Here is a 72,089-nt window from a genome sequence, read left to right as displayed (position 1 = left end):
GAAGAGGTCGGAAGAGCTTCCTCGGTTGAAGGGGTCGAAAGGGTCTCCTCGATTGAAGCAGTTTTTGGCTGAGAGGAAGAGCTAGGCATCACCTCCCTGGTAGGAGCGACCTCTTGGGGAGGAGACTCCACCAAGCGCTGACCAGCAGTTTTCAGCTCCGAGTCAGTAGGAGGCTGAGGAGGAAAGACAATCTCTCCATCAACCACAATCTTGTCGGGGTGAAGGGGAGACAAGTCCAGGTCAGGAGCAAGAACCCAAACTTGATTCTTCAACACTTCAAACACCTCCTCTGTCCTTTTAGCAACCGACTCCTCCAAATCCATATAACTTTCCCTAAGCTGCTCCATTTGCCTCTCCAGCTTCAAATTCTCCTTAAAAACCCTAACAAAATTCTCCTTAGCCTTCTTCATAAACCCTTCAGCCAAAGCGCAGGAAGCTGCAGACTCCCTCTCCCTATCCAGAGCCTTGAAGAGCTCGGCCTCCAAGCTTATTTTTTCCTCCTCCAATCCCTTCTCGGCCTCCTGAAGAGTGGCCACCTCAGCCTGAAGAGCCTCCAAGAAATGCTGAGTAGCATTCAAAGGAGCCTTCTCAAACTCTTTAAGAAGGGTATAGCATACTCCAGCAGTCCGGATCCCCTCCTGGATTAAGACTTTAAGGTGATTTTTAATAGAAGCATCATCCATAGCAATGAAACTATGAGGAAGGATGTGCCTCTCACAAAATTTCACCCCATCAAATCCAGCGTCACCAATACTAAGGACACTGGATTCTAAAGTCTTCCTCTTCTTAGAGCTCGGCTCCGAAAAGGGAGGAACTGGAGGAGTAAGAGCTAGAGAATGAGGAGGAAGAGTAGGAGGAATATTAGGGTTTACCAGCTTACTCAGAGATGACGTCTCCAAGTCAGACTTAGTCGGAGAAGAGGTATCCGACCTGCTACTCTCCTGTAATTGAGTAGCTTGGGCACGAGCATTCCTCTTGCACTTTCTGGTATGCCTTGGATCCACTTTTCATTTTTTCTGAAAAAAGAAACTCGAGGATGTCAGCAAAAAGGTCAAAAAATGAAAAAATATATCTAAGATAAAAAGAATAAAAAGCTACCTAGCTCTGTACAGATATAACTTAGAGTCCCGAGGAGGAATTTCTTCATGTCAAGGTTGGGAGCTCGTCCCCAAGCCTCTCGGAAGAACTCAACCACAGCCTCTTCTACCTCGTCCAGATCTATTAAATTGTACTTCTCTACAGGGGCCGCTTCTTCCCAGTACAATTGAAAATGGGGTTCATTGCTCTCACTCAAGAAAAAGGGATGATAGCCCTCAACAGCTCGAACTTTAAAAAAGAAATTCTTAAAGTCGTGAAACGACTCATCAAAGATAGAAAATACCTTCCGACCTTGAATAGCTCGGAAGGAGATCCACTATTGTTTATTTTGTTTATTCAGAGCACTAAAAGGCTTTGTTAAATGAAAAAGATAGAAAAAGATTCTCAAGGAGGTCGGGAATCCGAGTTCGCGGCTGACAAGCTGATAGATTTTAAGAAATTCCCAAGAATTGGGATGGATTTGGGAAAGAGCCACTCTACAGTGGAACAACACCTCTATCTCAAAATTGGAAAAAGGAAAAATACCCCCCAGACGGGTAAACAGACAATCATATATGAAAATAAAGTGGAGTTCTGACTCAGTAACTCTCCCACAACAAACCCAGTCCTTAGGATCAAGGGCTATTATATTTGGCTTCATCTTCAGCAGAACTACAGATTCTATGGTGTTTACGGAGTTCTTTCACAAAAACGCTATCAACTATTAAGTGAGAGGAAGTACGAAAGAATCTACCCATTTCAACAAATCTTCAGAAATCCGGGAAGACATTTTTGAAACAAGAGAGGAGGTATAGAATGGTATACCTACATTACAAAAAAAGGGAATCGTTACTACAAGTTCTGAAATAAAAAAAAGTCTTCTTTCACGGAAAAACAATCAAACAGATAGCTTTGAAGAAAGAAGCAATACTATTTCTAAAAAGTCACAGGAACCTTGAAAATTCAGACCATGGAAAACGTAACAATAAAAGGTAAACCAAAGCAGACAACAACTTTCCTAAACACAGGCATTGGTTTAAAAAAAATCCATACGCTCAGATAAAGATTCTCAATACAGGAAAGAAACTACACTAACAAAAAAGAAAGCCAGCCTTTTATCACGAGAACACAGAAAGGAGTAGAGGCACGGCGGGGTGACGAAGCGTCTGTCCTTCAAGGAAAAAATGAGCATCTTGAAAACACCAACACAGGAAAACAGAGGTATTGAGGAAGGTAAAAGAAGCGTGAAAAGTGTATGAAGGAAGAAGAAATGAAAAAGAAGAAAGAAGAAAGAGAAGCGTATTTATAGAACCCAAGGGGCAAAACTGTAAAAAACACTCCTCATTTAAAGAGCACGCCATTACCAATGTAACCGCACCCCACATGTTAATATGAAAAGCCAGTGGACACGACCGTTGGCAATCTGAAATCACGTTGGTTTTTCAAACCAAAAACACGTTGGTTTCTCAACTTGAAAGAAGAAGTCGACATTCGAAGCTCCGACTTCATACTTGACTCCGACTTAAAATAAGAGCTCGAACTCAAGTAGGGGCACTGTTCATACTCAAGTAGGGATGGTTATCCACCATCAGAAGTGGAACTACTTCAGCGGTGGTTATTGGCTCATCCCCTATAAATACACTGACACGCTCAGGTATACTTAAGTCCCAATATATCAAAAACCTGCTTAACCGCTTGCTGACTTAGGTATTGGAGTGTCTTGCAGGTACCACCCCCACCTTTTCAAACACACAACTCAAACGACGGCTCTCTGATGCAGGACAAGTCGGAGACCACTCCCTTGAGCCTTTGGGCCTCGTATCCGAGCCCATACATCATCCGGTTTCAGGTAACCCTCGGAACACCTTTCAATATTGAATGTTGATTTGACATAACCTAATCCCACTTGTTTTTAAAATGTTTATACTCATAATTCAAACGAATCTCTTTCAAAAACTTTATTTTTAAATTTGTCCAACCAACTTTATTAAAATGTGTTCCAGGTCTATTTCAAGCCACCATCTTTTTTTTTACACATTTTTATGAATATAATAGTATTTTGTTCATTTCAATCAGTTTTAAATTTTCTTCCGGACTTGCCACTTTCATGAATTCGTTGAGGAAGAACATAAAAAAAATCAAACAAACATTTCGTACACGAAGAGATATATAAAAAAGTGGAGAGATATTGCAAAATAAGAGAATGACCCTATTGAAAGAAAATAGTGGAAGATCAGCACTTCTAGCAGATGAAATATTACATAAAAATGGTGGAAGGCCAGTACTTCTAACAGATAAAATATTGCATAAAAATGGTGGTGGAGGGCCAATATTTCCCGCAGAAATAGAAAATATTTTTCACAAAACCAAAGATAAAAGTTGCACAATGGTCTTTTTTATTTTGAAGTCAATTTTTTTTTAATGAAAGTGATAAAATAACTTCTGAGAATGAAAAAGTCATATTTTTCTACTTGTTTAAAAGCTCTTAATTAACTTTTCGAAAAGTTAAAAACGTTTCTCAAAAATGGTATCAAACACGCGTAATATAACTTTTCATAATCCAAAAGTATAAAAAAAAGTAGCTTTTGCTACTTTCCAAACGGGCTCTTAATTCAAAAGGTTGAGTGAGTCCAAGTTTCAATATGATAGCATTAAAGTGTATTTAATACCGTGACAATTTAGCATAAGAGTAAGATCCGAAAAAGAGCATAAATGATTAACGAGTATGGCTTCTGTTGTGACTATAGAACATGCTGAGACTCAAAGGAGGAGCAATGATATTCCTTCTCAATGAAAAATTAATAATATTCATTCTTCAAGTAAGCTAAGAGATAAAGACTCTAATTTCTTAAAAAAAAAAAAAAAGACTATCTTTGTTGAAAGCACACATTTATTTTTGATAGAATATTTTTAATAAAACACTCTCTCTTCTAAGAAGTTAAAGTCTTTATCTCTTGATTCACTTGAAAATAAAATTGACCTTCTTACTTTTCTATTGAACAATAATATCCCTTTTTTTGTCTCAACATGCTTCATAGTCACACTAGAACTCATATCCATGAGCCATTTTATGCTCTTTTTCAAATTTTGTTCTAATGCCAAATTATCATGGTCTTAGATATACTTCAATTTTACTGTGGTGCCATTTGAATTCACTCAATCACTTGAATTAAGATCAAGTCAGATCAAACTTCAATACTTAGTAACAAAACTAATAACACGAGAGAAAACAAGAAATGAAACTTCAATAAAAAAAAAAAAACAGTTCACTCACAAATATTTATTACAAATGACCTACAAATACTCAAAATTAAAGTTCTCACCTATATATAGCTATCTATCTCTTAAAAGGATTGTTAAAATTAAATTTAATCAATGGTCTAAATTAAATGTCTAGAATTTTCATTATAAATATCTAATCTGCCATATTTTACTAAATACTTTTAGAATTCTTTAAATTACTCTCGATATTTCTATAGATATTTACATTCTTTTAGAATATTCTTATTCTTTGATCTTTTAAAGTCATCTATTATGATTTAGAATCTTCTAAAATCTTATAAGATATTTTAAAATTTGCTAAAATTATCTAGAACAATTTCAAATTCTCTAAACTTTATCTATTTTTTTATATAAATAATATTAAAAATAACATTCTAAAATTTATACTGAGATAATTAAAAATATTTGTATATTATTTGTATAATTTTATTTATATAATTTAAATATTAGTTAATATTTCAAATTAATTAATAATTTATACTTCGAACTGTTAATCTTCAAAAAATCGTTGACAATTTGACTTTAATATTTGAATATTAAAATCAATTAAATTATAATAAAATAAAATAACAAATTACTCATTGTTATCTTTAAATCTTCGGTCAATTTAATCTTTCAAACATATTATATATCATTTTTAAAAAAAATTAAAGACAGATTTAATTTGTCCCTTTTTTTTTTTCAAAAAAAGATAAGAGTTTAATAATTTTTTTTTTAATTAAAGACTATTTAATTCATCTAATGTTATAAAAGGATAGGGGATAGAAACTAATTTATATTTTTTTATTAGAGACTAATTTGTCTAAAAATAAAAAAATGGTTAGAAATGATGAAGACACAATCTTAATTAAACATATTATCATATTATTATATTATTATGGTTATTCGATTTTTGCGCAAACAATAACTTCATAGATGCAAGAAAGAATAATTTGAACATGCATTTACTCTTAGTGCACTCCACACATTCTAAGCACATGAATTAAATAGAGGATGTTATAAGTTATTTATGTCTTTCATATTAATAAGTTTCCAGCCTGTCGAACAATAAAGTGTCACTCCATGTATTTTCAAAGTAATCTCAAGTTGAAGTAACTTGATTATTCTTTATTCTTTTTCGATGATTAATTATTAGATTATCTTATTTCAACGTGCGAACAGCTAACTCTTAATTTTGGAGTGATGATAATATCTACATTTTTAGCTTGAGTTAATTTTTTTTCATAGATTTAGTTTATTTTGATTGTTTCTAATTTAAGATTGATTAAAGTGTAGAACATGAAGAAGAACCAAAGGAGACTATAAACATGTTCAAAATTAAAGTCGTCAAAACGAAAAAAGTTTAGGATTTAAGTGACACTTTATTCTAGTACATAATTTTTTTTTTTTTTTTTGGGATGTCCAAAACGCTTACAAAATTTTTCTTTAAATTCTTTCAATAACATCCTTAAATTTTAAAAGCATTCTTCAAATACAAATACATGATATTTTGATTTGCCAAATACAAAAAAAGATATTTGAACTTTTCATATTTTTAAAAACTTTATCAAACAAAACTTAAGTCACCTAGATATAAATCACTACTATACTTAATAATGATAGATATTGCATTCCTAAACATTAATTTGAATTACCAGTATCATCATATATTATTTAACTTGAATTGGTATTTTTGACCCCTTATTTGTTTCTATTTTTCTAGTCCAATACTATTTATTTGAATCATTTAAACTATCCTTTTAAATGTTAGAACCCAATTTTTCAAAATAAAAAACAAAACAAAAAACTCTATAAACATTAAAAATAAATTATTATGTATTTATATATATTTATGCGTTTTCACACACATTTTTCAAGCAAAATAATCAACCATAAAAATAAACAAACATTTCATAATAGAAAAATTTACGCATCAAAACAATCATTTTTTTTCCAATAACATAATCAAACTTTTCATATGAATTTAATCTCATACAATTGAGGTGTCCGAGTTTAGCTCTCCATCAACAACACAAGGGAGTCGTATGATATGTCGCGGATCTGAATTCTATTTAAGGGTCTATCACTAGTCAATAGTTTACTGCATGTACAAAGTGAGATTCGAACCTCCGACACTTTCTTAAGCAGACAAATAAATTGACCAATCAACCAACTCAAATTGGCAATAACTGTTCTTTTTAAATGTGATTTATATGTAATATTGGATAAAGATTTGTAAATTATTGTTTGACACTCCTAAAGAAATTTTGTATTGTTAACTGTTGATTCGCAGGCATATGCAAATTTGTATGATAGACTTTGCAATGGAGTTGTCGGGTGAGTTGTAATACTTGTAGGGAAGATGCTATGGCCGAGTTGTAGGGGCACATATACAATAATACATATATATATGCCCCAATAGAATTGTAATTTTCCCCATATGGTAATCTTATTTTAGAGCAAGATAAAAGATCATTATTGAAGTGAATCTTTTGCATATATAGGTTAAAATCATTTTACTAATTTTGATTTATCATTATGAAGAACAAGAAGCAGTAGATGGCAAAAAAAATTTGATATTGTAGTTTATGTACAATGTATGAATTTTTAAAAAGTGAAAACTCATGTGCAGTTGTCTTTATGTAAAATTATTAGTTAAAAACTGTTAGATAGTAGTTTAATTACTAAATCGTTAGATAATAATTTAGTAAAAAATATTAAATTATCTACGATTTTTAACTAACAACTTCACATAAAAACAAACTGCATGTGAGTCTTCTCCTTTTCAAAATATTGGGGCGACTTGCTTGACGATTTTTAAAAATTAAAAATACTAAGAACTATTTGTAAATATTTTTTAGGTATTTAAAAATCGTCAAAAGTATTATTCTGTGCTTTTTTTGTTTTTAATTTTTTTAAACAAAAATAGTGGGGGTATTATTTTTCCTTTTTCCCCTTAATCTGCGACTGAATATCGGATCTGAAAATAGTATTTTTCAAGTTAAAAAAAATGTGAAAATATTAAGTTGTTTTATGAAATAAAACTCTGCTATGACTAATTTATTTTATTCACATACTGAATTTAAATATGAAGTTTTGATTAAACAGAGAACGCGTCTAATTACTTTTGTATAAACTGTATAAATAGTTTGGTCCAATACCACCATAAAATTGACCAAACAGCAATATCATTTTTGGTTGCCTAGGGTGGTACACATAGATTGCTAAATTTTTCTTTATTTTAAAAAATAGAAACATTATTATTGCAAACAAATAGAAAGCAACTATGAGACAATGATTCCCATTATGAGAAAATAATACGAATCATCTAATAAAGTGAAACATAAATTTGATGCAACTTTTGTTAAGAATAATAACAACAGGTGCGATCTTGTTTAATGTGGGGGCAACCAAGTGATAATGGCTAGCTATGAAACACCTATAAGCCTAGTATAAGAATATAATGCCCCAAATTGTTTCATAATTTTTTTAATACTTTAATTTTTAATAAATTTTAATTATTAAATTATCTTTTTATTTTTTATTTCGTAAAAAAAAGTCCTATTTTAATATTTTATTAGATAAAGTAATTATTTAACATTTTTAACAATATTTCATAAATAATTAATTAATTTATCTAATAAAATAAAATGTTAAAATTTGATTTGATAATGTAAATTTATTAGACTAAAATATTTAAGTAAAGTGTAAAGGAACAATTTAAATAAATTAGTCTATAAAAAATTAAAAGTATCATGTAGGTTTTTTATGTTCATTTATGTCGAATACGTCAAGTCTCTTTATGGATTTAAATAATGAGGACCAAATATGGGTGTGGAGAAGAAACTATTCCTAAAATTCATCTCAAAACCAGCAACTCAAATATTTAGAGTGAAATTACAAGAGTTTGGGAGAATTTTCAACAGAACTTAATTTGGCAAATAGAAGATGGTAAGAAGATATCTTTCTATAGGAATTACTGGATTTTAGGGATACACAGCTTAGAAGAAGTAGCTCTAAATAATTCTAGTGAGGAACAGCTACAACAGAGTTGCGGATTATGCTACTAAGGAAAATAGAACTGGGAGGCTATTTGGAGTGTGCTACCAGAAAAAATCATATACCAAATTCGAATAATTAAAGCGCCCAATGATTGGATCGGGGGTGACATAGTAGGGTGTCTACAAACCCCTAATGGAGTTTTCACTGTAAAATCAGCCTATGAATTTTACTATAACGGCAACGAGGAAGCGAATTTTTCATACAAACAGTTGTGGAAAATTAAACTACCTCAGAAGTTAAAAGCCTTTACCTGGTTACTCAGCCATGAGGTGCTTCTGATAAATTCAAATAGAAAGAAGAGAGGCCTTACCGAGAATGATAGATGATCGAAGTGTCACAAAGAGGAGAAAACCTTGCTCCACATATTACAAAACTGCCCTTTTGCTTGTAGTATTTGAAAGAGCATGGTAAATAGAGATTATCGAAATATTTTCTTCAACCAGAAGTTTAAGGAATGGTTAAGAATAAACTTGAATTTAATCTCTCATATGCAAAATGGGACTTCTTGGACCATCCACTTTGTTACAACCTGTAATACTCTATGAAGGTGCAGAAATGAGCTTATCTTTGATAACCAGAACATACAAAATAATCAACTTTGTCATTTAATCACTAGATTATCAAAAAATTATGTCTCACCCCTTGACAATACAGATAATTCAATTAATAATATGAGACTTACGAAGGAGATTCAAGTTGGGTTGGACGCCTCTAGAGGAAGGGTGGGTCAAGTTGAATGTCGACGGCTCTGTGTACCAACCAGGAAGTAGATGAGCGTGTGGTGGTGTGCTTAGAGATCCGAATGGAGAGTTCATTTCGGGATTTTGCATGAATATAAACTGCTGCAGTATAACCACGGCAAAACTTTAGGGATGTATCTTGGGATCAAGCTTACAGTTGAGATAGTTATCCCTAAACTAGAGGTTGAATCGGACTCTCGCTGCGCTATCACCATTGTTGGGGTGCCTTCAGTTGAAGCCCACGCGAACTCATCTCTGGCTCATTCGATCAAGGAGCTTGAAACCAGGTTGGAGAGAATAAAAATCAGCCATGTCTATAGGGAATCAAATTTTTCTGCTGATACGATAACGAAGCTCGGACACACGATGGAAGAGGGGGTCACTGTTTTTGGGTATCCTTTGTCACTGTTGATGTTACATCTTCTCGCAGATATAAGGGAAGTAAAGTTCTCAAAAATAGTTGTGGATTAATCTTTTGATTTATCTTTGAGCCTGTGGCCCCTTTCATTATAAAAAAAAATAATAGTTTTATGATGTCATTTTGATACAAAACATTAAATCGAAACAACATATCTAGAACTATCTACTTGAATCATCTATTCCTCTTCCTCTCTTCCCGTTATAGCTAGAGCTTTTGTTGGTGATCATGTTTGAAATTAGAGTCAAATATCTCCAATTGGGATTAATATTTAATATTATAAAATCAATTAATATCAAAACAATATTGTGCTACTCGTCTAGTAAAAGAACTTTTATGTATGTGTTCGTAGGATGTTTATAAATCGGATTTGATCCGCATATCTGTAGTATTTATTCGAATCTAATATGAAAATTGTGGATATTGATTCGATCAGCAAGACTATTGGATCTAAGCCGCATACTAATAGAATCGGATTGCGAATTTCATACAAGCATTCGCATATTCGATCGTATATCTGTGGATCCACAAAAATAAATAAAAAAATAAGTAAATATTCTTTTTATGTTTTATTTTAACTAATAATGATCATATATCTTGTATTATTTTATTTTTATTATTTAAGAAAAATATGTTTAATAATATTTTAAGAGTAAACATGTTTAAAAGAGTAGAAAAATAGTACTTTATTGATATTTTTTAATAAAAATAAGCTTTTTAAATATTTATATGTTTTGTGGATATATACAAGATCCGATCCGTTCTAAACTTAAAAATAGTGGATATTGAATCCGATATGATCCGATGATTTTAGTGCGGATCAGATCGAAATTTTGGCCATATCCGATCCAATTCGATCTGTATTCACCTTATGTATCCGATAAAAATAAACATCATAAACTCATTTAATATATTTTATTTTTCAAAAATTAATTTGTCTGATGCAAAATCTCTTAGGATGTATTTGGTTCTGTAAACAGAATTAGGCAAGACATTGAGAACAAAATATAAAGAACAGATATATAAAAATTAGTGTTTTTGTATGTTATTTAGTGATAAATTAGAATAAATTAGGAAAATTTAATTAATTTATTTTTTTATTTAAAAAAATGGAAAGAAAAATACAATAATAAAACTATAATTATAAAAGTTTAATAGAAATAATAAAAAAATAAATGGTATCTTTTATTAGTATTTCTATATTTTTTTATTAAAATAAATATAAAATATATTAATTTAATATCTCTAAATATAATATCTCTTTCTATATTTAATCTATCAAATATAATTTTATATCTTTATATTTCTCTCTCAAAATCCGAAAACAAAAGCACGGACACTTCATTGAGTTGCCGTGTCATTTCGGATACGGCACTCACCGACACTTGTCCGACACGCGTGTCTGCTGTGTCCAACTGTATCTTAATAAAAGATAAAAAAATTTTCTCCGGACATGCCTGGACACACCTAAATACCATCACGTATCAGCATGTCCAGTCTTATTTTTAACATATATTCTTAAAATAAATTTAAATATAGTATATATTATTAATTATTAAAATAAAAAATATTTTAAATACTTGATATAATTAAAATAAGACATTAAAAATAATTAAAAAAATTTAATTTATATTTTAATATCAATAAAATATCAAATTATCATTACGATTTATCTAAAAAATACTTTAGAAAAATTTTCAAATGTACCGTCATACCGATGTATCAGTAATTTTTAACCGTTGATCTTAATTATATATATTATATATATTTTTTATAATTAAGTTAAAAATTACTGAAAATCTTCCAATACTTTATATTTTTTATATATGTGTTCATATCATGTAAAATTTTAAAATTTGTATGTCGATGTGTCCCGTATCGTATCATATTCCATGTCAGTGTCCATGCATCAAGAAGTAACTAAATGATACACCCTTGTAAAAGTCGCTAGAGTTACTCCCCAAGCCGAAGCCCTAGTATAATTATTCTTTCCTCTCTGTTTGTGTGTGCTGTAAACAAAGCACATCATAAACTTCACGCCGCTACGCTCTCATTTTCACCTTTTCCCTGTGTTTTAAATTATTCGCTCTCTTCTGAAGCGTTCCATCGGAGACAAACAAAAGAAACGAATACGGTGCCACACGCACGCCCCCACCCTCCCCTTTACCTTTAACTCTCTCTCTCTCTCTCTCTCTTTCTTCTTAAAAAAAAAAAAAAAGAAAATAGAAAAAAACCAGTAATCCATTAATGAGTCTCTATGTCTATATATAATGCAGACACACCATAACACGTTACATTACACACAGCACTCGCATAGTGATACTTAATAGTACTCTCCAAATCCAAACCTCAAACGACACCTCACTCTGCCAAACTTCACTGTAACTCATAGCACACCAAACCAACTAAGATCAACACAACTTATTATTATTGTTATTATTAAATTAGAGTTGAAGCTCAAATCTCTCAAATGGGTGAGTCATTTATGTATTTGTGTTTCTATTATTTCTGCTTTATGTTTGTTACTCGTGCTTCTTGTTTTCTAACTTGCACGCCATGTGTTTGTTTTTTTGTTTAGTTCTGTCGAGAGTTAAGACAGAGAGTCAGAGAGAGAATCAAAGTTTTTACTTCCGTCATTAAAATAATTTGAAATAAATTAAGAAATATTTTATTTTATTTTATTTTGCTTAAAGCTTTTTGATCCAAAATCTCGCCTTGAAACGTGTATTTACATCTAACTATGCCTAACGTTCACTTCTCTGTTCTCTCTCTCTCTCTCTCTCTCTTCCTCTCTGACTTGTGATTTAGTATTTCATTCTTCATAGGATTACCTCTATTTTTTCTTCTTCCGTTCTTTGGGTTGTTTTTTTTTTTTTTTTTTGGTTTATAAATTATACACACTGTCTTGTTAGCTGGATTTGAAAACATAGTTCTTGTTGTGCAGAGCAGCACATTTGATCCAATGGAGATTTCGTTATTTTTTGTTTTTGTTTTTTAAATTTAGTTGATTGAAAAAGTTGGCCCCAGATCTTTAATTTGTATATGATTGTTGAAAAGTGCCATCATTTCCCCCCATTAAGATAGGGGTTGGTAGTGATAACTTGGGTTAACTTTTTTTCCTTTTAGAGTTGAGAATCAAGTGAAGGAGGAAATCAGCAAAAAAAAATGTTAACTTGCATAGCATGTTCCAAACAACTCAACAATGGATCTCTTCACCAACCAGAAGATGAAGAAGCTGTTCATACACCAAGCACGAAGCAAGCCATCAAGGCTCTCACTGCCCAGGTACAAATTCTAAAAGCCAGCTCTTAAAATTATGCATTCCTTCATGTTTTTGGATTCTACTCAATAAGACTAATATAATAGAATTAGAATTTCTCAATTTCATCGTTATTGAATTATTGAAGCCCGAAGGAAAACAAATCATGGAATGAGAGAGAAGAAAAAAAAGACTCATTTTTGTTTTCTTATTTTGTTCCTCTCAAAGAGTGCAACCATTGTGAAAAAAGAGATGGATTTTTGGTTTTTGCAGATCAAGGACATGGCAGTGAAGGCTTCTGGGGCATATAAGAATTGCAAGCCTTGTTCCGGATCTTCAAATGGTAATAGGAAAGGGAATTATGCTGACTCGGATATGGGTTCGGATTCAGCGAGGTTTCACTGGGCCTACCGAAGAACGGGTAGCTCCAATTCAACCCCAAGGATGTGGGGGAAGGAAATGGAAGCCAGGTTGAAAGGGCTTTCGAGTGGGGAAGGGACGCCGGCATCGGTTAGTGGACGGACCGAGTCAGTGGTGTTCATGGAGGAGGATGAGCCTAAAGAATGGGTTGCACAAGTGGAGCCCGGTGTGCTCATTACTTTTGTTTCATTGCCTCAGGGTGGGAACGATCTGAAGCGGATACGGTTCAGGTAACTACCCTTTATCTTGTTTTGTATGTTGTGGCAATTGAACAAGGTTCCAATTTGCTTTTGAGTTGTGTAAATGTGTGATCACATGTAGCTAGCTTTTTCCTGTGTGTGGCTTTGTCCTTTGTGATTTGAACCTTTCTCTTATTTGATCTGGCATTTAAGTACATGTTTTGTATGAGAGTGATCACATGCTTTTTGTTGAGCCTTGAGATTCTAGATTGGCAGGATCTATGTTGTTTGTGTTGTGCCTCTTTGGAGGACCTCACCTTTGTTCCATTGTCAGTAGCTCATGCTTGTGTGGTGGTACAAGAATTGGGGCAAAAGCAAAATGAACTTTTAATCTTAGCCTGGTGATTTAAATGCACTCCCTCCTCTCAGCCCAAAAAAAGAAGAAAAAAAGAAAAGAAAGAAAAAGAAAAAGAAAAAGAAAAGATAAAGAACCTGTTCTATGCAGCAAAAAAAAAAGCAGAAATACAAGAAACTCTTTTTGTGGAGAAAAAACACTGTTTATTATTAATAAAGAGAATTTAAATTTAAGTTTACAAGACAAGAATCAGGAAAGGTTACTAGAATGGTCTATTCAATCATTAATAATAGTTCATGAACATGTGTCTTTTTTATTTGTTTGCATGAGTTAATGAAAACTCCTTCATTTGGCGTGTTGGTTAGGCCGTCAAAAATATAACTTTCTATTCCATAACATTTTTTATTTCTTATTTTGTTAATCGTACCCAATTGGTGCAATTGTCTTGTGTCTGTTTGATCCACTTTTGTAGCAATTCCCCTGCTGTTCATGAGAACAGCCGGGATCCATTTCTCTTATTGGAGTCTCTAAAATATATGATTATTTAACCATGATAATTATAATTTTAGATTACCTTCAAGTATTAGTTGGTAATTAGATTGGCGACAATCAAATGTTTCCCGTGTGTGGGTGTAGTAGTCTATTTTTTTGATTGGTGAGAACTATAAAAGTTCTTGCCTGTGGACTGTGGTTCTGTTCATGCCAGAACACTTCACCTATGAATGCCTTGAACTATTTACTTCTTTTCTTAGATAATTCATAATTGTTACAACGGGTTTAACCTTCACGTTTGTCTTTGCATGTACATCAATCATCTAATCCCTCAAATTTGTCATTCTGCCATTTCTTGTTTCTATTTTTCTATGGTCATTGTAAGAGCTTGATGTCAGATTTTGTTTTCTTTTTTGAAAAGCCTATTGAAGACAGTTCTAATTGTCAGTTTATGTGTGTGATCAGTCGAGAGATGTTCAATAAATGGCAAGCTCAGAGGTGGTGGACCGAAAACTACGACAAGGTCATGGAGTTATACAATGTTCAAAGGTTCAATCAACAAGCTGTTCCTCTTCCAACCCCACCTAGATCTGAAGATGAGGTGTGCACATAAACCTTTTTGTAAATTGATGTCAAGAATTTAAGCCTAGTTAGGAACCTGGCTCTTCAATGATTTAGAAGTATGTTAACATTGGATTCTAACTTGGTGTATAACAATGTGTTGTATTTTGCACTTGAGTACATGAGCGGTTCACTTAGAATCTTCTATTTTAATCAATTGCTATAATGATATAGCATTTTGTTCGGTGTTAGAAACTTTCCTTTTTTTGTTTCAGCAAAGTTCAAGGATTGAATCTGTGAGGGACAGCCCAGTCACTCCTCCTCTCAGCAAGGAGCCCCTGCCTAGTCATTTTCACCACCCAATTGGAATGGGGTACTCTTCTTCGGATTCTCTGGATCACCACCATACGCAACCTCGCCCTTGCTATGAAACTAGCTGTCTAGCCTCAACACCTAAACTCTCCGACATTACTGCAATAAAAACTGAAAGATCATCCCTGGATGCTTCAGCAAGGACGAGTTCATTGGGAGAGGGAGACCACTCGGGTGAGCTCTCAAACAGCAATGCCAGTGATATGGAAACTGAATGGGTTGAACAAGATGAACCGGGAGTATACATCACTATCAGAGCACTGCCAGGCGGAGCCAGAGAACTTCGGCGAGTACGGTTCAGGTAGCGATAAATGTTACTCGGAAAATAAATTACTTTTAATGCAAGTTGTGTGAAAACTCTGTCCTTCCTTGATTTTGGACAATCATCTCAATTTCGGCAATTGGATATGGTTGTTTCACCAATTAATCATGCTCACTTAATTCATAATTTTCTTTGCGCATTCTTCTATGCAGCCGAGAGAGGTTCGGAGAAATGCATGCTAGATTATGGTGGGAGGAGAACCGCGCCAGGATACAAGAACAATACTTGTGATAATGACTATACAAGAAGATCCCTTCACACAGATATCTGCTTCAGCAGGCTAACTGGGTGTTGCAACTTGAAAAGCTTCATAGTGATGTGCATTCTAGTTTGAGTTCCCTTCTTTCCAATGGATAATTTGGCAGTAACTACAACTTTCAGACTTTGGAGTTTCTCTGTGGCAGATATAGTGAAATCTTAGTTTATAGTTATAGCTAAAACCTGTTAACACCAATGTCTTGTAGTTGGGAATTGTCTAATGTTTTACATCTTGTATGAATTTTGAAATATTCCAAGGTAATGTTTATTAGGATGATATTTAAAGTGATAACTTGGTGAAACAGAAAATATTGCACAAAAACTGAAACTTGTTCTTTGGGTTAAACTACTGTTAGTATCTACAATTTGTTTGACTTTACCTAAGCTGACTTGAGTTAGGGAAATACATGTTTAAGAAAGCAAATGTAGAACATGTATTTCCCTTATTCTTCCATCTAAATTTTAATGGACATGCGTATACTATTTTTTTGGCGTCCAAAACTCCCATAAGGGGAGAGAAACAAATCAGAGGATTACATTAGCATCAATGTTAAGAACATTAATAAGTTGTTCTGACGGTTTTAGCCACACAGCTTCATTAAAGCTTCTTGCTCCAGAGTGAGCTAGCCAATCTGCGACTTTGTTTTGTTGGCTTCCCTCGGAATCCACTCAAAGTGCAGAGTCCAAGGTTGTAGGAGAAGTTCCTGAATCTTGATAAGAATATCTGTCTCTTGATTGGTTAGGTGAGTCCAGTTTCTTGAGTAGAAAAAAACACATCTAAGTAATCAGTTTCGCAGATGTGGTCCTTAATGCCGCACTCTCAAGCTAAGACTAGACCCCTCCAAACAGAGAAAAGCTCACAGCGAAAAATATTCCAACAAGGAAGGGTCCCCAAGCATCTCATAATCAGGGACGGATGTATGTATACGAGTGTGGGGGCAATCGCCCCCACTACGATTTGAAATTTTTTTGAGTAGTATATGATAATAATATTTATTTGCCCCACTAAATTATTAAATTTGACCCCACAATAAGTTTTTACTCAACTTTTGGTATTTCATAGTCAATTTAAAAGTTTCATATTAGATGTCATTAGAATGATCAATTCTCAATTTAAATGAAATTTGTGCTTTTTCTTAGAAATTAACTTGAAAGAGTGTTATTTATCTTTTTTTTTATATTAGTTTTAATTTTTCTGTAACTACATTAATTGAAAAAACTTTTTCAACTATGAATCTCAATAAGAATTGACTTCTAATTGTATAAGAAGTAAATTTTTAAATAAGTATTTACTTATATATATGTAAAAGAAATACTACACATCCAAGTCTTTTTATGAACTAAGTCTAACCAAGTTAAACAATAAAATTTAAAATAATATTAGTCATAACTGATTTTTATTGTCTTAGACAAATTTGATTGGACTTGGTTAACAAAAAAATATGAATATGTAGCATTATCCTATATAAAAAGACAGATATTTATAAGGGTAAAGTATATTTTTTGTCCCTGAAGTTTGGCAAAAGTTTTAAAAATACCCCTAAGTTTTATTTTGTTTCAATTTTGTCCCAAAAGTATTCGATTTACATCAAATATATTCTCGGAGACTAAATTTTCAAAAAATTTAAGGCCAATATAACAATAATGCATGAAAATTATACTTGATTTGCTTGTGTTGAGGGGTTGTTCTTATGAAATTGTTGTTGAATCGATCTTAAATTTTTTGAAAAATTAGCCGTTCAGGGGTATATTTGATACAAATCGAAAACTTTTGGGACAAAATTGAAACAAAATAAAACATAGGGATATTTTTAAAACTTTTGTCAAACTTTAAGGACAAAAAATATACTTTACCCTATTTATAAATGATTATTTTAGTGTTTTAATTTGTAAAATTAGATATTATAAAAACTAATCATGTTATATTTACATCGAAAATAACTACCTGTGTATATATATTGAAATAAAAAATACACATTAAAAATAAATTAAATAATACATATATTTATATACAAATACATAATAATTATTAAATAATTTGATAACTAATTTTTATGTACACATAATATTTTTATTATAAAAATATATATATTTTTGCCCTCACTATCAAAATTTTCTAGATCCGTCACTGCTCATAATCCAACCTTCGTTTGAATGTCTGATAAGACAACCAAATCTAGCTACATTTTGATGAGTTACAATGATGGCATCACAATTCAATTTAAAGTAAATACCTCGAGAAGGTTCCCACTTAACCCGTTGTCTAGGAGGAATAAAATCCAGCTTTAAGTTGCTATTAGACCATGTCTTCAACTCATTGGCAGTGTGGCGAGAAAGAATCGCTACCTTGTAGATTCACCGTTTGCAATTTGAAGACCTTTGATCATTTTAAAAAATCAGAGATCGAACTAAAACGTGCTAAGAATTTCAAGGACCATTTTAAGCAAAGATAGGGAGATTCGAACCTACAAACTCTTGGATGAGTACGGGAAGACTATGTCATTTGAACTATAATTTCTTAGCAAGCATTATCTATTATTATTGTTGTTAAAATATGATTTTACAAGTTAAACCCCAAAATGGTCCCTGAGATTGACGTCGTGCACTAAAATCGTTTCTAAGATTCCATTTGCACCAATTACGTCCCTGACTCATTTTCCATTAACGACGTGATGAGGCGGCTTGATGACGTGGACTGTAAGTGACACGTGTCATTCTATGATTTGGCCACGTGTAATGATATGATGATGTGGTGACCAATGACATGTGGCATGCTGATGTGGATGGTTGTGTCACGTGTCACAATGTTATTTGGCCACGTGTCTGTTTGTGCCACATGTCGCAACAGTATTCGTCCACGTGTCGTCCATTATGTCATCATTGTAGGTGCACCAAATTAGTCCCTCACTTTGCATTAAGTGACTCATTTTAGTCCCTCAAATTGAATGTCATGCACCAAGCTAGTCCCTTCACCAATTTTTTCTCATTTTTTTTAAATTTAATATTTTCAATATCTTAGATGCACTAATTTCATTTCTATTTTTTTCATATATCGTTTAAATATAAGTGCTTTCGTAAAAAGTTTTAAGATTTTAGTTTTAATTATATAATTTTTTTAATAATTTAACATTGGTAAATTTTGTAATATATAAGTATGTTATTATAAAAAAAAATTATATGATTGATTAGATACATTTTTCATCAAAAAACGTATTTTTAACAAGAAATCAATAATTAAAAAAAACATCTTTTTTTTGTTCTTATGAAATACACGTTTTCGTTATGTGTAAATGAGCTAGATTGAAGGCACTTCAAGCACCCTCACTATCATCTTCGACCTCTGCAGTCTAGACGAAAGAGGTCGAAGATGGTAATGAGGGAAGCTTGAAATGTCTTCACGTCAACTCCAAAACGGCGGTTAGGGGTATCCGCAAGAGAAAAAATATTTTATAAAAGCACTAAAAGAGGTTGGAGATGGTAATGAAGGTGCTTAAAATGCCTTCACGGCTTCACGTCAACTCCAAGTCGGCGGTTAGGGTATTCGTAAGAGAAAAAATATTTTATAAAAGCACTTTTATTTGATTAACATATGAAAAAATAGAATTGAAATTAATGCATTCAAAAATATTGAGAATTTTGAATTTATAGAAAACTATAAGTCGGCCTAAACTCGAAATGTACCGCTGTCGCATTCAGAAGTACCTTGATGCAGACGGATGCATCAACTCTAACCATTGGCATGATGAAGGCCGAGATCACATGATAATCAAGACTCCTGTGATCGCTCGAGATCGACGTGGCTAGACAAGTATGAGGTCCATTGTACTGTTTTACCTCCCAAATACCCTTGCGCTGGCGGAGACTGATCCTAATCAACCATGTACACCCCATTCCCAAATTCAGTACACTTCCCAAGGTACTTGCGATAATCGGACTCCACCACTTTGTACTGTACCCTGCGTCGGATGCTATACGTCTTCACATTTAACACAACCTCCTCTTTATCCTGAAACTGTTGACCAACCTAAAACTTTAAAAGACCTCCAGTACGCTGGGTATCTTTGGCACTAAATCCAGTGGATTCCCCAAGAACTCCCTCCTGTCTCATGGCATCCAAGTCCAAGAATGAAAAGTGCGGAGGTACTGCTGAGTCCCAGAGCTAGAACCACCGCCAGCCCCAGCTGGATTACTCGCTGCAATGTCATCACCACTATCATCAGCAATGATGTCCGACTCCACATCATCAGCGTCATCATCATCCGGCAATGCATCATCCATATCAGCCGGTGCTCCACACTGCAAGAAAATCGACACCCTATCAACGATACCAACCTCTCCACTACCACTGCGGTTAAGATCAACGGCGAACGACGGGGAGGCCATAGGCTCGTCCTGAGGTGCAATCACAAGTACGGATGAAGATGCACTAACAGGTCTCAAACTAGAACCGGCTGTTGTACCTGGAGTTTAGGTATTATGGTTCGAATCTCCTGAGCTAGAGACCACATCAACCAGCTTTGCCAACAGCTCAGGTGTCCTAACCCCGGGAAACTACCGACGACAACGGAACAGGACCTCCAAATCCTTGTCACTCCCTATGACGAATGAATCATACTTCACGTCATCTCGCAGCACTGAGATCGGAATGCGATAGAATAACTTCTCAATCCGTTTCATACCTTGCAGCCCAAGTTTCTATATTATAGAATTCAGGAAGTCATTGAAGCTCGTTGTAGGTCTCATAAAAATACTGAGGGGATCCTTATCAGTGAACTTCACACCAGAGCATGTTTTTTTCTTAATGGACCCTCTGTAATGCACCAAAACTAAAAAACTCTCCTCACTAGCCATTGTGTTTCACTCTAATGAGAGAAATTCATGTTCACACCATACTTATACACGTCTGGAGCCTCATAATTCGAAACAACCAACTTCGAATTATATATATAATTCGAATAAGCTAGATTCGAACTACATTTCAAATTTTTTCCTTATAATTTGACTCACTATGATTCGAACTATCCTAACTCAACCTGCATACATAATTCGAATGAGCTAGATTTGAACTACCTAGGATTTAACGCATGCATAATTTGAGTTGACCAAATTCGAATTACACTTCCCTATTAATTCGAATTGATATGATTCAAATTACATCTGATTTTCTAATTCGAAATAGTTTGATTCAAATTATATAAAAACATGCTTTTGGGTGATCCATGTTATATTTTTGGCTTTGGTAGAATCTTGTAATTTTTCCAACCATTTGGTTTAATATTGTACTTTGCCGTTATTTTTATACATAGATTTTCTTTTACGAATGCATATGCATAACATTTATGTGTGGAACGTATATACTTTCCTCTTTGATATATTTTTTATCATTATTATATTCTAAGTAGTCTTCATTGTTAAAAGAATCTAGAAAATGATTTTTCAGTAAAAAAAAGGTGATTCTATAAATAAGATAATCACGATAATGATTTTTTAGTAGAGGAAGATAATTGACAAGTCTTTGTAATAAGAACTTCAATAAGAAAAGAAAATTCATACCAATTTATAGCAAATTTGAGCTCAATATCTTTTATAAAAGTCACAAAAAAAAGTAATGAAGAGTGTAAAAAAAAATATAGTTATATTTGTTGTTCTTTTTCTAATTTTCATTAAATTTTTCTCTACATAATTGAATATGCTGATGTTATAGTTTTTTTTTTTTAATTTCTCTTTCTTTATGGCCTAAGAAAAATTATAATACATATTACATTTTTTTTTAAAATCTCATCTAATGAGTTGGAAATAAGTATGAAGGTGTTATATAATATGTCTTTTGAGAATTTTGAGTTCTCATCCTTTTTTTTCCGAATTATGGCACATTGGGTAGAGACAATATAGCACTCCCGAGAGTGACATAATTACGACCATTATCATTATGTTCCATACCAACTACTTAGATCGTAGTGTGAAAAATAACCCCCAATTATCAGTCATCACTTTTCTAAATACGAACATTCCAGTGCCTAAGAGACAAATCACTAGAAACAGTTTACCTTAGTTTGGAATCCAAGATGGAAGAGAACAAGTTTAACGATCTTATCAAAGAAGTAAGAGATGAAGAAGATCCTGAGGAGAATTTCACTTTTCTTTTGGGTTCAAGAGTTGAGTATGTGTCATATTTCACGTGGTGGAACAAAATTTTTATCCTACGAAAAAGCGTTGAAGGAGGACCATTGGTATCCAAATTTATAATTTGTGGAGCATTAAAAGATTCTAACGAAGGATGGAGCATGAGACAAGAATGAGAGTTGCTTTGACAAATTTAGTCTAGGATGTGTTTTTTTTTCTTTTTTCTCTAGATATTTCTCTTTAGGATACTTTTATTTGAATAATAGCTGGGATTAAGAGTTAAGACTCATAAGATGTTTTATTTTTCTTTTCTATTTTTATTTTGTTTAAATGATTGAATGTCGCTATACTTTTTCTAAACATATTATATAGTTTTATTAAGATCTCTTTTATTAAGATCTCTTTGAGTACTCCTTTTTTGTGTGTGTCTATATATATATATATATATATATATATATATATATATATATATATATATATATATATATATTCTAAAAACCTCAAGGATATGTTTGGTATAATTTATTTAGGGTGTTACAAAGTTAAAATAATGACTTACATTTGATAGATAAAAATGGAAGACATAGCAGAAGATGCTATTTTTAACTAGCTAATCCTTGATGAATCTTCTCGATAACCTCATGAACAATTTTTTTAGCTGCTTTTTCATCCTCAATATTAACTCCCAAGTAATTTTTCAAGTGCTGAGTGAAACGAATATTAGATATTCGAACAAAATATTCCTTCTTCTTAACAGAAGATTCTTTGAGCACTACGCCTTAGATTAACTAAAGTTAACCTTCAAACTGGATGCCTTAGTAAAAAGGTCAAGGGTCTTCATAATCATCTCCACCCGACATTTGGTAGTGAACAGTAAGAGATCATCTGCAAACATAAGGTGAAAAATTTTGGGTCATTTTCGAAAATTTGAAACTGGTATCTAGGAACATGAGACTACCATATGATTAATGAAGCCAACCAAAATTTCCATCCATAAAACAAAAAGATAAAGAGACATAGGCTCTTTTGCCTTAGCCCTCTTTTAGGCTAAAAGTTCTCTAGTCTACTTGAATTTCACATAACAGATACAAGACATAACAAGGCGAATTATGCTTGTGGGAAACCCAAATCTACTAAAGAAATACTCCAGAAACCTCCAATCTACCCTACATAGGTCTTCTTAAGATCAATCTTAAAAGCCATAACACCTTTCTTGGATTTAGTTTCTTGCATGAAATGCAACACTTTTTTATCAATAATGATATTTTATGTGCTCCCCTTACCAGGAATAAATCCTTCTTACAGAGGCCCTACTACTTCTGTAAGAAATGGTCGGAGTTAGTGATGATCTTATAGATGATGTTGCATAGATTAATAAGCCGAAAGTCCTTTAAGCATGTTGGATAGCCCACCTTAGAAATAAGAACAATTAGTGTGTCGAAGAATTGCCTCCAAGAGTTTATCCAAGAAAGCCTTCTAGAATTCTTTAAAAAAAGTGCTTGAAAACAATCTGTCTTGAAGCTTTATAAGAAGTCATACCTATAATAGCACTTCTTACTTCCTCCAAAGAAATTGACTTAATAAATTTTTGGCAAGATATCTGACTAAAATAAAGAAGAACAAAATCACCCATCCCTTCAATATCAATATGCTCGCTTGTACAAAAAAATCTTTGGAAGAAAGAATTAACTTCTGATTCAAGAATGTTATCATCTGTAGGCCAGGTTCCATTATCAAGAAGCAAGCCATGGATCTTATTCTCTCCAAACATGACCCATAGTTCTTTAGATTTATAATACCACAAAATCTTTTCCTATATAAGAATGGTGTTGAACTCCTCCTAAATCTATTTCTCTTCAATGCGCAAAAAGGGATCTTCAACTCTCTCCAAAGCAACTTGAATGTCATTAATCTACCTCTAAATATTCCTCAATAAGACTTTTCACAACATCTGGAGAACTATTGTTCCATGCTTAAGAAACAATGCTATTAAACTGAGAATGAGTCAACCAAGTTGCTTAAAATCTAAATAGATGATTTTCTTTCTAAAGGTACTAGTCTTGTTGTAATGGACTAAAAGCGGACAATGATCAGAGTGTACTCTTCCTAACACCTCAGTATAGGATTCTGGAAATAACATACGCCAATCCTAATTAATGAGAGCTCTATCCAGCTTTTTTGCCATTTGAATACATCCTCTAACCCTCCTATACCGAGTATATTTCCTCCCAATAGTCCCATGTCAAAAATGCCACAATGATCCAAGGTGTTAGCAAAAAGATCAACTCTAGTGCTCTTAACGTCCCCCCCCCCCTTTAACCTCACTAGAAAATAAAATCTCATTAAAATCACTAATCACTAACCAAGGTTTTTAAAAGTTAAGAGAAAGTCTATGAAGATCATCCCACAATTGTTCACGAAACTTGGCTTGTAGGTTGCCATACACTGCAGAACAGATCTAACATGCTGAACCCATATCAACCTGTATGCTGACACATTGATTCACAATATCCAATAGTGTAATATTTATATTCTGATTTGAACATAGAACCCAAATCCCACCACTATGACTTCGAGCTTCAACTATACTAGCCTTTCTATAACGCAACCTTTTTTCAAAACATTTTTCATCTTCTCAAAGGCAATATGAGTTTTAATAAGAATTAAAATTGACTGATGAAATTTACAACCAATTCTTTACAATGTACACAAGATATTTTGTTGGAATCCTCCCTAATATTCCAAGCTAAAATGCTAATATCATCACTGATGAGTTTGGAAAACTCTAAATTAATTTGATGATGATCAAACATTATTAAAATAATTAATTATAAAATTATTAATTTAATCTTTAAAGTTATATTTCCTGATTAATAATTTTGTTATTTTGCAGGTTATGTATATTGGGCATAAGAGCAAAAACAAAGCCTAATTGTGCTAAGAAAATGCAATCAGCCTTGAGTGATTTGTTATATTAAGTGGCTGAAGTATTGTTGTGTTGGTTGGGCCAGTATTTTCAATATAAGCCTAATGTGATAATAATCAGCCTTGATGAAATTTATATATATGATAAGTGGATGAAATTATTGCTATGATGGGCCAAATTTTAATTATTATCTTTAGCCCAAAATATTTTTGGTTTGAAACTAACTAGCTTGGTCCGAAACTAAAGAGAGAGATGGAAGAAAGCTTTGCATGCTTAGTTCGGTCACTCACTTCCTCTCAACATAAGATGGATTTCAAATTTAATTCAACTCACATTAATTACATTGGAATCATGAGAGAGAAATAGCAATTGATTTGATTGCTATCATTAGTGCTACACGCTACTCAGCAAAGGGAAGAAACAAACTCAATTAATTTTATTCTCTTTCTTAAGCTCAAAGTTTTTTAATTTCTCTATCTACTCTCTCTTCTCTCTCATCTCTCTTCTTGCTTTCGGTCACTTAACAGAGAAGAAGATGGAAGCTTTTGCAAGATATCAGAGTGAAGAAGAAGAAGCTAGAAGCCATAGTGATGATGGCATCAAGAAAAAAAAATCTAAAGTATGGATAGACTGAGATTTTTACCACAAAAGGTAAGATGTAGTGAAGAGATCTTAAGCTCTCCATACCAAAAATGGTGGATATCAATTCGGTCAGAGGAAGAAGATCCTTGGAGGGATGGCTTGTCTCAGCTTTTGATCAACTACCACAGGAGGTAGCTACTGTAGCTACGTGGAGGATGAGGCAGAAGTTAGAGCAGAAGAAGCTGTCATCATCAAGAACTCATCAAGGGCTAGGAATCCTTCTTGGAGTGCAAGTCAAGATGGAAGGCGCGGATTGATGAAGCTTGGTGTAAAGGGAAGACATAGAGGTAATTGCATGTTGGTTATAGCATTCGGTTTCCTCTCCTCTCTCTCTCTGGCCGAACCGGTTTTGCATGAAGAAGAAGAAGTTGGCTCGGTTCAAGAGCTCCAACCTTAGAGGCTTCCCCTTCTATAAATAAGGGTAAACAGCCAGTGTTTGAAGCAAGAAAAAGAGTGAAAAGCACAGTGTTCCTATAGCTACCCAAGCTAACAGAAGTTCTTCTCCTTCAATTTTTTTATTTTATTTTTTTCTGTTTAATTTTGTCTGTCTTGAGTCTCATGGAAAAAGGCAAACAGTGAAGTTTGTAAGAAAAAGTCATAGAGCGAAAAAAGGTAGAGAGTACAAAATTAAAAAAAAAAAGTCATAGATGTCCTTAGAGGTCCTTTGTACATCTGTATTGTGTTTCATGATTCTGTGGGAATCCCCTTGCAAGTTAGGTTAGCACTTAGTAGTTGAAAGCTTGGCAGTGACTAAGTCAAGTTCAGGATTGGGGATTAGATTTTAGACTTATCCCGGATAGAAAGGGTAGTTCCTCGGGAGAATTGGTGTATGTAATCATGATGATTATAGTGAAATTCCATCATTGTTGTGATGAGACTGAATGTAGGCTGCATTGCACTTAGCAGCTGAACCAGGATACATTTTAGTGTGATTTTCTCTCTCCTCTACTCCATTTCTATTTTCTGCTACCTAGAAGACAAAACCGAAAATATCTCTTGGCTGGTTACGAGACAAAAAGAAAAAGTCTCTTGACCAGGCACGAGACAAAAACAAAAAATATCTCCTCAAGTGTTCTAAAAGGCCAGCAAGTGTTATTAAGCAAAAAGGGGCTAAGATTCAACCCCCTTCTCTTAGCCACTGATAAACCATCAATTGGTATCAGAGCTTGGTCTCAAAGAGATCAAGCTTTGCAGCTTGGAGAAAAGATCCAGATGGCCGAGAACAGTGGCTTAAACTTGATGTCCTACAATCTGACAGAAGGACAGTCAAGCAACAGACCTCCTCTTTTTAATGGGAAAAACTACACCTATTGGAAGGAGAGAATGAAGATTTTTGTGCAAGCAGTAGATTACAGACTATGGAAGATCATCCTGGAGGGTCCTAAATATCCAACCACCACAAGTGCTGAAGGAGTAGTCTCCCTTAAACCCGAAGCCAGTTGGACCGAAGATGACAGAAAGAAGGTGGAGCTCAATGCCAAGGCTATCAACTTGCTCAATTGTGCAATCAGCTTTGAGGAATACCAACGGGTATCATGATGCACAACGGCAAAGGAAATCTGGGACAAACTTCAAGTCACTCATGAAGGAACTATCATAGTAAAGAAGACCAAAATACACATGCTGAACAGAGAATATGAAATGTTCTCAATGAAGGAAGGAGAATCAATAGATAAAATATTTGAAAGATTTAACATCATCATTGTTGGCTTGGATGCTATGGGGATTAAGTATCCTAAATCTGTGCTTGTGAGAAGAGTCTTGAGATGTATCACAAAAGAGTGGGAAACAAAGGCATTGATAATATCTAAGAGTAGTGGTCTTGACTCCATGATATATGATGATTTAAGAGGAAATTTACTTGCATTTGAAAATACATATTTGAAAAAAGATACAAAAAAGAAAGGAATAGCTCTCACAACAGTTACTAATGCCCTGGATGATGAATCCAGTGATTATTCTTCTGAAAATGAATTTGTTTTGTTTGCCAAAAAATTCAGAAAAATGGTGAAACTCAAAGAAAGAAGCAAAGGAAGCAGCTCTAGGAAACAAAAGAAAGATTTCAGCAAGGTGATCTTGTACAACTGTAAAGAGATTGGCCATTTCAAATCTGATTGTCCTAAGTAAAAAAAGGAAGAGAAGCCAAAGAAGGGAAGGAAGAAAGGACTGATGGCTTCTTGGGAGGACTTGGAAAATGACTCAGAAGATGATGAAGAATCAGAAACTAAGTCCCAACCATGTCTCATGGCAGATCACGTTGAACAGGTAGTTTCTCATAACCCTGACACTGAAGATCTTCATCTTATGATAGACCACCTTTCTGAAAAAATTAGATGCTTTTTGCTTGATAATCAAGATCTTGAATCTCAAATCACCATTCTTAAAGCTGAAAATGGTTTTCTCAAAGATAAATTAAGAGAGGCTGAAACTGCTATTGATCTTGTTGAAGAAAACAAGCAGTTAAAGGCTCAACTTAAAAGCTGTGAAAGTAATCATTCTGTAGTGGCATATATAAACTGTTTTAAAGAAAATAAAGAGTTGCTTAAAGAGGTCAAAAAGCTTAAAGAAGACTTAGCCAAGTTCACTCAAAGTTCTGAAAATCTAAATCAAATCTTGGCTAGTCAAAAACCTCTTTATGATAAAGCCGGCTTGGGTTTTCACAAAGCTTTCAAATCTATTGAAAACTTTTCTTTTGAAAACATGGCTCATCTTCTAATGATACAAGGTTTCAAAACCCAACAAGCTTTAACAAAATAGCAACTCCAAGATTTTGTAGACTATGCAACCGGAATGGTCACTTTCCCATTCAATGTTTCTTTGGTGAAAGAATGATTGGTAACAAAGGTTGCAAAATTGTTTTTGATTACAATGGATTGGGACAAAGAAGATGGTTTAACGTGAAAGGATCCAAGAAGATTTGGATACCTAAGGTCCCTTGAGCTCATTTTGTAGGTGTACCTAGCATCCAAGCAGAAGGACAATATGTGGTACATGGATAGTAGATGCTCTATGCATATGACCGGAAAGGTAACCTTCTTCATTATGCTTGATGAGTATGATGGAGGGTTTGTCACTTTCGGTGATGATGGTGAAGGTAAAATAGTGGCCATTGGAAAAGTTGGTAAAAGCTTCTCATCTTCTATAAATGATGTTCTTCTTGTTGATGGTTTGAAATACAATTTATTAAGTGTAAGCCAATTATGTGATCTTGGATATGAAGTTGTTTTTAGAAAATTGGTATGCTTAGTTATTTATGAAAAATCTGGAGATATTTTGTTTGAAGCTAAGAGATGTAACAATGTGTGTGGATTGACTCTTGAAGATTTAAAAGATCAAAATGTAACATGCTTCACATCTCTTGAATCTGAAAAATGGCTATGGCATAAGAGATTGGGTCATGCTAGCATGTACCGAATTTCTAAGCTAGTTAAGAAAAACTTGGTTAGAGAAATTCCAAATATTAAATTTGATAAGGATCTTACTTGTGATACTTGCCAATTAGGCAAACAAGTAAAATCCTCTTTTAAACCAAAAGATGGAATTTCGACTAAGAGGCCATTAGAGATGTTACACATTGATCTTTTTGGTCCCACAAGAACTCAAAGCTTAGGAGGTAAACACTATGGCTTAGTAGTGGTATATGATTACTCTAGATTCGGTTGGGTACTTTTCCTTGCTCATAAGAATGATGCTTTCCATACTTTTTCAACCCTTTGTAAAAGAATTCAAAATGAAAAATATTTGAAAATTGCCCACTTGAGAAGTGATCATGGAAAAGAATTTGAAAATCAAGATTTTGAAAATTTTGTGATAATTTTGGAATTGCATATAACTTTTCATGTCCTAGAACTCCTCAACAAAATGGGGTAGTTGAAAGAAGGAATAGAAGCCTTCAAAAGATGACTAGGGCTATGCTTTGTGAAAATGATGTTCCAAAATTTTTGTGGGCTGAAGCTGTAAATACAGCTTGTTATATTTTGAATAGGACAATCATTAGGAAGGATTTAAAGAAAATACCTTATGAGCTATGGAAAGGAACCCACCAAATCTTAAGTATTTCCACATTTTTGGATGTAAATGCTTTGTACTTAATAATAAAGAGAATCTTGATAAATTTGATCCAAAATCCTATGAAGGAATATTTGTTGGATACTCTACCACTAGCAAAACGTATAGAATTTACCTCAAAGATCATAGGACCATAGAGGAATCCATACACGTTTCTTTTTGTGATACTAATGCAATTCCCAGTGATTCTTTAGATGATGATACAGGTAGTGAAGCAGAAACAAGCTATCAACTAAGCAAAGAAAATCCCAATGTTGTCCCAAGTGAAGAATATATCCGTCCAATTTTGTCTCGTCAGGATGGAGAAGACATTTCTATTTTGTCTCCTGAGCCAGTAAGAGAATCTAGAACAGAACCACCTACTGAAGCTCATCAAAGCTTAACCTTACTCCGGAAACCAAGAGAATGGAAGTCTATGAGGGGTTATCATCACGATTGTATCATTGGAGATCCCTCTCAAGGTGTAACAACAAGATCCTCAACCAAAAAGCAAACCGAACCAAGCAATCTTGCTCTCTTGTCACAAATGGAGCCCAATAATGTGAAGCAAGCTTTTGAAGATCCCTCTTGGGTCAAAGCCATGCAAGAAGAGCTCGCTCAATTTGACAAAAATGAGGTTTGGACACTAGTACCTCATCCAGATGGTAAGAAGGTAACGGGTACTAAGTGGATTTTCAAAAATAAATTAGGTGAAGATGGAAAGGTTGTTCGTAACAAGGCTAGATTAGTGGCCTAAGGTTACGATCAAGAAGAGGGTATAGATTTTGATGAGTCTTTTGCTCCGGTAGTAAGAATGGAAGCAATTAGGTTGCTTCTTGCCTATGATGCCCATAAAGGTTTTAAAATGTTCCAAATGGATGTCAAATGTGCTTTCCTTAATGGCTTTATTGATAGAGAAGTGCTTGTGGCACAACCCCCCAGTTTTGAAGATAAAACATTTCCAAACCATGTTTTCAAACTCTCAAAGGCTCTTTATGGCCTTAGGCAAGCTCCAAGAGCTTGGTATGAAAGGCTTAGTGCCTTCTTGTTGGAAAATCAATTTCAAAGGGGTACCACCGATACTGCTTTATTTATTAAAGCATCTAATGATGATATTCTCCCAGTTTAAGTTTATGTGGATGATATAGTGTTTGGATCGGCCAATGAATCCTTGTGTGAAGAGTTTGGAAAACTCATGACTATTGAGTTTGAAATGAGTTTAATGGGAGAGCTAACATTCTTTCTTGTCCTCCAAATTAAACAAACTACTAGTGGTACCTTTATCCACCAAGGAAAGTATGCTAAAGAATTAATCAAGAAATTTGGCCTAGAAAATTCCAAACCAATGGGAACACCAATGCATCCAAACACTAAACTTGAAAAGGATGATGATGGCAAAGATGTGAAAGAAACACGGTATAGAGGAATGATAGGTTCACTTATGTATCTTACCTCCTCTAGACCGAATATTGTTTAAAGTGTGGGTGTGTGTTCAAGATTTCAATCTCACCCAAAAGAATTCCATCTTTCGGCCGTTAAACGCATCATTAGATACATTAAGGGAACTAATGATTATGGCTTATGGTATCCAAAATCTGATGATTTTTGTGCAGTAGGGTTTTGTGATGCAGATTATGTGGAAGATCGGGTGGATAGAAGGAACACATCTGGCATGTGTTGCTTTCTTGGAAGCTCACTCAACATGTGGTCAAGCAAGAAACAAGCCACAGTAGCTCTATCCACAGCCGAAGCTGAATACATTTCTACATCTGCATGTTGTTCATAATTAATTTGGTTGAAAACTCAATTGGAGGACTACAAATTAAAAATCAATAGTATACCCTTGTTTTGTGACAACATGAGTGCTATAAACATCTCAAAAAATCCTGTTTTGCACTCAAGAACCAAGCACATTGAGATCAAATATCATTTTATTAGAGAACATGTGCAAAAGGGTACTACTGATATTCAATTTGTAAAATCTGAAGAACAACTTGCAGACATTTTCTCTAAGCCCTTGTGTGAAGATAGATTCTGTTCCTTGAGAAACAGTTTGGGAATGATAGAATTAAGTTCTGTTGATAATTTGTGAAATTTTTTTACTCTGTTTGGTTTTGTCTCGTAGGAAGGCAGGAGACAAATTTTAGGACGTGAGGAACGGGTCATGATTCAGGGGGAGACTGAACTGATATTAATTATCTTGAGCCCCACCAAATTTCTTTGATCTTACTCTGACCCATTTTTGAGTTCCTCATTTTTTTAATCATACCGTTTAGGAAATTGTCATATCAAATCTTGTAGGAAGGAGTTGTTGTCAAATCAAATCTTTGTCCTTCCCTCATCCCTTGATTCTAGGAGCTAACCTTTCAGTTTTAATTTTAAAATCTTTCCTTGGTTAATAACCGCGCCCCTTAATGGGTAATAACTCCCTCAATTCTCTCACCACTCAGCATTAAATGCTTCCATAACCTCCCTCCTCTCACCACTCTCTTCAGCCTCTCTTCATCTTCCCTCTCCCCTCTCCACTTTCATAACATGAAAAAGAAAGTTGCTCCAAAGAAGAGTAGCTGAACCCCTCTACCAACACATCCTCCATCTTCAACTCCTCAAACCCATACACACATTCATATACATTCCACCTCTTCTTCATCCCCCTCACCCTCCTCTAAACAAACAGACACTATGAGAAGAAAGGTGATAGCAAAGAAAACTTCATCCAGAAGAAAGCTGAGAAAAGAGAAAGATCCAATTGAAGAAGAAGAAGAGGAGTCTCACACATCTATACCTTATTCACCTCCAAAGAAAGAAACTCTTCATGCGTCTGCCCGAAGCTCTCAGAACACCAAAGGTTACGTGCTATATAACACAAGGGAACCACCGAATCTGGAATCCCTGGACTTCAAGAATAAATACAACAAAAATCATTCACATTTTGATCCAGGAAGATTTAATTCTTGTGCATCTTATGAGTTTCACAAAGATGTGTTGAAGAAACGTCACTTGTGTGCTTCACACATAGTGAACCTGGACTTTCTTGCTGCTAAAGGAATCAACTTTATCACTCTTTTTGAGAATATGAAGTGGACTCCCCTGTTCAATGTTCAGAAACCTGTATACCCAACCTTGGTTCGAGAGTTTTATGCAAACATGAAGCTGATTAATGGAGCAATCCATTCCTATGTGAAGCAGGTTTACTTGACTCTGAACAGAGAAACAATAAGCGCTGTCCTGGGGTATGTTGATGAAGGCACAGCCGCTTATATGACAGAAAATTGGGACTCACAAGTGGGGGTCACGCTCTAGGTTGCTATAAATCAAACTTGCAAGAACTTTTCTGCCTTGGATGGCACTGTCCTGACCCACAAAACACTCGGTGCAGAAAGAGCATTGTTGCACAGAATTATCACTCACATTCTCATGCCTCAGAGTGGTTCTTACAACAGAGTAACCGTTTCTGATACTTTAGTTCTTTTTGCTATAATTACTTCATCTCCTATTTCCTTTGCATATCTCATGGTTAGGCATATGTGGGAATGTGTTAGAAGTACCAAAAAGGCTAACCTTCCCTATGGCATATTTCTTACCTGCATCTTCGAATATTTCAATGTTGATCTAACTAATGAAGATGTAGAGAATAAAGTTTCATCAAATAAGGGAGGAGAAGTTTCAGGTACTATGAAAGGCACTAAAGGAAAACGGTCAATGCCCTCTGAACCATCTGCCAGTGATCTTGAGAGCCGCCCAGCCGAGCCGACCAAAGTGGCAGAATCTATTAAGGAGGTTCTCACTGAGTTTTCTAACATGTCCAAACTGATGGTGGAATCTTACAAGGCCGCTCGAAAGCAAGCATACGAAAATGAAAAATCTTGGACAAAGTGCCAAGAAAGAGTGGGTATGATGCTTCAGAATCTCGAAGAAGATATGGGGGCTGCCGATAAGGATGATGAATATGAGTACAACCTCTCTGATGATTGATCAATTAGTCACTTGTTGAACACTGGTTCTGTTTTGATATTTTGGTTTTTTATGCTGTTGGATACTTTGGACCACTGTTATTTTGTTGAACTCTTGGATACTCTGGTTCTGGTTCTATTTAATTGCACTATATTGTCATTTTTTTTTGCAGGTTCCCCTTTGATGACAAAAGGGGGAGGAATATTGAAAAAATTAAAAATAAACAGGGGCTGAAATCATTTTGATTCATGATCACCCCTGTACATATACCTTATGTTCTGTTGTGTTGATGCTGTATGTTCTGAATTGGTGAAATATTTGTTGTTGAAATATTTGTTGCAATTAGAACTTAGTTGTGATTTGATAATCCCTTTATGTTTTGATATGTTGGATAATTCCTTATGCTCTAATATGATTCTGTTTAATTGAAAATGTTTCCCTCACTATAAACTGATAATTTTTGCTCTGATATGATGGCTGGAAAATATTGTTCATTTAATCAAATTATTTGAGAATTATCAACTGATTCTTATGTACTCAAAGCATTTTTTTTTGTTATTGAGCAGAAAATCATTTATATGATAACAAGTCAAGTTATGTTTATCATGTTATTTCTGCTCATAAATCAAGTCATTCAACATCTCAAATTTCATATGTTAAATAACATAGTTACCTCAGGCTTGATAAAGTTGTTACAGGTAATACTTCCCTTGGTAAAATGACATATATTAAGGGGGAGCCATGTAACAATTGGAAAGGGGAAGGAATCCTAATCCTCAAAGGGAGTACTCTAATCTTTGATTTCTTTTCATTTCAATTTTTAATAATGTTTGTCATCAAGGGGGAGATTGATGAGTTTGGAAAACTCTAAATTAATTTGATGATGATCAAACATTATTAAAATAATTAATTACAAAATTCTTAATTTAATCTTCAAAGTTATATTTCCTGATTAATAATTTTGTTGTTTTGCAGGTTATGTATATTGGGCATAAGAGCAAAAACAAAGCCTAATTGTGCTAAGAAAATGCAATCAGCCTTGAGTAATTTGTTATATTAAGTGGCTGAAGTATTGTTGTGTTGGTTGGGCCAGTATTTTCAATATAAGCCCAATGTGATAATAATCAGCCTTGATAAAATTTATATATATGATAAGTGGCTGAAATTATTACTATGATGGGCCAAATTTTAATTATTACCTTTAGCCCAAAACATTTTTGGTTTGAAACCAACTAGCTGGGTCTGAAACTAAAGAGAGAGAGATGGAAGAAAGCTTTGCATGCTTAGTTCGGTCACTCACTTCCTCTCAACATAAGATGGATTTCAAATTTAATTCAACTCACATTAATTGCATTGGAATCATGAGAGAGAAATAGCAATTGATTTGATTGCTATTATTAGTGCTACACGCTACTCAGCAAAGGGAAGAAACAAACTCAATTAATTTCATTCTCTTTCTTAAGCTCAAAGTCTTTTAATTTCTCTCTCTACTCTCTCTTCTCTCTCATCTCTCTTATTGCTTTCGGTCACTTCACAGAGAAGAAGATGGAAGCTTTTGCAAAATATCAGAGTGAAGAAGAAGAAGCTAGAAGTAAGCTAGAAGTCATAGTGATGGTGGCATCAAGAAAAAGAAAATCTGAAGTATGGAGAGGTTGAGATTTTTACCACAAAAGGTAAGATGGGGTGAAGAGATCTTAAGCTCTCCCTACCAAAAATAGTGGAGATCAATTCGGTCAGAGGAAGAAGATCCTTGGAGGGATGACTTGTCTCAGCTTTTGATCAACTACCACAGGAGGTAGCTACTGTAGCTACATGGAGGATGAGGCAAAAGTTAGAGCAGAAGAAGCTGTTGGTGCACAAAATTATGATTCACACTTTTCACAACTCCGCACAACTAACCAGCAAGTGCACTGAGTCATCCAAGTAATAAACCTTAGGTGAGTAAGGGTCGATCCCACAGAGATTGTCGGCTTGAAGCAAGCTATGGTCATCTTGTAAATCTCAGTCAGGCGGATTCAAATGGTTATGAAGTTTTGATAATTAAAAGATAAATTAAATAAAGATAAAATAAAGTTATTTATGTAATTCATTGGTGGGAATTTCAGATAAGCGTTTGGAGATGCTTTGTTGTTTCTGAACCTTTGCTTTCCTACTGTCTTCTTCCAACCATGTGTGCTCCCTTCCATGGCAAGCTGTATGATCCTCTCAAATGAAAAATACCAGGTACGATCTCTGCACGGCTAATCAACTGTCGGATTTCTCGTCTCGGATGAAAAATACCATGTACAGCTACCGCACGGCTAATCATCTGTCAGTTCTCACTAGCGTCGGAATAGGACCCTTGTCCTTTTGCATACTGTCACTGCGCCCAACATTCGCAAGTTTGAAGCTCGTCATAGTCATCCCTTCCCAGATCCTACTCGGAATACCACAGACAAGGTTTAGACTTTCTGGATCTCAGGAATGGCTGCCAATTGGTTCTAGCCTATACTACGAAGATCCTAATCTCAGGGACTCGGTCCGTGTATTAGAGACCCAAGAGAATATACTCCGGGTGTCATCTAATGACTATGTTGAACATCATGTAGACCGCTTGTGGTTGTCAGGCACACAGATCTTGGCTAAGCGAGTAATGAAGATAGTGGGTGATTGTCACGGGTCACCCATTCATTCTGACTTAACTGAATTAAGTACAAGAGTATATCTTAGAGAAGAAGTAGGCATGAATTGAAGGAAAAACAATAGTACTTGCATTAATTCATGAAGAACAGCAAAGCTCCGCACCTTAATCTATGAGGTGTAGGAACTCCACCGTAGAAAATATATAAGTGAAAAAGGTCTAGGCATGGCCATGAGGCCAGCCTCCAAATGTAACATAAACGTGTTCCAGTCTATGGTAGATCAAAAGTCTCTCCGAAAGTCTATAGTAAAAAGTGCTATTTATACTAAACTAGTTACTAGGGTTTACAGAAAATAAGTAACTAAGTACAGATAGTGCAGAAATCCACTTTTGGGGCCCACTTGGTGTGTGCTTGGGCTTAGCATTGAAACTTTCACGTGCATAGGCCATTCTTGGAGTTAAACGCCAGCTTGGGTGCCAGTTTGGGCGTTTAACTCCAGTTTTGGTGCCAGTTCTGGCGTTTTACGCCAGAAAGTTTTTGGCTGGCATTTAGCGCCAGTTTGGGCCATCAAGTCTCAGGAAAAGTATGGACTATTATATATTTCTAGAAAGCCCAAGATGTCTACTTTCCAACGCAATTGAGAGCGCGCCAATTGGGCTTCTATAGCTCCAGAAAATCCACTTCGAGTGCAGGAGGGTCAAAACCCAACAGCATCTGCAGTCCTTTTTCAGCCTCTGAATCAGATTTTTGCTCAGGTCCCTCAATTTTAGCCAGAAAATACCTGAAATTATAGAAAAATACACATACTCATAGTAAAGTCCAGAAATGTGATTTTTGAATTAAAACTAATAAAAATATAATAAAAAGTAACTAAAATATACTAAAAAATATGTAAAAACAATTCCAAAAAGGGTATAAATTATCCGCTCATCACAACACCAAACTTAAATTGTTGCTTGTCCCCAAGCAACTAAAAACAAAATAGGATAAAAAGAAGAGAAAATACAATAAATTCCAAAATTATCAATGAAGATTAGTTTTAATTAGTTGAGCGGGGCTAGTGGCCTTTTGCTTCTGAACAGTCTTGGCATCTCACTTTATCCTTTGAAGTTGAGAATGATTGGCATCCATATGAACTCAGAATTCAGATAGTGTTATTGATTCTCCCAGTTCAGTATGTTGATTCTTGAACACAGCTACTTTATGAGTCTCGCCGTGACCCAGCATTTTGTTTTCCAATATTACCACCGGATACATAAATGCCACAGACACATAACTGGGTGAACCTTTTCAAATTGTGACTCAGCTTTGCTAGAATCCCCGGTTAGAGATGCCCAGAGCTCTTAAGCACACTCTTTTTTGCTTTGGACTACGACTTTAACCGCTCAGTCTCAAGCTTTTCACTTGACACCTTCACGCCACAAGTACATGGTTAGGGACAGCTTGGTTTAGCCACTTATGCCAGGATTTTATTCCTTTGGGCCCTCCTATCCATTAATGCTCAAAGCCTTGGATCCTTTTTACCCTTGCCTTTTGGTTTAAAGGGTTATTGGCTTTTCTGCTTGCTTTTTCTTTCTTTTTCTTTATATTTTTCGCAAATTTTTTTTTCGCAAGCTTTTGTTTTTCACTGCTTTTTCTTGCTTCAAGAATCAATTTTATTATTTTTCAGATTATCAACAATATTTCTCTTCTTTCATTATTCTTTCAAGAGCCAACAATTTTAACATTCATAAACAACAATATCAAAAATATGCACTGTTCAAGCATTCATTCAGAAAACAAAAAGTATTGCCACCACATCAAAATAATTAAGCTAATTTCAAGATAGAATTCGAAATTCATGTACTTCTTGTTCTTTTGCAATTAAAAATATTTTTCATTTATTTAAGAAAGGTGAAGGATTCATAGGACATTCATAGCCTTAAGACATAGACACTAGACACTAATGATCATGTAATAAAGACACAAACATAGACAAAACATAAAGCATAGAAATAAAAAAACAGGAAAATAAGAACAAGAAAATTAAAAAACGGGTCCACCTTAGTGATGGCGGCTAGTTCTTCTTCTTGAAGATCTTATGGAGTGCTTGAGCTCCTCTATGTCTCTTCCTTGCCTTTGTTGCTCCTCTCTCATGGCCTTTTGGTCCTCTCTGATTTCATGGAGGATGATGGAGTGCTCTTGGTGCTCCACTCTTAGTTGCTCCATGTTGGAACTTAATTTTCCTAAAGAGGTGTTGATTTACCCCCAATAGTTGTGTGGAGAAAAGTGCATCCCTTGAGGAATCTCAGGGATTTCTTGATGAGGAACTTCCTCATGCTCTTGTTGAGGTCCATGAGTGGGCTTTCTTGTTTGATCCATCCTCTTTTTAATGATGGGTTTGTCCTCTTCAATGAGGATGTCTTCCTCTATGACAATTCTAGCTGAATTGCATAGGTTATAGATGAGATGAGAAAAGGCTAACCATGTCAAAGTGGAAGGCTTGTCTGCCACCTTGTAGAGTTCTAGAGGTATGATCTCATGAACTTCTACTTCCTCTCCATTCATGATACTATGGATCATGATAGCCCGGTCTATTGTAACTTCAGACCAGTTGCTAGTGGGAATGATAGAGCGTTGGATGAACTCCAACCATCCCCTAGCCACGGGTTTGAGGTCAGGCCTTCTCAATTGAACCGGCTTGTCTCTTGAGTCTCTCTTCCATTGAGCTCCTTCCACACAGATGTCCATGAGGACTTGGTCCAACCTTTGATCAAAGTTGACCCTTCTAGTGAAAGGATGAGGATCTCCTTGCATTATTGGCAAGTTGAAGGCCAACCTCACATTTTTCGAACTGAAATCCAAGTAATTCCCCCAAACCATTGTGAGCCAATTCTTTGGGTTCGGGTTCACACTTTGATCATGGTTCTTAGTGATCCATGCATTAGCATAGAACTCTTGAATCATTAAGATTCCGACTTGTTGAATGGGGTTGGTGAGATTTTCCCAACCTCTTCTTCGAATCTCACGTTAGATCTCCGGATATTCACTCTTTTTGAGCATGAAGGGGACTTCGGAAATCACCCTTTTTCTTGGCCACAACTTCATAGAAGTGGTCTTGATGCACTTTTGAGATGAATCTCTCCATCTTCCATGACTCGGAGGTGGAAGCAATTACCTTCCCTTTCCTCTTTCTAGAGGTTTCTCTGGCCTTAGGTGTCATTAATGGTTATGGAAACATAAAAAGCAGAGCTTTTCCACACCAAACTTAGAAGGTTTGCTCATCCTCGAGCAAAAGAAAGAAAAAATAAGGAGAAGAAGAAGAAATGGAGGAGATGGAGGGGAGGAGTGAATTCGGCCAAAGGGGTTTAAGTGTGTAAGATGTGTGAAATTGAAGGTGGTAAGGAGGGGTATTATAGGGTAAGAGAGAGAGGGAAGTCGTGTATGAGGGGTTGGGTTTGGGAGGAAAATGGTTTGAATTTGAATGATGAGGTAGGTGGAGTTTTATGATGGATGGATGTGAGTGGTGAAGAGATTGTGGGGAAGATGGTAGGATTTGATAGGTGAATGGTATTTGGAGAAGTGGTATTGATGGGGTTGGTCAAGGGTATTTGGGGAAGAGTGTTATGGAGAGGTGTGAAGAGGAGAGAGAGTGAATTGGGGTAGGTGGGGATCCTATGGGTCCACAGATCCTGAGGTGTCAAGGAATTCTGCTCCCTGCACCATTCTGGCGTTTAAATGCCCTCTGTGTGCCATTTCTGGTGTTTAACGCCAACTCTGCTACCTTTTCTGGCGTTAAACGCCAGGCTGATGCCCCTTTCTGGCATTTAACGCCCATCAGACACCCTTTTCTGGCGTTAAACACCATTCTGTCTGTTAATTCTGGCGTTTAACGCCAGCCAGACGCCAGACACCCTTTTCTGGCGTTAAACACCAGTCTGGCTGCCAATTCTGACATTTAGCGCCCAAAATGCTGCCAGACTGGGCGTTAAACGCCCATTCTGCTATCCTTACTGGCGTTTAAACGCCAGTAAGCCTGTCCTCCAGGGTGTGCTATTTTTAATGCTGTTTTTTTTATTCCGCTTTAATTCTACAGTTATTTTTATAACTTCACATGATCATCAACCTAAAGAAAACATAACATGACAATAGAAAACAAATGTCTATAAAAATAAATGTAATTAAATAACATTAGGTTGCCTCCCAATAAGTGATTCTTTAATGTCAATAGCTTGACAGTGAGCTCTTAGAGAGCTTCACAGAGACTCAGAGCTTAATGGTGGCCTCCCAACACCAAACTTAGAAGTTGAGTGTGGGGGCTCTGTTTGACTCTGTATTGAGAGAAGTTTTTCATGCTTCTTTTCCATGTTTACAGAAGAAGATCCTTGAGCCTTAAACACAAGGTAATCCTCATTCAATTGAAGGACTAACTCTCCTCTGTCCACATCAATCACGGTTCTTGTTGTGGCTAGGAAGGGTCTTCCAAGGATAATGGATTCATCCTCATCCTTCCCAGTGTCTAGGATTATGAAATCAGCAGGGATGTACAGGCCTTCAACCTTCACTAAGACATCCTCTACAAGTCCATAAGCCTGTTTCATTGATTTGTCTGCCATCTCTAGTTAGATTCTTGCAGCTTGTACCTCAAAGATCCCCAGTTTCTCCATTATAGAGAGTGGCATGAGGTTTATACCTGACCCCAAGTCACACAGAGCCTTCTTAAAGGTCATGGTGCCTATGGTACAGGGTATTAAGAACTTTCCGGGATTCGATTTCTTCTGAGGTAATTTCAGTTGAACCAAGGCATTCAGTTCATTGATGAGCAATGGAGGTTCATCCTCCCAAGTCTCATTACTAAATAACTTGGCATTCAGCTTCATGATTGCTCCTAGATATTGAGCAACTTACTCTTCAATAATATCTTCATCCTCTTCAGAGGAAGAATACTCATCAGAGCTCATGAATGGCAACAGTAAGTTCAGTGAAATCTCTATGGTCTCTATATGAGCCTCAGATTCCTTTGGTTCCTCATTAGGGAACTCCTTAATGGTCAGTGGACGTCCATTGAGGTCTTCCTCACTGGAAATCACTGCCTCTTCCTCCTCTATAGTTTCGGCCATGTTGGGTATATTGATGGCTTTGCACTCTCTCTTTGGATTCTCTTCTGTATTTCTTGGGAGAGTACTAGAAGGGATTTCAGTAACTCTTTTACTCTCCCACCATTATTATTATTGAAGCCTTGATTAGTCTTCTGTTGATCCTTCCATGAGAAATTAGGATGATTCCTCCATGAAGGATTATAGGTGTTTCCATAGGATTCTCCCATGTAATTCACCTCTTCCATTCTAGGATTCTCAGGGTCATAAGCTTCTCCTTCAAATGAAGCTTCTTTAGTACTGCCAGATGCAGCTTGCATTCCAGTCAGATTCTGAGAAATCATATTGACTTGCTGAGTCAATATTTTATTCTGAGCCAATATGGCATTCAGAGTATCAATCTCAAGAACTTATTTCTTCTGAGTCATCCCATTATTCACAGGATTTCTTTCAGAAGTATACATGAACTGGTTATTTGCAACCATTTCAATGAGTTCCTGGGCTTCTACAGGCATTTTCTTCAGATGAAGAGATCCACCAGCAGAGTGATCCAATGACATCTTGGACAATTCAGACAGACTATCATAGAATATACATAAGATGCTCCATTCTGAAAGCATGTCAGAAGGACACCTTCTGATCAATTGCTTGTATCTTTCCCAAGCTTCATATAGGGATTCACCTTCCTTCTGTCTGAAGGTTTGGACTTCCACTCTAAGCTTGCTCATCTTTTGAGGTGGAAAGAATTTGGCCAAGAAATCATTGACCAACTTTTTCCAAGAGTTCAGGCTTTCTTTAGGTTGTGAGTCCAACCATATCCTAACTCTGTCTCTTACAGCAAAGGGGAAAAGCATAAGTCTGTAGACCTCAGGATTAACCCCATTGGTCTTAACAGTGTCACAAATTTGCAAGAATTCAGCTAAGAACTGATGAGGATCTTCTAGTGGAAGTCTATGAAACTTGCAATTCTGCTGCATTAGAGAAACTAATTGAGGCTTAAGCTCAAAGTTATTTGCTCTCATTGCAGAAATTGAGATGCTTCTTCCATAGAAGTTAGAAGTTGGTGCAGTAAAGTCACCAAGCATCTTCCTTGCATCTCCACCATTGTTATTGGGTTCAGCCATGTCTTCTTCTTTTTCGAAAGTTTCTGTAAGGTCCTCTCCAGAGTGTTGTGCTTTAGCTTCTCTTAGCTTCTTCTTCAGAGTCCTTTCAGGTTCAGGATCAGTTTCAACAAGAATGTCTTTATCCCTGTTTCTGCTCATATGAAAAAGAAGAGAATAGAAAAGAAGAGGAATCCTCTATGTCACAGTATAGAGATTCCTTTGTGTGAGTAGAAGAATAGAAGAATGAGATAGAGATAGAATGAGAAGAATTCGAACACAGAGAGAGGGGGAGGGTTCGAATTATAAGAAGAAGAGAAGTGTTAGTAAATAAATAAAATAAATAGAAAGAGATGAGAGAGAGAGAGAGAGAGAGATATTCGAATATTAATTAAAAAGAAAAGGAAAATATTTTTGTTTTTATTTTAATTATTAGTGAGAATTCGAAATTAAGAAAAGAAATAAAAGTAATTTGAAAACTAAATAAATTAATTAATTAAAAAGATTTTTGAAAAAGTTGTTAGTTGGTTTTCGAAAATTAGAGAGAGAGAAAAGTAGTTAGGTGGTTTTGGAAAAGATAAGAAATAGTAAACTTTTTAAAATTAAACAAACAAGTCAAGTGATTAATTGAAAAAGATTTGAAAATCAATTTTGAAAAGATAAGAAGTTAGAAAATGATTTTGAAATTAAATTTTGAAAAAGATATGATTAAAATTTATTTTGAAAAATATTTGAAAAGGAAATTAAAAAGATTTGATTTTTGAAATTAAAGTTGATTACTTGACTAACAAGAAACTAAAAGATATGATTCTAGAATTTAAAGATTGATCCTTTCTTAATAGGCAAGTAACAACTTGAAAACTTTTGACTCAAAACATTAAATGTTAGCAATAATTTTGAAAAATATGAAATAAAAATAAGAAAAAGATTTTGAAAATTAATTTTGAAGAATTTTCGAAAAACATGAAGGAAAAATGAAAAAGATTTGATTTTGAAAAAGATTTGAAAAGATAGAATTTTTAATTTGAAATTTTGACTTGACTAACAAGAAACAACTAAAATTTAAAACTTTTGACTAAATCAACCCAAAATTTCGAAATTTATGAGTAAAATAAGGGAAAGATATTATGTTTTATTTTTGAATTTTTAATGAGGAGAGAGAAAAATGACAAAATGACACAAAACATAAAAGTTTAAGATCAAAACAAAAAATACATGCAAGAACACTTTGAATGTCAAGATGAACACCAATAACACTTTGAAGATCATGATGAACATCAAGAACATATTTTTGAAAAATTTTTAAGAAAAGAAAGACATGCAAGACACCAAAGTTAGAACTTTTTAATGTTTAGACACTAATAATTAAAAATTACACAAGAAAAACAAGAAAAGACACAAAACAAGAAAAATTAAAGATCAAACAAGGAAAATCATCAAGAACAACTTGAAGATCAAAGAAGAACACAATGCATGAATTTTCAAAAATTTAAGAAAATTAAAAAGATGCAATTGACACCAAACTTAAAATTTGACACTAGACTCAAACAAGAAACACAAAATTTTTGGTTTTTATGGTTTTATTAATTTTTTTTTGTAATTTTTTTCAAAAATTATTTTGGAAGAAGAATTCAAAGAAATTCAAAATTTTTAATAAGAATTCCAGGATTCGTGCAGTGTTAGTCTAAAACTCCGGTCCAACAGATTTAGACATGGCCAATGGCCAGCCAAGCTTCAGCATAGAATTTTAAATGAGAATCCAAAGGCTCATGTAATGTTATTTTAAAGCTCCGATCCAAAAGAATTAGACATGGCCAAATGGTCAGCCAAGCTTTAACATAACACATACAAGCATGTCCTCTCTACAGTGGAAAGTGGAAACCTCAGTCCAAAAGATTAGACATGGCTTAACAGCCAGCCAGGTTCCAACATATCTCATGAAGCTCTAGAATTCATTCTTAAAAATTCTGAAGAATACAATATATACATATATTTTTTTGAATTTTTTGAAAACTAAATATATTATTATTTTTTTTTCGAAAATAAGAATAAAAAGCTTAAACATAAAATAAAATTACCCAATCTAAGCAACAAGATGAACCGTCAGTTGTCCAAACTCGAACAATCTCCGGCAACGGCGCCAAAAACTTGGTGCACGAAATTGTGATTCACACTTTTCACAACTCCGCACAACTAACCAGCAAGTGCACTGGGTCGTCCAAGTAATAAACCTTACATGAGTAAGGGTCGATCCCACGGAGATTGTCGGCTTGAAGCAAGCTATGGTCATCTTGTAAATCTCAGTCAGGCGGATTCAAATGGTTATGAAGTTTTGATAATTAAAAGATAAATAAAATAAAGATAAAATAAAGTTACTTATGTAATTCATTGGTGGGAATTTCAGATAAGCGTTTGGAGATGCTTTGTTGTTTCTGAACCTCTGCTTTCCTACTGTCTTCTTCCAACCATGCGTGCTCCCTTCCATGGCAAGCTGTATGATCCTCTCGGATGAAAAATACCAGGTACGATCTCTGCACGGCTAATCAACTGTCGGATTTCTCGTCTCGGAAGAAAAATACCATGTACAGCTACCGCACGGCTAATCATCTGTCAGTTCTCACTAGCGTCGGAATAGGACCCTTGTCCTTTTGCACACTGTCACTGCACCCAACATTCGCAAGTTTGAAGCTCGTCACAGTCATCCCTTCCCAGATCCTACTCGAAATACCACAGACAAGGTTTAGACTTTTCGGATCTCAGGAATGGCTGCCAATTGGTTCTAGCCTATACCACGAAGATCCTAATCTTACGGACTCGGTCCGTGTATTAGAGACCCAAGAGAATATAATCCGACTGTCGTCCAATGACTACGTTGAACTTAATGTAGACCGCTTGTGGTTGTCAGGCACGCGGATCTTGGCTAAGCGAGTAACGAAGATAGTGGGTGATTGTCACGGGTCACCCCTTCATTATGACTTAACTGAATTAAGTACAAGAGTATATCTTGGAGAAGAAGTAGGCGTGAATTGAAGGAAAAATAATAGTACTTGCATTAATTCATGAAGAACAGCAGAGTTCCGCACCTTAATCTACGCCATTGCCACCTCGTTGTAGGGGAGTTGCTACTGTTGCAAAACCGCCAAACACCCCTCCCCAGCCACCAATCTATATCATTTTCTTCAGCTCCAAGTAGGCTTGATGATCCTAGTTCTTTCTTCTTGATGATTAAATGGCCGTGCATATGCTTAAATCCCTTGCATGAGCCTTAAGCATGAATGCATGTTGTAGATTGTGATGATCAAAACTTGAACAGTGAACACATGCTGATTTTGGTTTAAGAAAGCTTCAAACCAAGTATTTGGCTTGATTAGTTATTAATTGCTCCATGATTGAAGTTGCATGTGACTATGAGTTATCTTTAGTTACATGTTTAAAGTTGCAATTGAAAGAGAAATATCATCTGGCAATATTATCCAGAGAGAAAGAGAAATGAATTAATTTTTAATCAAGATAACATTTTTTTTCAAAGAGTAATTCCAAAAATTAAAAGGATGGTCAGAAACTATGAAAAAGTATTGGAACTTATAGAAAAAAGCATCAAAATTTTTAGAGTGACAAATTCGATCCTAATTGGTTGGAAGCCACTAGAAACTGGCTGGAGGAAACTTAACGTTGATGGCTCGGTCCTCCAAACTTCAAATTCTGGCTTGTGTGACGGCATTCTCAGAGATTCAAACGGCCTGATTATGGCAGGATTCATGATGAATATTGAAAAGGTAACCATTATTAATGCAGAACTATAGACAATCTACACAAGTCTTAAAATTACAATTGATATGGAAATGGAAAAGGTACAGGTAGAGATAAATTCTACATGTGCAGTGAATCTGTTGCAGCATGCATCTACGGACTTGCATGATAGCACCTCCCTCATCTGTGCCATTAAAGAACTCCAAGCCAATTCGGGTGACTTCCGAGTAAACCACGTCTTGAAGGAAGTCAATTTCAGTGCTAACGTTCTAGCCAAGCATGCCCTCAATCTTCCGGGAAGTCTCAACGGATTCGTCTCGCCTCCCCCTTTTTGGTGCCAACCATTGAAATTGATAGGAGACAGATGGTGTTTGTTAGAATTGTGAATGCCTAGTTAGTTTTTGTTTTTGGGCCTCTGGCTCCCTTCTCAATCAAAAAAAAAAAAAAATGCAATTGGAAGAGATATTAAAAATGAGAGATAGGAACTAAGGGACTGGGATTAAATTGAGTTTTTGTATTATATTTGGTGTAAAATGTACAGAATTAAATTATGTCTTAGTGTTTTGTTTGGTTTAAGATAAATATGAAGAGAAAATAAGAATATTTACTAAAATACGCTTAGTTATTAAAAAAATTATTCTTAAAATTTGAGTCTCCATCTCCAGAAATTTTAATCCTTTATGTTCCTACTTTTCTGAAGGTATTGAATGAACTAAAATTTTATGTTTCGAGATCGAAATTTTAGTTTTAGTCTTTAACTATCAAAAACAATACTAAATTCTAGTCTCCTAATCTTACTTTCAGTCTCTTAAAACAAACACTATCTTGATGAAGCTATAGAACAGAAAAACTGGTGCTGATTTTCAATTTTAGTGGTGTCTAAGAATTTTTGTTTTAATCAAGTTTAGACTAATTAGAATTGTGTCAATGACCTCTCTACTTTGATTAATTTTTGAATTTTGTCCAAAAATTTGTATATTTTTTTCAAAAATTTATATATTTAAAAAATGTGTTTTTTTTTTCTGTTTTATGTCTTTTTCTTTCTTTTTTCTTCTCGACAAGAAAAAATAGAAAGGAAAAAAATACAAAAGAACATAAAAAATGCAAATGTGTATGTTTATTTATATTTTTTTTGTTTTTTTAAATAATTAATGCACTATTTTATTTAGTTTCATAAAATTTATATGTTTCTATTATTTAAAATAACATTAATTTCAAATCTTTATTTTTAGAATGAGTTGAAACTTAATTAAAAATATTTATTTACCCAATATTTCTATTATCTTTATATCCAACTAATATCCCAATATATATATATGACAAAAATGTGTTAAAATCTAGAGAAATGCAATTGGGATATTATTTTAAAATGGAAGGAATCCTTTATCATTTGTCATATAGACTAATATAGTCATATCTTTTATGGAAATTTCAATTCATTCTGAGATTTTAATTTTATCCATTTTACTTATAAAAGGATAAATTAAATTTAAATATAGTAAACAATCTAAAGTTTTAGGGAATTAGAAAAACAATAATGCTATATGTGAAATTGTTTTTATAATTAAGTCTAACTAAGTTAGCACAAGTTTAGCAAAAAAAAAAAATACGTAAATGTATCATCATTTTTTTTTTTTGTATTTCTGTAATATAAAAATTTTTGTTGTAGACAACATAAATTTATTGATATAGTATAATATGCACAAAAAATTTTGCACATAATATAAACATATTGATATAATATAGAAATTTTTGTATATAACACGTAAATATTTGCACATACTATAGAAATTTTTGTACATAATACATAAATTTTGTTACGAATATATTTTATTAGTTGAGTGAATCAATGTCTTATGTATGTGGTCTTTTAAAATCTGTACACCAAAATTTATGCGTTATGTACCAAAATTTTTATGCTGTACACAAAAACTTATGTGTTGTGCATATTTTTTAGTTAAGTGTCAATGTTTTGAACATGTGGTCCTTCAAAATTTTTGTACTATATACAAAAATTATGTGCTCCACGATAATGATAATAAAGGAGGACGTGGAAGAAAAAAAGAAAGAGAAGAAATGAATAATAATAACAAGTCAACATGATAGCGACAATGACAATGACAATGATGGTGGCAGCGATGACAACAATGACGTTAAAAAACGAAACATGTAAAAGAAGAAGATGACCAGAATAACAAAAAAAAAAAGAAAAAAAGGAAGAAGAAAAGAAAAAAAAAAAGATAGCAGTGACAAGAAGAAGAAACAGCACCTATGTATGAACAAAAAAAAGTCTACCATAACTTAATTAAAAATTTTGTTTAAAAAACTATTGAACGTCTAATTTTATTGTTAAAAAATATGGATTTTGGAGTATTTAGAATGATTAATAAGATTCTCTAAAATTTTTATTTTAAAACCATTTACAAACTTTCTATTTTTCCCAAAATCTTTCTTAACCAAATTTATAAACAAAATACTCCAAAGATATGTAATTTATAAGAAATAAAAGATTCATTTTTTATTATATAAATTTACAAACAAACTTTTCAAAAAATGTAATTGATAAAAAATAAAATATACAATTTGTTATCATATAAATAAATTAAATATACTATATATATATTAAAATTTAGTTACTAAATATTTGTGTATAATAAATATATTATTTAATTTTTTTTATATATATTTTAGAATAAATATTGGAGTTTAAACTTTAAAAGACAAATAAAAATGAAGGGTAGAATGGTAATTGGAGGAAAACCGCAAGGGTACAGGATGCAGAAAATAAAACTGAGAAATTTCGCTCAAAGTCATTGTCAAACGTTTTCAAAACCCTCAGAGTGGTATGTTGTTGAGTTTGTGTGTGTGAGAGAGTCTCTGTCGCTCGCTGTGCCTCCAAACTCCAAAGCCGCTTTTCTTTTCGAGTTTCCGACTGCGAAGAAGACAAAGAAACAAACACCCAGCGGAACCCTACCCTCTCCCATCTTCTCCTCTTTCTTCTCTCTCTCTCCTCGTGATTTCTTATTCGGTTTCGCATTCGCGTCTTCGAACTCGAAACCCCATTCTTCTTCTTCGTTTTTTCTTTTCCCTCTTCCTTTCGTGTTTCCTGGGGCTGTGAAGAGAGAATGGTAGCTGGTAGTGGGAGTGGTTCTCCGAGGGCTGAGGGTGGAAACGGTAATAACACACAGATACTGTCGGCGAGAGTGCGAAGAACCATTCAATCCATCAAAGAAATCGTTGGGAACCATTCTGATGCTGATATCTATGTCGCTCTCAAGGAAACAAACATGGATCCTAACGATGCTGCTCAGAAATTGCTCAACCAAGGTTTCCTTATATTTATCTCTTTTTTTTTATTTGTTTTTATTCTTTTGGTAGTTATTCATTGGTTTTGGATTAATGAGGTCTTGTTTGCTTTACCTGAATATTTTCATCTGAATGTGTGATTCTGAATTGTCTTTGTTTAGTTAATTCGTATGAATGTCACATTTTGTAGTTTAGGACAGGTTTGGTTCGGTTCTTGTTGATTTTAGGGGGAAAACTAGGGCACTCTTTAATAATTTACAAGTATAAACTTTTTTTTATTGAAAAGTAATAATTTTAAAGTTTTTAATAACATGAAATGCATGAAACACTTCAAATTCTTTCACTTGTGTATTTTAAAAGAGTACCACTTGTTTATGCTATCTTAAAATCCTTTTTCTTTTTTTCTTTAAAAATGATTTCTACCTTTTTTTTAGCAGAAACTAGAAAATAAGCTAATTCAGCGGCACACTGACTTTTCAATATTGGAATGCTGGTATCTGGAGAAAGGAATGATAACTTGATTGTGAGCCTTTGGTGTTTTCTTGATTGTTTACTTCAGTGTACAAGACCAATGTTTCTTTGTTCATGTCGTGGTACTTTCTATTTAGGCTGCGAGGAGCTGATATTGTCAAGGCAGCGTCGACGTCATTGCACCTGTCAAGTATTTTAGCTAGTGAATACTAGGAAAAATGGGCACTTTGTAATTGAAGATTTAGGGATGTTTATAGCATGTGCTTCATAGTGAACATATAGTTTTGAATGCCGTTCCATGCCCCCATTTCTTTCTTCCACTGAACCCAGACCTTCATTGTTGTAAGTTTAGTTTCCTCCTAGATACAATGTCATTAGTTCTGTGCCCTTTGTTTCGAGGATTAAGGATGATCAAAAGAGTAAATTAGTAAATGTGTGATTTATCAGTGGCCATTGCCCAAATAGCAGTTACCTAGGGTAATATTTGATCAGTTGAAAAGAAAATTCTGTGAATCCATAAATGCATAGCTTAATTTTCCATAATTTCTGAACATCATATGGTTTAAATGTAAACATTTTATTATAGTTCATGCTTGATTAATTTACCTAAGTAGTTACTACGTAAATTGTCTCCATTGTGGCGCAGTTCAATATTTAGGTAGTCCGCATCTTGATATATAACCGGTATTCTAGATCATGTTGTCTTGAAGAGTGTGTCCTATTCTAGTTGTGTTGTATGTCGGGATTGCTAATCAGCCTGTTGGTTCTAATTATATTTTGACAACAATTAACTATTGATTTGAAGAAAAGTGAGCAATGAAATGATACTTTCTCTTAGTGTAAATTTTGAATTTGTTATTCAGATCCATTCCATGAGGTGAAGAGAAGGAGAGACCGAAAGAAGGAGGTATTGCATCTTCATATACATTTTCTTTTTCATTAAATCCATGGCAACATATTTAAGAGTATAGGTTTTTTTTTTCTTTGTAATTTATTTACAAGTATATGTTATTGCAGCCTCAAAATGTTGGGAACCCAGTCCCTGTCAACCCACGAAGGAATTCTGAGAATGTTGGTCAAGGAAAGAAATATAATACCCCTTTTGAACATAATAATGTTCGAAGAACAAACTATTCTCGGAATACCTTACCTGGTATGACTTATTTCCTGCCTATTTTGAGATTTAAAGTTGATGCCCTGATTAGCATTTTGTCTTCATTTTGAGGTTTAAGGTCTTCATTTTGTTCTTTGTATAGATATAGATTGTCAATAAAAGCATGAACTCAGTTTTATATTCCAATAATTTTATTAATATTTTTATCATTACTGTTTGTGGTCAATTACAAGATTGAGTTTCACTGCAGATATAACAGAAAAAACCTAGGTTATTATATTTTGACATATGCAAGTCAATTGGGCCGGATGCTTTTTCTTTTATGGTAATTCACATTGTTGTATGTATGAGCTGATCTTAAAGTATTGCTTAATGTTCAGGCATCAGCAGAGAGTTTCGAGTTGTCAGAGACAATAGAGTAAATCACATATATAAAGAAGTAAAGCCTCCTTCAGTGCAATGCTCAACATCTACCAATGAGCAGTCAATTGTGAACACTTCTGAAAAAGGGTATTTTTATTTATTTTTTTAAAATTATCTGGATTAGTGAAAGGGAAACTAGCTTGACTATGCATACCTGGAATCCTCACTCCTTAGTAATCCATAATCGTGCATACACATTACATAAACTCTGGCAAACTGAAAGCTTTTATCGCATGGCTAGGTATGCTGTTGCTACAGATAGGATGTGAAATTGTGAAGTGTTTTTGTAGGCAAGACGAAATTAGAAATGAATTGAATGAGATGTGAGAAAGAACCCTAGTTGTAGGATTTGTGATTTGATTCACTGATACAAATAATCTCAAGTTATCCTCATCGTGTATATAAAGGTGATGATGTAGGGCAGAGATTTAGTTGGCCATAGAGCTGTTGAATGCTTTGACGATCAATGTAGAAATATGTTGATTGAAGGTCCATTTACTACTTAATTGCAAAACTTTGAGGATAATGTTGAGTTGGATGTTGGAAATGGGTTTTGGGGTTGTATGTGTTAATGTTATTTGACTTAATGCAATTGCTGCTTGAAGGCAGACTTGAAAGATATCTTTGTGTCGTTTGAGGAAATATCTGTCAAGGATCACTATTTTGATTTATTTTCAGTGATTATTTTGTACATAATTCGTGTATTGACTTTGTTACAGATCATCAACTGCTTATAGTAATCAAAGGTCATCTGGTGCAAGAAATATATCGCAGGCTCTAAATGGTCCTCCTAATTCACATGGAAGATACTCAAAAGATGCTATTCCAAATGCCAGTGACAGAAAATTTACACCTGCTAAGGAAGGTGCAACATCAAATGTAGCATCACAAGAGCAACCAACAAAGCCCAATAACAACCAGAATTCTACAACTGTGGCATCAACCAGTTCTGCTATTGGGGTTTATTCCTCTTCAACAGATCCAGTTCATGTCCCCTCCCCTGATTCCAGATCATCAGGTGTTGTAGGGGCGATTAGGCGTGAAGTGGGGGTTGTTGGTGGACGTAGACAGGCTTCAGACAACTCAGTCAAACAATCATCCGTTCCTAGTTCTTTTGCTAATACTCTTACTGGAAAAGATGGTACATCTGCAGATTCATTTCATTCAGTTGGTATCATCTCAAAGACTGAACAATTTAGTCAAACTAATATAACTGAACCTTCCTTCACTGGCATGACAGTTAGCAGGCCATCCATGAGCAATCAATATAACGGCCGACCACATCAACAACTTGTGGGACATCAGAGAGGTATATCTCCAAAATAACATTACCAAAATTTGATTTTTGCTGCTGCTTGTTTCTTCTAATTCTGATTTGGTTGTCTTCGTTTCTAAGGCTAATGATTTTGCTTAATGCATAACTTTTGGTGGTTTGATCTTAGTTATGTATGCATTTGTCTCTTGCATTAGGGCATTCAGAAACATTTTATTTCAGTCAGAAGATGCAAGGTTTATGATAGCAATCTATTACTAGGATTTTCTTTGATGTTGTCTTCTAAACCTTAATTTTTTGGACACTTTTCCTCCTACTTTTGCAATCTAATTCAAGTACAGTACTCAATTGACAAAACTATCATCATATTTCTTGAATGTGCTTCCCGCCCCTCCATTTCTAATCCATGTCTAGAAACTTCATGGTTTTTGTGCAGTTACTCAGCATAATAAAGAGTGGAAACCTAAATCAAGCCAGAAGTTGAGTAATAATGGTCCCGGAGTGATTGGAACACCTAAAAAGCTTGCGTCAACTCCAGTGGAAAACTCTAAGGATACGGAATCAGATACTGCAAAGCTGCAAGATAAACTTTCCCAAGTAAATATCAGTGAGAACCAGAATGTGATTATTGCACAGCATATTCGAGTTAGAGACACTGATCGCGCTCTGCTGACCTTTGGTAGCATTGGGACAGAATTTAATTCCTCAAGACATCAACCTAACAATATAGGAGTTGCTGAGAAATCAAATGAGGAATCTACTGCCAGGTTGGTTTTCCTGTTCTGGTCTATTTATTTATTTTGATTGTTCTAACTTAGATCCCCCACTTAGTGGGACAAGGCTTTGTTGTTGTTGTTGTTGTTTGTTCTAACTTAGACCGGTCTCATGTTCACTTTTTTCTTTTCAGTCTTCACTTTCTAAAGAGCTAGTTGTGACATTATTTAACACTTATTGTCAGCTTGACAGTGCCTGCTTCAGAGTTGTCCGCTGACGATGTTCCTGGGAGCAAGCAGGTAGACTTGCAGGAAGACCACATCAGAAATCCTGTATCTGACTCTCCAGCATCTGGTGCTACTGAGCTGCAATTGCATGATAACAGAGAATCCTCAAGTCCTCAGAATCAGGGTCCTTATGGCAGTATTAGGTTGGTTCGTGAAAGTAGTCCTTCTTATGTGCCTGCTGAGTCACAGCATCAGCAAGATTCTCATGATATGCCTGGATTTGCAGTGAGTGATTCCTTTAGTTGCATAATTTGGATGCTCAGTTATTAATGACCTAACATTATATTCCATGGCATTAGATAGAGGTTTTATAGGCATACCGTTTTGAACTAGAAAGCGTCATATTGTGCAAGCTAGATAGGAGGAAGTGCTTTACAACACTTGATTAAATTTTTCAAGGGCAAACATTGATAAAATTCCAATACTTTAGGGAAAATATTTAAATGGCATAGGGTTTGTTGTCTTCTACCACCTGGCTTTTCCCATGACACTTGTTGCTATCTGATGGGTGATAATAATTTCGTAACTATCGTATATGTTATTGCATGTTGTGCTTCGGTACTTCCTTTCTCATAGTTACCTTGAAACAGGCCTATGATCCTCCAACTGGTTACGACATGCCTTATTTCAGACCCACAATAGATGATACTCTCCGAGGGCAGGGTCTACCATCACCTCAAGAGGTATATTAAATCATGATTTAGTAGAGAATTCTAAGCACTATAGTTTTGTTTCTTTTTATTTTAGATTTGGATCTTGCAGTAGCCTCATCTTTAGAATTTCTCTGACATAATCTTCGGGGTGTGCAGGGCTTAAGTTCCCATGTGGCCAACAGTGTTCCCGCTTCCACAGTTTCCATGGTGCAACCTCCTGTGGCACAGATGTATCCACAAGTACATGTTTCACATTTTGCTAATCTTATGCCGTATCGTCAGTTCTTGTCACCAGTCTATGTTCCGCCAATGGCTATGCCTGGATATTCAAGTAATCCTCCCTATCCTCATCCAACAAATGGCAGCAGTTACTTGTTGATGCCTGGAGGTAGTTCCCATCTTAATGCGAACAGCCTTAAATACGGAGTTCAGCAGTTCAAGCCTGTTCCTGCTGGAAGTCCTACTGGGTTTGGAAATTTTGCTAATCCAACCGGGTATGCCATGATGCCTCCTGGTGTGGTTGGGGGTGCAACAGCTTTAGAAGATTCTTCTCGTGTCAAGTACAAAGATAATCTTTATGTTCCAAATCCTCAGGTAATGTTCCAAATACATCCCGTTAGCCCAGTACCGTGCACCTATAATCATCATGATTATTTTAATTCCATTTTGCAATTAAGTGGTGGTTGATTTTAACCTAATTTGTCACATATACCAAGCATGAACCTAACATTAGAGTCTAATTTATGATCTTGAAAAGTTATCACTTGTAAGTAGGTGCTAGAAGGGTTTAACCCTTTTAGGCTCATCTGGAATTCTGTCTCTGAAATATAGAGAGACGTATATTGTCTGTACCCACGAGACAAATTTGCATCTTTGCCAGTCTTGGTTGCCAAATGATTGTGTCTACTAACTAAAGTCTCAGCTATAATCCAGACACGGGCTTTTAATATTATAAGCTGCAAGAAAGCAATTTACACATCACATACTGAATTTTTGGATTTACATGCTTGTGCCAAACCTAATAGGAAGTTCATGCTGTTAAGACATTGATTAGTAAAGCTTCATTCTCGTGTTTCAATGAATATTTCTTAATCTATGACAAGGTCTTTTCATGTGAACTGCAACCTTCTTATGATATTAGTTTCTCATGGTTCATTCCCATTTACAGGCCGAGACATCAGAAATCTGGATACAGAATCCAAGGGAGCTTCCTGGCATGCAATCGGCTCCATACTATAACTTGCCAGGGCAAACACCTCATGGTGCCTATATGCCATCGCACACCGGCCATGCCTCGTTCAATGCTGCAGCAGCAGCAGCAGCTCAATCTTCACACATGCAGTTTCCTGGCATGTATCACGCCTCGCCACAGCCAACTGCAATGGCTAACCCTCATCATTTAGGACCAGCGATGGGAAACAATGTTGGAGTTGGAGTGGCTCCAGCTGCACCTGGACCACAGGTTGGTGCATATCAGCAGCCCCAGTTAGGTCACCTCAATTGGACTACAAATTTCTGAAGGGGAAAACAAGAAACCATGAAATCTAACCCTGTGTGTACAAGGGACTGAAGCAGATATAGGAAAAAAAATGGTAGCTTTTTATTTGTGAAATGAATAACATTTTTTTTCTCTCCAATATGCATTGAGGCATTTAAGTTTTCCATCTCATTTATATGTGGTAAGCTTTGGGAATTATTCTGAGTTTTGACTAATGAAAGTTGAATCTCAGTGATTCCTAAACGCTTTGTTTGAACTAAATGCTTAAAGAAGAATTCACCTAACAGGCTTCTTATTGCCAAGAGAAAGATGAATAAATTTTTATTTGTATCCATGAAAGATGTAAACGCTAACAAATGTATCCATGGAATAAAGAAACTCACTTTGTAACCACGGAAAATGACTTATATGTCCCAAGAGTATCCTAATGTTGGTTACCTACTTGGTCTGTTAGTATCTGAACCAACGTTAGAAAACGTATGGCACATGGAGGTTATCTTTCGTGGTTACAAGGTGAGTTTTTTTATTCTGAGTACATTTGTCAACGTTTATATCTTTTATGGGTACAAATGATAATTTATTTGAAAAAGATACTATGTTGAACAAGGAGCAGAGGTCTAGTATAATTCACACTTGATTGAATCTTATAATTATCTGAAAAGGGTTGATCACTAATTCTGTACTCAAGATTTAATCTGCGACAATAAAATTTTTGAAAGATGTTATCGACAAAATAATCCTTGTATGATTTGAAAATATGAAAAAAAAAATTAATAAATATTATATTTTTTGAGTAACAATTTTTGTATTTAGTAATTGATTTATTTATTTGATCTAAATTTTTGTAGTAATATTTAAAAGGTATAACAAAATTTAGAGTAAAATTTATTCTCTAGATTTTTTTTTTTATTTTTCAAAAAAAAGGTCATTTACAATGACAAAATTATTAAATTTTAAAGATGAATTTTTTTTAATAATGATCACAAAAATTGCATCATAATTTGACTCTAGGGTCGTATTTTAAAATATATATTTTATATCTAATTTTTTTAGTTGCATTTTTAAATCTTTCGGGAGCTTATTTGTCATTAGCATTTTTTGGGAGTTTTTTTTTTAATCAGCGAGGTGAACTTTTGGGTATTATTTTGGTAGTTTATTCTATCGGAAAAATAAGAATCTAGTCAGGGTTTCTAATCTTGGCATTGTGCATTGAGAGGGTTCCTTCACCTCAACCTATATTCTTTCAGGAAGTCGTTGATGTGAATAGATTTAGTCATCGTTGTTGGCTGTTGATATTCTGGGTAACATCTAAATAGGAGTTAAAAAGAGTGTTGCTGCATTACAACGGTTGCTAAAAGTAAGATAAGTATATTAAAGTTTTAGAAGTTGAACCAAATATCAAATCTTTCAAATTACTGGTTTAAAAAGAGGTGAACTGAAATTATTAAATTATAATAAAATACTCGGTATATGAAATTAAAAATAAATATACAAAATATACATAAATAATAAATTATATTATTAAATAAATATATAAATAGTTCATAATTACTTTTTTTTTTTACTAGGCCCATTAAGGGCAGGATAGGGCACAACCCGCCCCGGATCCGACCTGACTCTTAGTTTATCTAGTCGTTGATTTCTTTAATAATAAAAACTCTCTTCAAATGGACTTGGTTAAAAATTGAAACCCACTGAGCACTAACCCATTTTCACATGCATAATTGTGCTTCGATCTACTTTTTTTTGGTTGGTGTGGTTCGAAATTGTCTTAGTCTTTGGGCTTTAGCCCAAAATTGTTTTTGTAGCAAAATCAAACGGTTTTAATCTTTCAACTCTAATGTCATTCGGCAGCAAGTAGCACAGCTTTCTGACTAAGTTGAATCAGTTCAATAGTTAATTCACTAGTTCGCTTAAATAAATGTTAGTAATTCGAATTCTACCTTATACATACAATAATTTATTAGCCAATGACAAACCCTTAATAAAGATTGGATCCGCAGCAAATCAGTCCTTGTCCTGCTGAGTTTCTTTCTTGTCCTGCCCCGGGTTGGAATTTGGAAAATACCATGAAAGAACACCTAGCACAGCCCTCTTTTCAACAGATACAAGATGGGATAATAAACTAAGTAGAAGGTTTAACCAAAGTTTAATTGGATATAATAAAATAATATATTTATAGATAAAATATTATTTTTTAAAAAGTTATTTTATTTTATTATGTTAAACTAATTAGCCCCTAAAAATTTAGATCAGTTCGACTAATTTACCAATTTTTTAATCGGTTTGTTGACACTTAATTTTTACCCCTTTATAGCACCATACATAGCACCCTCTCTTTGCGTGTTTAATTTTTATTTTGTTTACATTATAGTTAAATGTAACATAAGAAGAAAGTGCAAATAAAATAAAGTTGGCATGATAAAATAAAATTGCTTCAATACAGACTGTAAATAACTTTTCAGTTTCTGATTAGTGTACATCATCATGTAGAATTGAAGAACCTTAATCAGCAAGTACGATGTAACATAATCATTTTACTCTTTCTTTCTTTTTTTTTTTTTTTGTTCAGAAGTAACAATAAAGCCTCTGGGTTGTCTTTAATATAAAAGATAGATACTAAAGCTAATAAGTGTATACGTAGGAATCGATGAAACTAGTTGAAAGGCACAGTTCATATCCCAAATGAAACTATTGCATCTTTCAATGGCATCATCCTTATATAGAAAAGTGACAACTCGATCTTTCTAAGCCAATAATTATTCTTCAATGGTTGGACGAGAAACACGCTAGTAGACGAGAAATGTGGCCCTCTTTCAGAAAAGATACGAATTAAATTGCATGCAATTCTATATCCAAGAAAAATATTAAAACAATAAAGACTGCGGATTCTAACCTTCGACAATTTCAATATTAAAACAAGTATTTATGGAGCCAAGGAAAGTCCGTTTAAATGGTAAAATTTTAGAATATATTCTCAAAATATTTGAGTTTGAGTTTTTCATTTCAATAGGCAATATATAAACACTTTGGTAAGTATTTTGTTAGAAATATAATTATTTATGTTATATTTTTCTATCAGTTTAAACTTTTAAAAAAAATAATTTCATGACATAATGAGTTTTATATTCGAAGTATTTAGAGTTTGATTATTGATGAATTCTAAAAATAAAAAAAATAGCATAAAATAAATAAAAAGAAGAAAAAAAAGTATATATAAAAATTAAGAGAGTCCAAAAGAAATTCTTACCTGGAGAAAAATATTAGAGATATAATTATTCATGTTGTCTTCTTCTATTAGTTTAAACATTCGAGAGAAATGATTTTTTGACTTGGTAAATTTTTTTAAGAATCTAAATTGATTGATACACATGTTACATGTTTTAAAAAAGTAAGTAGTATAACACTTTTTAAAAATTAATTTGTTTAATTATGAAGGAGCAAATATAATATTTTTTACTTAATAAGATATATTTATGGATGAGCATTGATACATCATTTTTTATTAAATGAAATAAAAAATGTGTAAAAGCATAAATCTCAATTTCCATCTAATGATTATATTGAATTGAAAAATAAAATAAAATAAATATTAAACAAATACAATAAGATATTAATTAAGATATATAGTACTAATTTTGGGATGTCTGAATGATACTCAACTGCATGTAGATTGATTTAGAAAGAAGTTAATTAAGTCTTGTCCTTTAGAAACTCCATGTGAGGGCTTGATTAGTTATGCAATCATTATCTGAAACTTCATACATTAATTACACACCAGATTTAATTAATTCTTCCCTTCTAATCTTCACATGTTTAGTAGTACTTTTGAAATGAGTGATTGATGCAAGATATATTAATTATGAAAATGCTAGGGAGATAATATCTAAAGTTATTTTATATAATATAATATTTATAATTTTATATATATTATATTTAAAAAATTATAATTATTTTAGCAATAATTAATAAGATAATTTTGGGTTATTTGAGTTGAATTTTTGTTATTTTTTAAACATTATTGATAATAATAATATAGTGAATTATATAGTAAAGATGTAAGTTTACAGATTTTTTTCTTAATAGAATGAAAGAGAAATTAATAAAGGTAGGACCCATATTTTGAATAATAATAAAATAATAAAAAATAACTATAAAAAAAATTATATTCTCTTTCTATACCACTCTAATCTGTACAGTAGAGTGCTCCTAATAATATTATCTGAAAACAGAGGTAAAGCCCTGAAAATAAATGATATAAATTGACATTTGATAAGTCGAATATCATTCTTCCTCTACACCAATAAAAAAGTAGTATCATATTTTTTGTCACTAGAGATTCGATAAAGATACGCTATCTCAATATCATTTTCAAAATTTAAACATACACCGAAGTATTATTAATAAAATCAATCTTTTATCATACCGGTATGGAGGAGCATCATATGATTGAGCAATATTAAGTAATATATATAATAATCGGTAGAAATTCTGAATAATTCAAACTTTAATAAACTGCACATTAGTCATAATTAAGGGCATGGGAGATATATATCTATATCATTTATATAGGAGTGAGTACGGGTCGGTTTGGTTCGGGTTTATGGTAAAATTAGAATCAAATCGATCAAAATATAATTAGTTCGGTTTGGTTCGGATTTATATTTTTTTGTACATGTATCCGAACCAAACCAAACCGATTAAGAACGGATTGGTTCGGTTCGAGTAATTGGGTACCCGATGACTTTGTAATTCATAAAAAAAAAACCAAATTTTTATCTTATAAATTCAACAAGTATAATAAACATGTAATATCAATAGAAATAATCCAAACATGTTAAACACCAAATACATTAAAACCTAAACTCATTAAAATCCAAACATATTAATAATAAATAATCATTGTCTAATAAAAAAGTCATATATATTTTTTATTTTTTTATTTAATTAATATATAATCGGATTCGCGGGTTGGTTCGGGTTCCACACCCCCCAAAACCGATACCCGAATCAATCACCAACAAAAGCTATCGGTTTGGTTCGAGTTAGACCCAATTACCCATTGATTTCAGAACCAATTTAATTAATTCGGTTCGAATTCGGACGGATAATTAGGTACCCACTACCCGTGCTTACCCCTATATATCAAGTGATTAACCATTGGGATAGACAGGTGAAAGAATGAAAGAGCATGACCTTATTTTATATATATATATATAGTTTCTAGATTTGTAAAGCTAATAATAAAGTAATGAGGTGGGAGTGTCATAGTTATTTGATAAATAACTATTATTACAAGTAAAATTTAAAAGAAATTATCTTTTCATGGTTTTATAATTTTTATAAATTCTTTCAGATTATTAATAAGTTGTTATATGCATAAAGAGAAATTCGATTTTTCAAAGCTTGTTTAAGCAAAAGAATGAGTTAACTACTCAACTAACTTAAATTGATTGTGTTATATAAATACTAATTAATAATGAGTATTTTAATAAATTTGTTAACATTTTAAAAATGATAAATTTATATAAAAAATATTTTCTTAATACATTAAACATTGCATATATTTGAAAATGGATCATGAGAAGTAAATTCACAACTCATGAGGATATAATATTTGTCAACAATGATACTAACGAATTTCTTCTTGTTTCACTTAGGGTTTCAAATTGTGGTTGGGTTGGAAATGCTATAGCCATTGCAATTGTCATAATTATTATTATTGATATTGCTGCTTTTGCAATGTATATATATGCATTGTGCTTTGTGATAAATATCAAACATTTTTTTTTATATATTTCCAAAATTACAAGTCGATGATAGTTTGTTTAGACCTTAATATATATGACCTTAATATGTCTTGTTAAGACTTTAATCATTATGTTATTTAATCATATCAGTGAAGCATTGTGTATCAAAACATTATTGATTTTGCATTCCCGTGCTTATCATTTCCTAGTTAATTTAGTTTGAGTTCTATTTGAGAATTAATTTGATCACTTTGTTAATTTAGTTTCATATAGCTAGATTATTATTAGTAAGGAGTTGATGTGAGTTATTAAATGTCATGTGTTATTATAGTAACTTGTGGCATTAGCAATTAATATACCACCATAACACTTAACAGCCGACGCTATTCCCTCTCTATCTGACAATGTCAAGATAAAATTTATTTGTATATATGGGAGATTAATTTGATTTATTTACTGATAAAAATCCAGGAATTAGTTCTAAAATAATTATTTTCAAAATTTAGAAACTAAATTAATTATCGAGTTAAATTAAAATTCAATGATCAAATTAATCTCTATATAAGACAATAATCGATACATATTGCAATTAGAATTTTTAAAATCATATTTTTTTTACTGTTAAGAGATTTGTCCGAGGTATAGCTTGTTGCGGAAGGAGAGATATTATCCTATCTTTTTCACAAATGAGTTATATGCTAAATTCTAAAAAAATCAGATGGGATGGATGCCCGTAAAAGATATGCGCCGACGTTTAAGTCAGTAATAATTTAAAGAAGAAAGTGAGAGTGACTTAAGTGAGTATTAGATTTTCAGATATCTTTTATTTTAATTTAATGTTGTCTTATATAGACTAAATAGAGACTAAACGTTTTGAAACTACAGTTGTAGTGAGAACCACAATGTAATTAATTACCGTGATATTTTTAGCATTTGTTTTGACTATTTCATTAAGTTGTTAGTGATAACGTGTGATGGAGTTATTATACTGTTATAATAAGTATTATACTATTAGTCTATTATCATATTTTTAAATTATGGACTGAAGTATAGATTTCATTAACTAAATTATAAGTAATGAATTAATATTTATTCTTCGAATAATATAGAATAGATCAAATTATAATGATAAGTTATAAATATAACAATTGAATTATGTATTAATTATTTATAAATCATAAAAATTTTTACATTTTTTTAACCGTATCTCCAAACTATAACTAGTAGCGGTCGAATTATAGTAACTAGATCAGTATTAATTAATATTGACCCTCATAACCACGTATATATAATTAAGAAAAGAACAATATAATACTTTTGTAATTAGCAAAGGAGAATCTCCTAGCCCATAATCCACCATCTCCCCACACACGTCTCATGTCTGTGTCTCTCCAAACAATAAAAAGAAACTAAAGCTGCTGCTGCCATCAACAAATAAGCAATCTTCTTGGGATCACCAAAAATTCCTTCACTTTTTCTTTTTTCCATTTTTTCCGTATGAACACAGTCATACATAATCACATAAATACACAACCAAATCCACAATCCGCTTGTATTTTTCTCCTTTTACTTTCTTTTACTAAAGCTGCTGCCTTCACCTCTTTCAATATCCCTCCCGCTTTCACTTTACCTATTTCACTACTATTCCTATTTCAATAGAATCCACCGCAATGTTTTTATTTAGGGTAAAGTATACTTTTTTTTAATTTGATAAAAATTTTAAAAATATTTTTAAGTTTTATTCTGTTTTAATTTTATTTTATAAGTTTTCGATTTGTATTAAATATATATATGACGACTAATTTTTAAAAAAATTTAAGACCAATTCAACAACAATTTCATAAGAACAACCTTTAAAACAAGCAAATTAAGATTTTCATGCATTATTATTAGATTGGTCTTAAATTTTTTAAAAATTTAGCCGTCGATGGTATATTTGATGCAAATCGAAAACTCCTGAGACAAAATTAAAACAAAATAAAACTTAAGGATATTTTTAAAACTTTTGCCAAATTTCAAAGACAAAAAATATACTTTACCGTTTTATTTAATACTTAAAGTTTCGTTTATTTATATCACTATTTTAAAATCAAAACTGAATATATTAATCTTCCATATGTTAAGAATTGGGTAATTCACACCATTAAATTATTTGAGAATCAAAATTACACCAATATCCTAAAATAAATTAGTTTATATGTATGTCTTAAAATAAATTTATGTAAATCAATTCAACTAAATTCGATTTATATTTTTTTAATATAAATAAAATCAATTGGATTTAGTTGGTTCGATTTATTATTCATATAATATATATAGAATTTATTATTTTGATGATGTTATTTCTAGCTTAAACTTAAATTTTTTAGCATAAAATCATCAAAGCATAAGTTTTATATTTAATTTTATAAATTAAATAATAATTTAATTAATATAGTATTTTAATTATTTTTTAAATTACATATTATATAATTATAAATTGTATAACTATCTGTTATTTCTAACTCTAAAAAAAATTTTAAGTTTATTTTAACTCCTATACCATCTTAGAGGGCTATACGTTATATTAATTTTTTAACATCCAAAGTCCTGATAATGATTTTTTAGATGCTAATTAATGAGTCAAATGATGATTTTTAATAAATTATAAAAAATCTTTTAATATTCCGTTTTATATTCATAACTTTATGGAAAAATATAGATTTTTTGAAATTTAAACTAAAACACAAAAATTTGATTTCTATTCTTACTTGTTTTATTTTTTCTAATAGAGGAGTATTTTTTTATTGACATTTTGTTTTAAAATTATTAACTTAAAAATAGTAAATATCAATAATTTATATCAGTACTAAATCAATTTACTATTGATATAGCACATATAGTAAATTGAATACATGCATTAAAAAAGCATAAATCAAATAAAGATAAAATTGAACATGTATATAAACCATTTATTTTAGGACATTTGTATAATATTGATCCCTATTTAATTTGTTTATGTGATTTATCTTTAAAAGTTATTATATTTTACGAATAATTACTCAATTCAATCTCTTTAAGTTTTTCATATGGAACATTTTAGTTTTCTAGATTTTCAAATATATAAAATAGTTCCTAATATTTATCTACATTAGGCAATATAATCCTCTCCAATTTGATCCATTTAATTAATGAAAATGACTATTTCGGATAAATTTTTAAAACTCTTCTTATTAGATTGTTTTGTACTCCACTCTTCAAATTAAATTAAAAAGAAATTGTATTTTCTAATAAAAATAAATATTAAAAATTATTTTATATATTTTTAAAATTTATATGACTAAAATATTTTATTTAAAAAATTTTAAAAACTAATTTGAATAATTATTAATATTTTTTTGAAATCGAATAAGGACCCGTTTGAAAAATTTTAAAAATAATTTTTTTGAACTTTTGACTTATGAAAAGTAGTAGTATTAATGTCTAGTGTAATTTTTAAAATCAAATTGCAGCTTTCTAATAAACTATTTAGGAGCTTATAAAAAAGTTAAAAAAATGACTTCTCTTATAATACTATTACTTTTTATTATATTTTTATAAAATAAATACTTTTAGAACTAAAAATCTAAATACAAAATAACTTATTTATAAATTATTTTTAATATAATTATTTATTATTTAAACTATTTTTTTAAAAAAAATTTAATTATTAAACTGTTTACTCAAACTCAATCTAAGACTACTTGAATGATAATTCTTTTTTGTTTTCGCTTCAAAATTTTAGCATTAATAACATACCTAAAATTTAACATAAGGCAATTATTACACTAATATATAGTTCATCAACTTAGTTATGTGACATTAAATTCTGTATATTAAATGTTATAGAATATGTACATATATTTAATTAAATTAATATCTATAAAATATATAATCCGGACTAAAATTAAAATATAACATATAAAATAAAATTTAAATTTTTAATATTCATTCAAATAAATAAGTAAATTAACCATTCAACCAGGTTGAATTAATTATATATATATATCCTCACGAATCACGATATAACTTCCTTTCTTCAAGATTACTATGGTAGATTAATTTCAAAATTTCCCCTACTCGTCATGAAATATGAAATATTACACTAGCTAGTAGCTACAAAAAAAAAAAAAAAAAAGGCTCCGCTTGCATGAATCATGAAAGTCAAATAAGGCAATTATATATGGCTCCAAAACTTGGTGGTAGCTAGGCACACGTGGTAGTAGAAGACACGTGTCTGAGTTTGAGTGGTTGGCGTTGAATTTCTTGCTACGCGGTAAGGGAGCAACCCTAATTAAAGGCAAGGTCCCCACTCCCCTCCACAGTCCATTCCATTACACACTTAAGTATCTTTCAACCCCCTGAAATAAATATGAATCTCATTTATTCACAGGTGCTGTGTGATTGTGACTCTGAAAATGCCCTTTGCCATTCGCATTTTAATTCTTAAACATAAAATGTAAATTACATATTTCTCTTTTTTTTATTACATGTTATTAATTAACGCGTTCAAACATTTTTTTTATACCAATCTTTCAATTAAGTTATGGTTTATTTTTTCTCTTTGGTATGTATACGGCCAATTTTTTTTTTAATGTTATTGCCATTTAATCGTAGCTATTGTCACCACTAATTTATTGTTATTGTTCTTCTTCTTTTTTTATATCTTTTTTTTTAATATCATTGTCGTCACTATAGTAGTTGTTGTTATCACCACTGTTTTCAACTTATTATTGTTACTCATGGTGTTGTTATTGTTATTTAAGTTCTTTTTCTCTTTTTTTTTTTTTTCTTTCGGGCCTGCTACACATACAAGTAAAAAGACCCTACAAGTTTTATAAGTTTTCAACCCACACTTCATTCACATGCGCACTCATCTCTCTTTGAATGGAACGTAAACTACACGCGCCCCACTCCACTTCTCCAAGCCCTTCGAAGAAAACACCAACCATCCGTTTTCGAGCAACATTCCAAACTGCAGAGATAGGACTCGTCGCGAAGATTAGAACTCTCCATCAACACAACATAGAACTCTCGATCAACAATCTCCAGAAAAAACGAAGTTATAATACTCAAGGTACGTTACATTACTATTTTACTCATATTGTATATTTTTCACATTTCGAAAACAAAGAACTAGGTTTTACTGTTCTTCTACGTTCTTCTAGGTTTTACTGTTCTTCTTATTCTAGGTCTCATTTTACAGTTTTTAATGTTCTACTTGTTCTAGGTTTTACTGTTATTCTTACTTCTAGGTTATTTTGTTCTTCTTAGTTGTTCTAGGTGTTACTGTTCTTGTTGTTCTAGTTCTTCTGGTAACTGATTTTTGGGAGTATATTGCGTGATTTGGTGGGTGTATATTGAGTATTTTGTTGGGTGTATATAGCATAATTTGTTGGGTGTATATTTCTGAACTGATATACTGTAATATAGTCAACAGTTGCAACTGTTCTAATATTTGCTTGTCCATGGGTGTATATTGCTTGACCTTGTAATGTTGCTTGACCTTGTATATTAATGCATGTTTGAGTGATATCTGACTGATATCTATGGGTGTATCTGACTCATATCTATGGGTGTATCTTACTGATATCTATGGGTGTATTTTTCATTTCAGAAAAAATGGCAGGCAAAAACCAAGCTGAAAAAAATGAAAGAACAAATATATGTCTTAGATGAAATCAGTTTTATATAATAAAAATATATCTGACTATAATTTTGCTTTGTTTACAGCAAATCAAAGACCTTAAGTGTGCAACACATTTGTTAAGTGAGAAATTCAGAAACATGAGCGAGGAGAAGAAAACAATTGTTAGGGATTTGGAATTTGGTGGCCTGATGCACATCCCGTCGCTAAGGGTGCATCACCAAATTATCAGATAGATTCTAAGGATATTGACACTGATTAAAGTAAATGTTATATAGTCCTATAACAAATTGAACACATGCTGTAAAAATTTTTCAATTATAATCCAGTTTATTGTAAAATTTCTTTCAATAATTAAACTCTCTCTGCTGTATTCAAAATGTATGAATTACATGTATTATAATATGAAGGAAAACATCAAACCAAATATACACCCATAATCTGCCATTTTTTACACCCAAAGAAAGTTGAATATACACCCAAAAATCTATCCCCCTGATGCTTTATCCCTAAAATCCTGAACCCTAAACACTTAAAACCTAAACCTTAACCCCTAACCTGTAAACCCTAAAACCTAAACCGTAAACCCTAAAACCCTAAACCCTAATACCTAAAACCCTTAAACCGTTGTAAAAAAAAAACAAACAGTATTTTATAACATAAAAACAAGATTCTGAAGTATATATATGTATATATATATGTAAAATGTGAAATACAAGAAAATTCAGAAATACACCTAAAAGAACACTGCTTTTACACCCAAAAGAATGCATGCTCTCGCTCCTTTGTGTGCTTCTCATCCCTGCCCAGAAGTGGTGATCCAGATAGATTGGAATCCATATATGACGGTCTTCATAGAGATCTGCAGAATACACCCAAACACAGACTATAAATACACCCAAAAAAAAATTAAATTTACACCTCTGCTGCAATTTTAAACAAACATTACCTGAAAGCCACTTGTTGTCCACAAGACCAAAATTCAGTAGAAAATCATTCCAATTCCTATCAAATGAGTCTTTAAGCACACCCACGCTTCTTGCACTTCTCTCGTAATGTAATTCCTCACATCCTTTTCAATAAAATTTAACTCGCGATGACCCCCGGCAGCCGCAACAAATGATTGGTAAGTTTTGCTTGGTCTAATACCAGCCTCCTCGTTTCCCTTCCTATTTGTGCTCCGAACTCTTGTAGAAAACCCTGCAGCCTTGGCGTAGTTCCTGTAAACTTTTCCAGCATCTTCAAGGGTGGTAAAGGTAATTCCAACCTTGGGAACAAACTGGTCATCAACAGAGAGAGGCTGTAGAATACACCATGTCAAAAACAAAAAATACACCCAATCATGTCTGATTTAATACACACGAACGACAACAACTCAACTAAAATAACAAAAAAAGCCATAAAGTGTAAATACACCCACACTTACCCCAAAAATACACCCAAAAAATTCTGACTACACCCGAGCGTCTGCTATAAATTGCAGATAATTAATCAAAACTAATACATTAGATTCAATCCACAGATTTATGTTCACGCGTTAGTTTCACAGAAAATCGAAAAGAAAATGAAGCTGGAGTTACAAAGAGAGGAACTAACGTCAATGACGAAGAACAAACCAGTGAGAAAGGAGGAGAAAAGAACGATCGAAAAAGCAAGAAAAGACGCGCGAGAAGAATAACGAGCAAATTTGGAAAGAAGGAGAACGAAGAAGGAAACAAATCTTTTAAATTTGGTAGTTATATATAGCGCGTGTAAGGGACGTAACACTTGCAGCGTGTTTTGGGGGTTAGGGGTTAATTGACTTGTAATACTTACAAGCCCTAATCGCTTGTATGTAGAGCTTTTCCATTTTTCTTTATCATTCTCTTTTATTATCATTGTAAGACCCAGAACTTTAAAAAGTCTTATTATGATCAAGTCTCAAATCATATAGTTATTTATAGCCTTAATTTCAGAGATTACTTTCTTAAGGATAATTAAGGCAAGTTGTGATTTATTGAATTTGAGATGAGTTATGATTATTATCCAATTTTATAACTATTGGATTATTTTCTATATTTAAATTATAAAGTTGATAGTTATGAAATAATAAGGATTTTATATGATTTGGATTAGATAAGTAATATTTTAAATATTAATACTGCTACTTTGAAAAATAAAGAGTTTAATTATATTATCTCTAATTATTTTGATTTAGGCATTTTACAGAAAATAATTTGTGAAATTGATGAGTAAATAGTATTTTCTATATATAATTATTGTTGGATTTAATTTGGGTTTCAATTACTATGTTGTCCACAATTTTATCGAAAATTACTAAAATTCCCCTAAACCTAATTTTCCTCAAAAGACCCTAACTTTGAAAACCCTACCCGGTAACCCATTGCTTCCCCATGCCCCAGCTGCAACCGAAATCCCCTTTTTTCTAACTCAGCAGCAGCGTTTCTTTTCCATGAAAGAAAGAAAGGAGAAACAGAAGGTGGGAGAAGAGAAACGGGGAGGAGAGGAGAGGGGGAGGACGACGCCGACGGGCGTCACTGCCGCCATGCCGTCGCGTCGCGCAGGGACAAGAGGAGTGAGATCCGAGAATGAGGCAATGATCTGCGCCGGTGGCACTAGGGTTTGCCGTCGCCGCTTGATGCCGCTGAGGGGAGGAGGGTCAACCACCAGAAGGAGCTGTCGATGTCACCCTCGCGAGTCACCATCCCCGAGTTGCAGCACCATGGTGCCAGCCTCTTCGCGCCGCCGCGGCTGCCTGCGCTATCGTCGCCGCCGTTGGTCCACCGGGAGTCGCCGTCGAAGTTGAGACACGGAGAGAGAGGGTACGCGAGTGAGAAGGGGCTGAGGGTCTGAAACCGCCGCGCCTGGTCTCGTCTGTGAAGCCATTGCCTCTGTCACTCTCGCCGGCGAGGAGAGAGCACTGTGGGAAGAACAGAACGCGGTGGAGGGGAAGCCGGTCCGCCATTGAGTTGCCGCGTCAGAAAAGGGATTCATGCCGCCAAAATTCCTCTGTTGCTGCCAGAGTTTTTGGTCGCTGCCGTTTTGGTGAGCTTGCCCTATTTCTGACTGCCAGGAGTGATTCTATGACTTCCGGGACCACCGCTGAAGCTCTGGGCTGAGCTTCTGCCACTTGAGACCTTGCTGCTGTCGCTAGAAAAGTATGCTGGTAAGGATTTTAATTGAGCTTTCTGCCTTTTTGGATTTTGAGAAGGTTTTAACGCTGCGAGGTTTTTATAGTTGATCCACCGGAGCTCCTGGCTGCCACCGGAGCTGTTGCTGGGCCTGTCCGAAATCACAGCTGCTTTGTTTTCGTATTACAGTAAGTATCTTATGTTTCGAAAAAGCCTTGCGTTAGTATTCGGTTGTGTTTGTTTAATGAATATGAGTTTTGGTAACGTGGGGGTCGAATCCTGATTACTATATGTTGCCATTAGAGTCGTTGTGGTTGCTGAGAAAGCGATTTGGAGATGAGCTTGCGGCTGCCGCAATTGCAAGCCGAGCGAAAGCGAGTGGTGATGCGTTTTAGAGCTTTCGAGTTTCGACAATCGAGGTAGGGGCGCTTTCCAAAAACTATGTTTTAAGTATTGGAATTATTATATATGGATACTGTTGTGAGATATTGTGTATTTGGTGATTGTATCTGCCTTATGTGTTATTTGATTGACTCGAGTGATTATGGATGTTGGTTTGGTTGAATTGTTGTGCGGCTTTGTGAAATGTAATGTTTTGAAGTGATTCTTTAAAGATTTAAAATCTGAGTTTAATCCGTTGAGGATTGATTTGATTTGATTCAATCATTTGATGATGTGAAAAGTCGAATGCACTTTTAAATTCAACCTGGTTTACTTTAATTGACTTGATCTTGGACAAATGATTTGTTACTGAACCGTTTCATTAAAGCTTTGGAAACGAGTTAGATCGATTGATATTGAGTTGATTTTGAAATGGTTTTCTTGAGATAAGCCACTGAGGCGACTGTTGGATTTAGCTTGCTTTTGAATTGATTTCTGGTTTTGGGCTGTTGAAAAGAAATCAGAAACGGTTTAGTTGGGACCCGAACCGTGTGGCAAAAGTCCAAGTTTTAGGGGAGGTGTTGCCGAAATTTCTACAAAATCCTAGTCTTGTTTGAAAAGTTATTTAAAAAGGGTTGGATTTGAGAAATTGTATTATTTGATTTATTAAGAGAATATTTATGTTTTCAAGCTTAATTTATTTAATGAACTTTATGCGTTGAGTTCGGCTTATTTAGAAAGGAACTATTTTTACCGTTTGAATCACTGAAAGAAATAATGATACTCTAATATTGATTTCAATATAAAAAGGAGCTTTTAGTGATTTCAAAGGAATCTAGACTTTTGATTGAGTAATTAAGTTTGAGGCATTTTGGAAGAGTTAGAAAAATGGGTTCCAAAAAGAAACCTGAAAGTGGTTTGATTCAAATGAACCGGTTCCTTTTCAAATGAGTTGATTTTTGGACTGGGTTGGAACTTGTGATTTTGTATGGTCGGTTTCATAATAAATTCAGTTTTATTTACTTGAACCGAGAATCCATGATTTTAAGAGTTTCAATGAATTTTGAGGAATTGATATAGGTTGACCTTCCCTAAAGACTTGGGACTCTGCCGAGAAACTTTTGTTATAAAATCCTATTGTTGTATGGGTGATTTTGAATACTTTGAAATAAATCCTTAACTTGCCATGGTTTTGGAAGTTTTGGAAAGAGAATACCGAGAGTGGCTTTGTTTTAAAAAGGGAACTCACTTTGAGTAAATTTGGCTTATGAGGCTGAGATGATTTGAGAAACGAGATTTCTAAAGCCAAGGCTGAAAAGAGTTGAAACTTGATTTCAAAGTGATTTATGGCTTAAATGCCGATTTTATGAATTGATGATGTTGAATGTGGAAGTGCTGTTTTGTTGTGA

General features: G+C 33.6%; 2 protein-coding genes across 4 annotated transcripts; both read left to right on the top strand.

The window, feature by feature from the left end:
- The first annotated feature begins 11,549 nt into the window (after window positions 1-11,549).
- LOC112776883 (protein Brevis radix-like 2) lies at window positions 11,550-16,098 on the top strand. 2 transcript variants are annotated; one of them, XM_025821157.3, is made up of 6 exons: window positions 11,550-12,032; window positions 12,685-12,843; window positions 13,091-13,467; window positions 14,729-14,864; window positions 15,100-15,497; window positions 15,671-16,098. In XM_025821157.3, the coding sequence occupies exons 2-6, from the start codon at window positions 12,724-12,726 to the stop codon at window positions 15,747-15,749; spliced, it is 1,110 nt and encodes a 369-aa protein (XP_025676942.1). In that variant the 5' UTR covers window positions 11,550-12,032; window positions 12,685-12,723; the 3' UTR covers window positions 15,750-16,098. The 2 variants fall into 2 exon arrangements, with proteins under 2 accessions (XP_025676942.1, XP_072083595.1); XM_072227494.1 differs by lacking the exon at window positions 11,550-12,032 and having other exon boundaries at window positions 12,276-12,843.
- A 32,667-nt stretch (window positions 16,099-48,765) lies between these two features.
- LOC112780119 (uncharacterized) lies at window positions 48,766-56,037 on the top strand. Of its 2 annotated transcripts, XM_025824460.3 has the most exons (11): window positions 48,766-49,341; window positions 50,655-50,698; window positions 50,809-50,944; window positions 51,286-51,415; window positions 52,048-52,469; window positions 52,569-52,637; window positions 53,038-53,368; window positions 53,560-53,827; window positions 54,193-54,285; window positions 54,412-54,849; window positions 55,424-56,037. In XM_025824460.3, exons 1-11 carry the CDS (start codon window positions 49,140-49,142, stop codon window positions 55,772-55,774), a joined length of 2,484 nt encoding a protein of 827 aa, XP_025680245.1. In that variant the 5' UTR covers window positions 48,766-49,139; the 3' UTR covers window positions 55,775-56,037. The 2 variants fall into 2 exon arrangements, with proteins under 2 accessions (XP_025680245.1, XP_025680244.1); XM_025824459.3 differs by having other exon boundaries at window positions 48,815-49,341; window positions 52,048-52,637.
- Window positions 56,038-72,089: the final 16,052 nt, after the last annotated feature.

Source organism: Arachis hypogaea, chromosome 19, assembly GCF_003086295.3.
Source record: "Arachis hypogaea cultivar Tifrunner chromosome 19, arahy.Tifrunner.gnm2.J5K5, whole genome shotgun sequence".
Taxonomy (NCBI): Eukaryota; Viridiplantae; Streptophyta; class Magnoliopsida; order Fabales; family Fabaceae; genus Arachis; species Arachis hypogaea.
Note: the sequence above shows the minus strand (reverse complement) of the source record. Positions and strands in the feature narration are given on the sequence as shown.

Coding starts and splice junctions, on each gene's coding strand:
- LOC112776883 (XM_025821157.3), top strand. CDS start 12,724: ATGTTAACTTGCATAGCATGTTCCAAACAACTCAACAATGGATCTCTT. Junction 14,865..15,099: donor CACCTAGATCTGAAGATGAG/GTGTGCACATAA, acceptor TTTTTGTTTCAG/CAAAGTTCAAGGATTGAATC. Junction 15,498..15,670: donor CTTCGGCGAGTACGGTTCAG/GTAGCGATAAAT, acceptor TCTTCTATGCAG/CCGAGAGAGGTTCGGAGAAA.
- LOC112780119 (XM_025824459.3), top strand. CDS start 49,140: ATGGTAGCTGGTAGTGGGAGTGGTTCTCCGAGGGCTGAGGGTGGAAAC. Junction 52,638..53,037: donor ACTTGTGGGACATCAGAGAG/GTATATCTCCAA, acceptor GTTTTTGTGCAG/TTACTCAGCATAATAAAGAG. Junction 54,850..55,423: donor TTTATGTTCCAAATCCTCAG/GTAATGTTCCAA, acceptor TCCCATTTACAG/GCCGAGACATCAGAAATCTG.